The sequence below is a fragment of the Ursus americanus genome, chromosome 24 (genome assembly GCF_024610735.1).
Source record: "Ursus americanus isolate L20-20 chromosome 24, mUrsAme1.1.p, whole genome shotgun sequence".
Lineage (NCBI taxonomy): Eukaryota > Metazoa > Chordata > Mammalia > Carnivora > Ursidae > Ursus > Ursus americanus.
In genome coordinates, this window is record NC_142150.1 from 29,542,794 (window position 1) to 29,614,055 (window position 71,262).

The 71,262-nt window shown below is 49.4% G+C and overlaps 1 long non-coding RNA gene across 1 annotated transcript; it reads left to right on the top strand.

Annotated features, from left to right (window-relative positions):
* The first annotated feature begins 23,387 nt into the window (after nt 1-23,387).
* LOC123799589 (uncharacterized) lies at nt 23,388-24,752 on the top strand. Its single transcript, XR_006781656.2, has 2 exons — nt 23,388-23,511; nt 24,492-24,752. It is a non-coding gene; the product is annotated as an uncharacterized LOC123799589 (long non-coding RNA).
* Nucleotides 24,753-71,262: the final 46,510 nt, after the last annotated feature.

Here is a 71,262-nt window from a genome sequence, read left to right on the forward strand (position 1 = left end):
GTTTGGGGGGTTTGCCCTCTGTGGTCTCAAGGGCTCAGCAAAGCCATCGTGCTCCAGGTCCCAACCTTTTCCAGTGCAGCCTGGCCTCTGCCTTTGGAGGGGTGCTTCCTCCGCTCAGCCAGAAGGTTCTCCTCCATTCCTTCCCCAGGGCAAAAATTTCCAAGAAAAAGTGCCAATTCACTTAGAGAAAATCCGTTCGTCTCCTCCATCTCTGAAAAGGGTGGGCTCTTTCTCGTCTGTGGTTATTTCTCACAGGTGCCTGGTGTCTTCTGAATGTGCCCTGTGTGGATACAGGTTTATAGGGGCCCAGAAGCTTGGGCTGGGAGAAATTTAGAACCTAGCTTCAACTCTTGTTCAGTGGCTGCTTTGGCTTCTAAAAAAATGGTCCCAGGTCACAGAGGGAGCTCACACACCTCTGCTGTCCTGGGTTTCTTCATTTGTACCTGTCCTATTTTTACATTTTATTTACATGCCTATTTTTAAATGTCCTGTTTTTACAATACTTAATTTTTACACAATACAATCATTGAAAAAGAGACAAAAGAGAAAAAAGAGACAAAAGAAAAATATAAACACTCCTGTGGTCTTGTCAAAGTGAGAGAACCCAGGGGACCCAACCCCAAGACTGGCTTACCCAGTCGTCCCTTCCGACACTGGACAGCCGTGGGGGCGGGTAGGGTTGCATCAGAAAAATACGAAGAACGCTTTGTTGATGGTCGTAAATTTAGAGTATGCAATACTTCTTGGAATTCAGTGTTAATAATACCAGGTTGACACAAGAGTTAGCAATTTGACTTAACTTGGCCATAATTTTGAAAGATATGCTTTTCTTTCAAAGTGGTATCTTTCCTCTATAAGACGTGAACCAGTTGTGTCAACAAGGATGCATACGATAAAGGAACATTCTTTTAAGTTCTCAGTTCAGTTATTGGAAAACGTTTTTTTGGGTGGTAAAATAAATATAACCACACTTACCATCTCGGCCATTTTAAAAGTAGACAGTAAGTGGCATTAAGTGCATTCACAATGTTGTGCAGACTTCACAACTACCTAGTTCCAGAGCTTTCTCTTTTCCCTGAAAGGATATCCCATACCTACTAAGGAGTCACTCCTCCTCCCTCCATTCCTATTGACCCAGCCCCTGATACCCACCAATCTCCTCTTTGTCTCCATGGATTTTCCTATTCTGGAAATTTCATTTAAGTGGAATTAGGAAATATGTGGCCTTTTGGGTTTGTTTCTTTCCCTGAGCACCATGTTTTCGGGGTTCATGTTGTACTAGGGATTAGTACTCACTCCTTTTCATGGCTGAATAATTTTCCATTGTCTGAACAGCCTACGTTTTTATTCATTCATCAGTTGATGGGTATTTGGGTGGTTTCTACCTTTTGTGATGCTAAATAGCGCTGCTATGAAATTTGGGTACCGGTTTTGCTCACACACCTGTTATCAACTCTCCTGAGTACATCCCTGGGGGTGGGATGCCGGGTCCTATGGTCATTCTATGTTCAACTTTTTCTTTTATTTAAGATTTTATTTATTTATTTGACAGAGAGAGAGAGGCAGCGGGAAGTGGGAGAGGGAGAAGCAGGCTCCCCACTGAGCGGGGAGCCCGACGCAGGGCTCGATCCCAGAACGCTGGGATCATGACCAGCCGAAGGCAGACGCTTAACGACTGAGCCACCCAGGCGTCCCCTCTATGTTCAACTTTCTGAGGAGCTGCCACACCGTTTTCCACATCCTCTCTGATACCGTTTTCTGTCTTGTTGATTTTAGCCACCCTAGTGGGTGGAAAGTGGCATCCCAGTGTGGTTTTGATCTGCATTTCCTGAATGACAATCACTGTGCGTCCTTTCATGGGCTTGCTGGCCTTCGGCTTATCTTCTTTGCTGAAGTGTCTATTCAAGTCTTGCGTTCATTTTTAAAGTGGGTTCTTTTTTTTAATGAATTGTGAGTGGTCTTAACAATATTCTGGATGCTAGACTCTCTCGTCAGGATTTGTAAAGACTTTCCCATTTAGGGAATCATCTTTTCACTCTCTTGGTAGGCTCGTTTGATGCACAAAAGTTCATAATTTTGACGAGGTGGTCACCTCGAGACGGATTTTAGGGAAGCGAACTACAGACTTTGCAGTAGTTGGTGGTTTCTGCAAAGAACCTGATTAAGACAGAGAGCATTTGGAGAATCTCAAGGCCCAAACAAGTTTGGTCAGGTTAGAAAAATGCAGCGTGGCAAGTCGAGCTGCCAGCCCTAGGGGCCTGCGGGGAAAGGGTGACCCGTCTTTCTACACCTGGCTTCCTGTTCTCGTGTTGGACGGGTCTCCACGGTTATACCCCAGACACAAGCTCTAGAAGAGCCGCAGTCATAGCCCCGTCAACGGAGCGCTCTCAGTGCTCCTGGCTCTGTGCAGAGCACGTTACGGGCCTTCGTTATTGGGTCGTAGTGGGCTGAATGGTGGCCCCCAAAAGATGTGTCCATGTTCTAGTCCCTGGAACCTGTGAATATGACCGAATTTGGAAAAGAGGACTTTGCAGTTGTAATTAAGCGAAGGAGCTCAAGATCATGCTGGATTATTCGGGTGGGCCCTGTGTCCGATGCCAAGAGTCCTTCTAAAGACACACAGAGGAGAGATGTGAAGACTCCCACGTGGAGACACGGGCAGAGCATGGAGTGATGCAGCCACAAGCCAAGGAGCCCCTGCAGCCCTAGGGAAGCCTTCTCTTCTAGAGCCTTCAAATGGAGCACGGCCCTACCAACACCTTGATTTTGGATTTCTGGCCTCCAGATCAGCGAGAACATTTCTTGCTGTAAGCCACCCAGTTTATTTGCAATTTGTTACAGCTGCCCCGGGAAACTAATGAGCTCCTCAATGACCCTGGGACATAGGGACTGTTACCATCGTCCATTTTGTAGATGAGGAAACTGAGACACAGAGCTCAGGTCCCTTGTCCAGGGTCCCAAAGGCAGGAGAAAGGCAGCACCTAGATGAAAAACCAGGCAGGATGACCACAGGGACCAAGCTGCTGGCAGCTGTCGGCACAGCCTCCTGTTCGGCTAGAAGGTGCTAGAATGTGCCTGAAGTAAATCAGCATTCTACCCCCAATTTGCAGATGAGAAAAATGAGGCAACGGTAGAGAACTTAGCGGGGGAGCAGAGCTTATATGGCGCACTCAGACTCACAAGAGCGCCTGTACACATTATTTTGTTTCGTGGTCAAGGCCCGTGGGAGAAGGGGCTGTACGACACCCTCCCTCCAGACACAGACACTGAACTGTAGCTCTTGGAGGGGAGGGGCTGTTCGCTATTGCTACCCCGTGTTAGCCCCCAGCCTGGCTGAGAGTAGCTCTGGGAGGGGGCCTGGGACCCAAGCCTCGGTTTTCTAACTCCGAGGTCTGTGTTTCTGTCCTGCCAAACAGCAGCTAAGCTCTGTTGTGCAGATCATAAAAGAGCATGCACCTAGGGCAGGAGACACTGTGAGCGTTGGAGAAGGCGGCAGCTTCCGGACGATGGGGCTGTGCTTTGAGGGCCGGAAGCGTTTAGACAGGTGGAGATGGGGCAGAAGAGATGAACCGGCACTGGGGGTGGGGTAGCAAGGGCCTGGGGACAGGAAAGAGACCCAGCTCTGCTCCACCGCCTCCCTTCTCTCGAAGCTAGACCCCCATCGATGACCTCGCAGACCTGAGCCATCAACGACATGCCCTGCAGTTCCAGAGCCTTCTTCATCCACCAAAAAGACGGGAACCCTGCCAGGTAGAGCTGTTACTGGGGTGCTCATGCTAGTGTGCACAATTTTACACATTTGCCGGCTCTGTTTCAAGAGCCAGCCATCTGGCTTTCTAGGCTTCAAGGCCACCCGCGTTCACGGGCACGAGGCAGCCTTCCTCTGGTTCTCAGGAGCTTGTTTTAGTGGTCGGAGAGCTCTGCGTTCTCGTGAGCACTGTTTTTGAAAGGGGACAATTGCTGACATGTCTTGGGAATCCCCTTCCTGACCTTTAATAATCTCTTTCTAGAAAAGCTCTTCCTTTCTATTGTTCAACTTCTGCCTTCCTGCTTGCCTCCGTGCCCGAGCCGACAGCGAAGGGATGCTTTCCTGAGATGCAGGCGGAGGGGAAGACTGTGGGGACTGCTTCGGCCGGGAGACAAGATCTCAGGGCTCCAGCCTTCGTTCTGTCTCTGCTGGGGAGAGTGAGGATGAGGCTAGGTGCTGGAGTCCGACAGGCCCTGGTTCGAATCCCAGCGAGGCCCCTTCTTGGCCAAGTGGCTTAACACCTCTGAGGCTCTAAAATGGGAATAATGATAGTACACGGCTGGGCCAGCACGAGTCCAACCCTCTTCCTCTTGTGGGTCCTTATTTCTGGGATTCTTGTCCCTTGGCTCCTTCAAAGCCTAGCTGCTTTTCATCTTCAGAGCCGCGGGGTGGGGTGGGGGGCTGAATATCATTTCTACACAGTGCTTGCTCCTGACCCTCCCGTCTGTATGACCCGTCCCCACAGTGGCTAATAATGTCGTTGGTTCCATCACTTCTCCCTGTCCATGTGCCCCACTGGACTGCAAGCCCCGTGCAGGCAGGGACCACGCCTTTCTGTCCCCAACGCTTCTCCACTGCCCACTCTGCGACTGAGGACTAACAGCTGTGCCAATGAATATTCAATTATGTGTTGGCTTAACGATTACCGATGTCTGATCCTAGTGAAGGAACCAGACCCCTGTGAGATTGTTTTTTCCATCAGAAAACGATGATGTTGGATTAAGACTGAGACATTCTTCCCCAAGTTTCCCACAAACTTGTGAATGAACTCAGTGGAACCAGGGAGGAAAGGCAGTGAGCTGCTGCAGAAACATGGCCTCTTGCTGCCCTCTAGCGGTCACGATTGTGAATGTCACCTTCTAGTTCCACCCAGGACTGGTAAAAAGCAGACCACTCCAGCAGAATAAAACTTCAGAAAGGAAAAGAAGTATCTTTGAGCGCTCTGCTAGTGTTTTCTTGCATGTACCCAATGGCCAAAGGAAAGGGGCCACGTCTTCTTCATCAGGGAACACGCAGTGCTCAGCCCTGGAGCACGAGAGGAGGTGAGACATGGCAGGGAGGGCAGGGTGTGGCACCAGCGCTCCCAACTTCTCTTGGGTGAACCCTGGCATGGTTCGGCCTTCTCGGGCTTAAAAACCTCTCCCTCGCACTTGTAGGATTAAATAATGTGAAGTGCCTGGCATGGTCCTCAGTAAGAGTTAGTGCCCTCTTGGCCCTTGCTCTATTTTTGTGTGAATGAAGTGCACTCACAGCATAAAGGAAAATGTCACAGCCCAGAGGAGAAAGAGAGCCATAAGTGGTGTGAGATGCACAGGAAATAGTGTCGTATCCTGGGGACAATCCTGGACTTGTCCAGAGCTTTAGGATCTAGATTTATTAGCCTTGACACACACTAGCTGTGTCTCACCCACCACTCTGGACCTCAGCTTTGTCATCTGTGAATAGGAAAGTTGGATAATAGAATCATCTACAAGGCGCTCAGCTTCCAGTGGCTGAAAACCCACTGATAATGACTTAGCCCAGGGACTAAACCTGACTTGCCACCTGTGTTTGTGCAGCCCGTGACCTAAGAAAAGCTTTACAGTATAAACAGTTGGAAAAAATTTTAAAAAAAGAAGTATTTCATGACATTTGAAATTGATGTGAAATTCAAGTTTCAGTTTAATCAAGTTCTTTCGAAACCCAGCCGTATTCCCTCATTTACACTTGTTTATATCTGCTTTCATATTACAATGGCAAGGTAGAGTGGTTGGCTTGAAAAGCTGAGAATATTTACTATCTGACCATTTATATGGGGGAAAAAAATCCCACTCCTGGGACTCCTGGATGGCTCAGTCCATTAAGTTTCTGCTTTCAGCCAGGTCATAATCCCAGGGTCTTGGGATTGAGTCCCACAATGGGCTCCTTGCTCAGCGGGGAGCCTGCTTCTCCCTCTGCCTGCTGCTCCCCCTGCTTGTGCTCTCTCTCTCTCTGACAAGTAAATAAAGAAAAAAGTCTTAAAAAAAAAAAAAGTCCTACTCCTGTCCTAACCAATAAAGATATTTAATTATCTCACATAACAAGGAACTCAAAATGACAGGGCTCTGGGTCTACATCCCTGCAGTTGTCTTAGCCTTTTCTCCTGCTCACCAGATGGCAGCTTCGGTTCCATGAGTTACATTTTACATTCCATACAGTAAGGACCAGGGAGAAAAGGCTTTCTCCTGCTATGGCTCCTTCAGCCAGGAAAACAGACACATTCCCTAGAGGCCGGACCGGAGGCTTCCCCTATCCCATTGGCCAGAGCTCAGTCACATGGCAAACTCTGGACCAATCACTGGGAAGGATCAAACTGCCTTAGCCCAATGGGGCTGTGAAAGACTCCCCTGTCCTGAGAAGTGGGGACCAGGGCCATTTCCACGAACAAAGCCAGCTTTCTGGTCAAGGGGAAGAAAGGGGGCTAAGGGCATGTGCTTGCCCGAATTCACGAAGACCCCTTGCACAACTAGCATCTCTGGTAGATGCACGATCCTTTCTAGAACTTCCATGTGAATGCTCTTTGTTGAGTTGAATCCACTCTTGTTTGGTCTTTCCTTCTTTAAGTTATGCTTGGTTTGAGGCATTGCCACGAATGATGTTGCTCAGTGTAAGTCCTCACTTGAGGCCCCACCTCTGACTCCTGGTCTGAGAAAGCCTAGGAGTAAGCAGGAGGTGGAAGGATTTCCCAGGGCGCTGTCACTGCCAAGCCTGCCCATGGCTGAATCGAAACAGAGGAAAAGTTCACCAGGATGGTTGGACTGACGTCCGGCCTGGCCGTGGAGAGGAGGGGCAAACTCTTCAACTGTTTTTATAGAAATGCTCCCTCGATGCCCCTACTAGTTCTCACGGCTGGTAGAAGAGGAAGCAAAGCTTCGAGTATCTAATGGGAACCATTTGAAGATGAATCGAGAAGCAATTCCATAAAGATTTCAATCTGAAATCATGGCCTCCTTGTTAGAAAGATAAGGAGTCGCAGTTACAGACACAAAGGAAAACATCAAAGAAATGAAAGGGAAGCCAAAAGAACTCACACGGCAAATAAAAATTGGGTCAGAGGTCTCAAGAGAGGAGCAAAGTCCCAAGCCATATCCTCTATCCAGGAGGCAGATGATAGCTTAGAGAAAAAATTCAGGAAAGATGGTGACCTACTGAGAAGGAGAATGTCCTTGAACTCTGACCTCTTCTCGATTTGGGGGTGAGTTTCCTGCCAGAGGATGCTTTTTAAGCATTCTGTCCCTGGGAACTTTTATGTGCTGGGGGAAAACAACGAAACAATTCAAGTTTCCCCCAAACAGGAGGAGTGGGGCTCCCTCCTGACCATCAAGATTCAAAGAGAATCAAAAGACAGAATTGCCCCACATCTCAGTTCCTTCATTGGGAAAATGGAAATGTTAGTGCACGGGTGGCTGAGTCGGTGCCAATCCGATTCCCTTCCAGACTACCTGTGTCCTGCAGCAGCTGGAAGGCTGGAGACCCAGGTCCCCAGACGCCTTTGCAGCTGGGATGCAGGCCCGTGGGCTGGCCCCTGCCAATCCACTGTGTTCACTCGGGACTCGGATGTGGAAACGAGCAGGGGGAACAGGTGGCCGCAGGCTGTGAGCGGGAACTTTCTGAGAAGCACAGAGGCAGAAGTGTGGGGTCTTCCCGGAAAATGGAGGAATTTTGCACATTGGGGCTCAAACACCGTGGGTGGCAATTGGCAGGTGTCTGTAGCGGAGGGTTTTCTGTGAAAACGGTGGGTTGGAGCATTTGGGGGGCTCTGTTGACCCAAGAGGTGTCCCATATTGTTCCAGGACTGAGTAGCATTCGAGCTTGATTCTTCAGTCATCTCAGAAGGTCCATATGGTACCTTACTTAGTACTTACTCAAGTTACTTATTAGTAAATTTGAATAGATGCCTTTCCATGTCAATTTGCTAATGTTGATTCTGTTGTCTGCAACTAAGGACCTGGGCCTAAATCACAAGCAAAATGTCAGATCGGTGCCTGGCACCTGGCAACTTCTCACCCACCTGTTAGCGAACACCCGGTATTATCGGAGTATTCTATGAAGAGAATGATGTGTCTTTTCTTGCTCAGTAGCGCATGTTTTATTTTTATTTTTATTTTTGAAGATTTTTTAATTTATTTATTTGACAGAAAGAGAGAGAGAGAAAAAACAGAATATCCAGGAGGTTGTACCAGGGCCTAAATGCCAAGCGGAATCCTACCAGGAGGGAGAGTCAAGTCCAGACCCCTGAATGGAAGGACAGCAAGTGCAAAAGCCCTGAGTCAGGAATGAACTTGGTCATGGTCAAGGATTAAAAAAGAAGGCGTGGGTCTCCGGAGTAGTGGATTGAGAATGGAGAAGAAGACTGAACAAGCCACTGGGCCAGATCCTAGGGGACCCCAGTAGGCCTCATGGAATCTGTGGTTTGTTCTCTTAAACCTTGGAGGCTTTGGTCAGAGAAGCAATTTGCATTTCAAGAAGATCAGTCTAACAGTCCTAGGGAAATGGTCTTGTAAGAGGTTGAGAGAGCACTGGAGAGCAGGAAGAAAGTGGCTGCGAGGACCCAAGTCCTGGTCTGGACTCAGAGGAAGATGGCAAGATGTGGACAGATTCTGGATGAATTCTGGAGAAAAGGCTGAAGGAATTGCTGCAGGCTGATTGCGTGGGGCTGGGGTGCAGCGGAAGCCGGACCAAGGATGATGGCCGCACATGCGACTTAAGCCCTTGGATAGCCCCTGGGGATGATGGCAAGTTTGACAGAACACGCCACACTTAGGAGCTAAGCCAAATGCACTTCCTATGTAAGAGCTGCGTGTGTGCGTGTATGTGTGTGCGCTCCCCTACGTATGTGTGTGCGTGTGCACGTGTGCCTGCATTTCTGTGTGTGTGTTTGCTTTACCTGGCACACCTCCTCTCTCTCGCTCGCTTGCCCCGTCGCCCTGGGTGGAGTAGCACTCACCCCCAGCCGGACTGGCTCAGGCTTGCCCACCACAGCTACTTACTACTACTACCTGCCCCCCTAGCACGCTCGCGAGGTGTCACGCGCGGTTCAAAGCTCCGCTAGCATTAGCCAATGCAGCCCTCAGAACAACCCTATGAAATAGAAGCTATTATGAATCCTCATTTTATTTGTTTTTTCAAAATATTTTATTTATTTATTTGAGAGAGAGGGAGATGGAAGGGGGGAGCCTGAGTGGGGGGAGGGGCAGAGGGAGAGGGGGAAGCAGACTCTCCACTGAGCAGGGAGCCCGAAGTGGGGCTCGCTCCCAGGACCCTGAGATCATGCCCTTAACTGAAATCAGACATTTAACCGACTGAGCCACCCAGGCGCCCCATGAATTCCTCATTTTATAGGTGGGGAAACCAAGGTTCAAAAAGACGAGGTGACATGCCCAAGGTCACACAGCGGATGGGTGGCAGAGCCAGGATTTGTACTTGGGCCATCTGATATCAGAGTCTAGGCTTATCACCCCCCTTATTCCATCTATGGTGAGGGAAAGCAGGGGCAGAGACCCGCCTAGCTTGTCTTCTTTTCAGTGCCTTTAAACGTTAAGGCATAAAGGCACTTAGCAAAGTGCTGGCACATAGTAAGTGCTCAGTAAGTTACAATGAATTATTGTTACGGAAGCCCAGGAGCCAGGTGGGCTATGGCCTGCCTGAGCTCCCACGCTCTGCGGGAGGCAGAAGATGCATGTTCGGGGGAATATTGATTTATATCAGATGCCAAGCAGTCAGAAATAACTGGCAGGAGAGGAGAGACCAGACAGAATGTGTAAGCCTCTCTGTTTCTCTTCACTTGTCACACTATTATAGTTAAAGAGGGAAAACTTAGCAAGAAAAAGAGCATACGTCTGCCCACATTTTTCTAGATTTACATTTTTTTTCACGTATTGGAAAAGGAAAAAAAAAAGGACCAAATGTTAAAGACATGAAAAAAAAAATCAAAAGACAAGGAATATAGGGGGGGAGAAAATCGGACTGGAAGCTATGTGGAAACTAGAAAATGCAAACGACTTAAAGCCGGTTTCAATGATCTGACACCCCTGTGCTGGAATTGATTACTGCTGTTGGGAGGAGAAACTGGGATGAGAGAAATTTGGAGTGTCATCCTCAAAACTTTGCGGGGGGGGTTGGAATTTAATGCGCAACACAAAGTGAGTCCGTGGGGCGGGCTGGGAGGTGGACAGAATGGGAACGCCCTTGAGAGGAGATGCTGGGAAGCACTTGAGGCTCCAGGTGATGTCCCTGCAGTAACATAGACTCACCTCGAGGGGGCGATCGACTCACCACGCCCCTCACGGCCAAGACGCGGCTGTGGAGGACCAGCTTGGGAGATTGAGGGACGCTGGGCTGGACCCCCAGGGAGAAGACTGAACAGATAAGCAACCCCAAAGGTGGGACAGTTCAGGCTGCCCCAGCAGAGTTCTCTCCGCTCAGCAGGGCCTTGAGCGAGACCGGCTGGAGTCAAAACCAAGCCGTGAAAGAATATCAGCACCAAAAGAAAAGTGGCCAGTTGGGCCAGAATTTGACACACTTGGAGTCAGCAACCCCAGAAGGGAGTTTTTTTTTTGTTTTTTTTTTTTAAGATTTCATTTATTTATTTGTCAGAGAGAGAGAGAGAGAGCACAAACAGGGGTAGCAGCAGGCTTCCCTACTGAGCAAGGAGCCCTATGTGGGACTCGATTCCAGAACCCTGAGATCATGACCTGAGTGGAAGGCAGCCGCTTAACCAACTGAGCCACCCAGGCATGCCCAGAAGGGAGTTTTCGATTAGTAAACGTTGCTGGTGAAAATTGCTTTTTTGGGGATGATAGGCCGCCCATTAAGGAGGGAATGGAAATTATGCCCTAGATCAGGGGTGGGTAAACTTCTCTGGAAAAGGACAACTGGTAAATATTTTAGGCTTTGCAGTTGGTTGGGCTCTGTCGCAACTGTTGATGTAGCGTGAAATTAACCACAGACAAGGGGTAAGCGAATGAGCATGTCTGTGTTCCAGTAAAATTTTATTTATGGACATTAAAATGTAAAGTTCATTGTTAAGAGAATGAAAAGAAAAGCCGCTGACTGGGAGAAAATATTTGCAGATTAAGCCAATGAAGAAACTGTTACCCAAAATCTCAAAACTCAACAATAAGAAAACAAACAAGCCTATTTTTAAAAATAAGCATAAGATCTGGACAAAACACCCCACCAAAGAAGAGGTACAGAAGGCAGGTCAGCAGATGAAAAGTTGGTCAACATTCTAAGCCCTTAGGGGATTGCAAGTAAAATTTGCGAAATGAGAGGGGGTGGGGATGCAAAATGGCACAGCCGCTTTGGAAGACGTTTTGTCAGTTTCTAACAAAACTAAACATACTTTTACCTTTCAGTGCAGCAGTTGTACTGCTTGGTATTTACCCAAATGAGTTGAAAATGTATGTCCACATAAAATCTGTGCACGGATGTTTCTAGCAGCCTTGCTCATCAAGGTGGGTCTATGTCATTATACATTTGTCCAAACCCCTAGGATGTACATCACCGAGAGTGAACCCGAATGATAAACTCTGGTTGATAATAATGTATCAATGTTGACTCCGCCATTGTAACAAATGTACCCTATTAACCCAAGATAGTAACAATAGAAAAAAGGAGTGGTGGAGGTAAGGAGGCATGTGGAAATTCCGTACGTTCTGTGCAATTTTCCTTTAAACTTAAAATTGATCTAGGGGCGCCTGGGTGGCTCAGTTGGTTAAGCATCTTCCTTCGGCTCAGGTCGTGATTCCAGGACACTGGGACCGAGCCCCACATTGCACTGGGGCTCCTTGCTCAGCGAAGAGCCTGCTTCTCCCTCTCCCTCTGCCTACTACTCCCCCTGCTTGTGCGCTCTCTCTGTCAAACAAATAAATAAAATCTTTTTAAAAAAAACTGGTCCAAAGAAGATAGTCTATTTCAAAACCAAGAAAAATTGGATTTCAGGTAGTGCTCATGTGTTAAAAAATATTCTTCTGATTGTTTTCCAACCACTTGAAAATGTGAAGCTTTTTCATTTTAGCTTGTGGACCATACAGAGTAGGGGCAGGTGGATTTGGCCCACGGGAGGTATGTTGCCAACCTCTGCCCTAGATAATCATCTCGGTAAAGCTAGGTCTCCTCTGAGAACTTGGGGAGAGGTGGAGGGCCAGGGAGGGAGCTGGTCCTTGACAGCCCACTTTATGCATGTTCCCCTCGGCTGTCACAGCCAATGCTTAGGCTGGGCATCGGTCCCCCACAAGAGGGTGGCGCTGAGTCAGAGGGACCACAGAGGCCCCAAGTAGACTAGGTGTGAGCAGGGAGGGATTCCGAGGCCAGTGTGTGTGGGTTTCCTCTCCAGCTCTCCCACTTGCTGGCTCTGTGGCCTCTTGCTGGTGACTTCACCTCTCTGTGCAGTATTTCCCCATCCGTAGGACACAGATGAAGTGATAAATCTATTACACAGGGTTATTGTGAAGATCAGATGATCTATGCACCCTCAAGTACCCCCCAGCCCCTGGCACAGTTCCTGGCATATAATTGCTGCTCAAGTATTTTTGGAAGGGAAGGAGAAAGGAAGTGGAGAAGAAACAGTATATGTCAGTGATTTCTACCATGCGGCGTAACAATCAGGCCAAAACTCAGTGATTTATAATTATAATCCTTTATTCTCAAACTCAAGGTTAGCAGGTCAGTTCCCACCTACCTGGCTGGGTTGGGCTGAACCCTTGGCTCCTGGCTGCGGGTTGGGTTCAGATTTGCTCGGTATGTCCTTCATCTTCCTTGGGCCCGTGGCTATTTGGTGTGGACAGTCTACTCTGTGTGTCTTACCCTGGCGCCACGTTGAAGGAGTGGTGGCCACTTGGTGCGTGTCTTCTCGTAGCGATCACTGACCATAAGGAGACGGGGCCAATGCCCAAGCACAGTTTAAGGGGATAGTTGTTCCTGTCATGTCCTGTCCATTGACCACAGCAAGTCAGGTGGCCAGGCCCAAATTCATTTTGCCCTGTAGGTAATAGAGAGCCGTGATCTCATATTCTAGAGCTGATATTGTCTGTCCCCCGTGGCCTCGGAGTTCCTGTGGTTCAGGGATTGTCTTTTACCTTGAACCCTGCTGTGTGGAAGTTTCCTTAGACCAGGTCCAGGAAGCCAGAGTCAGACACTGAGGTGCTAGACTTCTTGTCGCAGAAGGAAAAACAGACTCAGATTTGGCTGTGCCGATGTCCAGCTGGCTGTTCAGCAATTTGCGCAGAGCAAGAAGAAGGATATGGCTTTCTGAAGCTGGGAAAGAAGGCCATGGGCAGGGCAGGAAGGGGTCAGATGAGGGAGGAGAGAGGGTCACAGCAAAGCGCAGAGAGGGCAGCTGCAGCGGCCCCTTGAGCACTGAACATCCACCCAAGTATTTCCTCCTGCACCACGTGCCGCCCTGGATGGGCCACAGGTAGACTTTCTAATTTATTTTTCCCTTAAAATAACTTTTATAGGATGTTCAGATTTCAAAAGCAACACCTAGTCCCTGGAGACAAGTTAGAAAACGCGGGTAAGCAAAGCAAAGCAAAGCAAAGAAAAATTCACCCATGATCTTGCCATCCAAAGGCAGCTCACTCTTTACTTGCTCAATATCCACCTGGCCTTCTCCCTGAGAGTACAGTATATTCCTGTATTCATTTACAAAAATTGAATCACACCCTATATCCCCACTATAACCTTTCCTTTCCTCATGTGGCAATATGTAATTAACGTCCTTCCATGTCAATATCTATAATCTCATCGTAATAGTTATATGGCATGGACATACCAGTGCCCTAATTCAGCAATCTTTACTATTGAACATTTAGGCTATTTCTCAATTTTCATTATTCTAAACAACTGCGATGAGCCTCCTTTTGGCTAAATATTTACCCACATCTTCATTTACTTACCTAAGTTATATTTTTAAAGGTGGAGTTATCTAAGGAAAGACTCCGCCCATTTTTAAGGCTTTGATGTACACTGCTTAACCCACCCCAAGAAAAACGGTAGTAAATTATACCTCAGGGATGGGTATTTAAGGGTACCCTGCTTATCTTTATACACAGTGTCTGGAACAAAGCTTTGCACGTAGCGGCAACTTAATTAATATGCATGGATTGTAATTTGAGCATAATAAATCCAGACTCTTCCAAGCACACAATCTGCACTTCCACTGCTCTCTTGTTAGCTCTCGGAGACAGAGCAAAGATTTACTCAGAAGAATGAGAGAAAGGCCAGAGATCACAAAAAGAAGAGAGACCATATCTCAGGGGAGTGGCCTTTTAATAACGCCTTAGGTCGTTACACAGCACTTCCGCTGAAATACAGCTGTTAACGGTGCAGTTATGAACATATCTATTCTGATATAAATTAGAGTCTAAATTATTTAAAACAGCCCAATGGAACAATGCTGGGCAAAAATCATGTACATAGAAGTACCCAGGGCTCAGAGGTTAAAGACCATGCAGTAAGGAATTATGGCCATATCCAGACTCAGAATAAACCTGGTCGAATTACCACTCAAAGATACATACTCTCTCTTCAATAGCCAACGTAACCAGCCAGTGGAAACCACTTCACAGAAATGTGGGTGCAAAGATAAAGGAGCTCTTAGATACAACCTGAGCTTACCCTCTCAGCTTTGATTTCTTTCTTTCTTCCTTCCTTCCTTCTTTTCTTTCTTTCTTTCTTTCTTTCTTTCTTTCTTTCTTTCTTTCTTTCTTTCTTTTTTTTACTTATTTTTTTACAAATCCTCAGGCCAGAGGGCCTGGTTCATTTTGACAGAAGAAGATAATCATTGAAAAACAGAAGGAGGTTTGGTTCAGCCTTATAATGGTTTCTGTGTTAAGCCTTACAAATGAAAGTCATATTAAACTGGATTTATACAGCCCTGACATCAAAGAAAAGAGAATGAAAGAGGAAAATGTATTAAAACATGCAAAAATAATCTTTCTGTAAAGCCTGGCATTTATGAACATAACTCAGAAAAAATACCTTAAAATTAATCTGTGGATTAACGCAATCTGAAATGTATGGGAAGAATACAAGGATGAAGGGGGGTGGGAAACAAACAAAATGAAATGTATTGACATTCTAAAGTCTCTTTTCATTTGATGATAAATATTTTCAAAAAACACAAGGCTCTCTCAGTTATTAACAATTCATTTTTCTTTACAAGCTACATTCCATTTTGATCATTTACAATAATATGAAAAATCCTCTTCAGGATTACCTGCGCAAAATTGCAGAGAAAAACACATGAGATCGTATGACAGTTTCAAAGCTGAATTACAAATGCGTGCTCCCAGCAGCAGATAAAAATGAGGGAGAAGAAAGGAATGATTAAGTTTTCAATTTCCCCGCAAGGACTTGATGCTAATTTCAATTCACTTATGTGCTGCCTTGTAGAGGATTATTAATGAGAACAAATCACCTGATGGTTTGAGGATAGGAAGGTTGTGGGACATTATTTCCCCCAACAGATTGTCATTTAGGAGCTGGGTGAGTTTCCCAGTCACTCGGAGCCTCAGTTTCTCATCTGGAAACTGGGAAATGACCATGACACCTTCCCGGTAGGATTAATGTGAGGATTTCAGGACATGACGAAATGTGAGTGTGGGGCACGTGGTAGGGATTCCCCAAAAAACAGTGATTTTTGTTGACATGAGCGTGGCAAAAATTTATCCTCAAAGTGCCTGTAAAAAAGATCATCAATAACTCTAACATAAGCTACTTTTCTAGACTTTGTCTTTCCTTGTAACACTTTCATGTCTACCGTGCAACCAGTGATAAGGTTTTTTTAAAGATATTTATTTATTTATTTATTTATTTATTTATTTATTTATTTGACAGAGAGAGAGAGAGAGAGACAGCCAGCGAGAGAGGGAACACAAGCAGGGGGAGTGGGAGAGGAAGAAGCAGGCTCCCAGTGGAGGAGCCTGATGTGGGGCTCGATCCCAGGACGCTGGGATCACGCCCTGAGCCGAAGGCAGACGTTTAACGACTGAGCCACCCAGGCACCCCCAGTGATAAGTTTTGCACAGCGTGTTCTGAGATGGAGGGCATCCACAAAGAGCGAGAATTTTTACGAAGTATTTCCTATGTGTCAGGCGCACTATAGGATCTTAAACAGTCTCCGCAACGATCCTATTGAATAGGTACTATTATTCATCTAAGTTTGACAATGAAAAAAAAAATGGAAACCTAAAGGAGTTAAGCAACCTTCCAAATTACTGGAAGTGGCAAGGGGGTGAAGACTATGGGTTCTGGAACCAGGCTGCCTCAGTTTCCCCACTGAGGGAAATTGGAATGGGTGGCGAGCCGTATCATATATATATATGTATCATATTATATATATATATATGTATATGTATATGGTATGTGTGTGCGTGAGAGAGAGAAAGAGAGAGAGAGAGATGTAGAGAGACAGACTGATTTTATTTTAAAGACCTGGCTCACGTGATTGTGGGAGCAAGGAAACGCAAAATTTGCAGGGTTGGCTGGCAGCCTGGAAATTCCAGAAGTAGTCAATTTCAGTGCTGAGTACAAAGGCAATCGGAGACAGAATTCCTTCCTCTTTTGGGACCTCAGTCGTTTTCTTAAGGCATCCATTTGATTAGATAAGACCAGCCAGCTTAGGGAAGATGATTGACTTACTCGATCTGTTGACTTAAATGGTTATCAGATCTAAAAAATACACCCTCACGGCAACATCTAGACTGGTGTTTGACCAAGCACCTGGGCACTATAACTAAGCCAAATTCGTATGGAAAATGAAAACCACAGGTGACGAGAACATTACCTCATAAGATTTTGGAAGGATTGAATGAGACAGTGTAGGCACAGTGCTTGGTACACCTCAAATAGTATCTTTAGTTCTTCTGGACGGAACCTGGTATGGAAGAAGCGGTCCATAGTCATTAGCTATTGGTAAGTGATGGAGCCATATCGGAACCTGGGTCATTTGCCTCCAGAGCTCATTGTCAACTTCTCAACCTGTTTTTCCAATATGTTAGCCACCAGACAGATAGGGTTACCAAGCACTTGTAACATAGCTAGTGTGACTAAAATTTAAACAAAAACTAATGTCACCTGTTCCTTTTTACTTTTCTTAAATGTGGCTTCTAGAAAAATTTAAATGACACATGTGGCTTGCATTATATTTTCAACGGACATGTGCTTTCCCAGCAACACACAGGCCTCTCCTGTGTACGTAAGGTCTGCACAGGACAGGCCAAGCAGAGCAAACACTGCATCAATGCATCTCAGCTTCAGTGAGGCTGCCCAAATTCTTAAAAAATTTTAACAGTAGTGCCAAACACAAAGGGGAAAAAAAAATTAGACATTATTTCAATAAGAGCTTTGGTTCATTAAAAGACACCGTTCAGAGACAAACCACAGAAGGCAAACCACAGAATTGGAAAAGATAGTTGCAATTCATACACTGGACAAAAGAATGTTATTATATTGTTGTAGTTCCAGGATTTATAACAAATTCCTGCAAATCAATAAGAAAAAGTCATAGAACCCAAGAGAAAAATGTGTGAAAGATCTAAACAGGCATTTTAAAAAGCGGATGTTCGAATGACCAATTAACACATGGAATGCAAATTTGAACATAATGGCTAAAATGAAAGTGACAGGAAACATCAAAAGTGGAAGAAGATGTGGCGCTGAAATTCTCACATACCGCTGCCGATGGGGGATAAATTAGTACAACCACGTTGGAGAATTTTTTTTTTTTTAAGATTTTCTTTATTTACTCGACAGAGATAGAGACAGCCAGTGAGAGAGGGAACACAAGCAGGGGGAGTGGGAGAGGAAGAAGCAGGCTCACGGCGGATCCCCACGCCGGGATCACGCCCTGAGCCGAAGGCAGACGCCTAACCGCCGTGCCACCCAGGAGCCCCATGGAGAATTTTTTTTTTTTCCTTATCTCTGTTTTCTAATTTTCCTACTAAGAGCAAGCATGCTTCTCTCTCTTCCATTAAAACAAAAAAAGCAGTAAAATTGATCTTTAACTTAAAAAGTCAGCATTTCAAAATATATAAAATAATGAGGCAGAGAGAAGAGGGCCCAGGGCCCTGCCACGCTGGAAGGAATTGTCAGCAGTTAATTGAGCCGCAGGGAGACTTTTGAGAGCAGGGTTGCCAACGTGGTGAGCTTCACAAATGACAAAACACAGCGCCTGATCTGTTTAAAGCGGGCCCCGTGGGCTCCCTGCAAACTGCAGGGCGTTCTTTGAGGCCAGGAACCAGAGGGGCCCCGTCGGGGGCTTTGGTGAAAGCAGCGGTTTCCTGGAGGTGTGTGGAGGGGAATTATTTTCACATTAAATCATAAAATAATTCTCTTTGGAAAAAATGTGTCTGTAACAAATGTCCCACAAAATTAGATAGATCACTGAAAATTGAAATTTGCAAAGCTTTGCTCGGGCCTTTGATATCATGCTCAACCTTAAATCTCAGCGTTAAGAGTTATTCTTGCCACGCATCTGTTTTTGAAGTTCCTCAGCATGTTAAGCAATGCATGAGGCCCCGCGGTAGCTCTTGATCAGGGAAATGGAGAAATGATTGTCGTGAACATAAAACTCAGGGCACTGGGGTCAGCTTTCTGTCTGCCTGCAAAGGCAGCTGCTTCCAAGCTCCTCCGTCCTGGGGTTCTGCTCTCTGGTGAGGTGCAAGACCTGGGAGTTTGATCCTGGGGTCCAAGGACCCCTCCTATGTTTGTGGAAGGAATCTAGGGCTTCTGTGAACTTGGATGGGGAAAAACCTATTTATGCTCACCAGCCTCTCACCAAAATGTTAGCACTTCATTTTGAAAAGTGGCAACAAACCACAGTAATTGTATCAGCCCCATTGTCATTGATAGAAATCAGATATATTTATATCATAGTTGTTGCAGATATGTTGAAATAAAGTCTATGCTCATGCTCATTCAAAAGTGGTTGTTAAATCCACTGCTAGAACTTGTTTTGTAAGGCATTAATAAAGAAGCATACATATTTAAAAAAAAAAGCATACATATTACTCTATCACAATTTAAAAATATTTTGATAATAGTATTTCAATATAACTACAATCGTAAGTATCGCAAGCATTTAGAAATATTATTCTAAGGTGTGCATAGGCTTCACGAGACTGCCAAAGGGGTCCCCAGCACGACAGCACTTAAGACAAGAAAAGTGGGATTGCTTAGGGCAGGGAGAACAAGTCAAAGGAGCAACACAGGGCAGAGGGGCTGGGCTTTGATTCTGGCACAGACATAGTTGGATATGGCAAGGAGAGGCCCAGCCCGAGTGCCAGGCAAACCAGAGAGGTCCAGAATAGCCTAGAAGGGCACCACTCTCGGCAGTGCTAGGAAGTACAATCAAAGGAGCCCCAGAGGGAAAGCTCCCCGCCCCTTAGAGAACCTGGGGTCCCTTTGTGAAGCTCTGACTTGGAATTTGGGCAGATCCAAAAACCATTTGTTTTAATCCTGCCTCCATCACTCACTTTGGACAACTTACCTGATCATGAACCTCAGTGTCTCCACCTGTAAAATAGTAATCGTGCTTGCCCAAACATTTTGTTAAATAATTGACTTGTAAATATAATGTGGAACAAAGAAAGCAAGTTACAGAATGATATTCCATTTATGAAAAATGTTAAGTGATGCGAAACAATGTTATGTGATGTTTATAGGTAAAGACTTATGTAGTCAAGTAGAAAAACACGCACAAGAATGATAAATGTCAAATTCAATTTCCTAGTGCTTACATCTGGGGAATGGAGGGAAATAGGTTTGGGAAGTGTACAGGTGAGGGGAAAAAATCAGAAACAAATACAATATTTGATGAAGCTCAGTAGTGGGTTCTTTTTAAAGCTTTATTTAAATGACCTATAATAAGCTGAACATATAAAAATGTACGACTTGGTAAGTTTTGATGTATGGGTACACGCATGAAACCATCACCACTATTAAGATAATGAACACATCCGCCACCCCCAGTTTCCCCATGCCCCTGTGTAATCTCTCCATCCTGCCTTTCCCCATCCCTCACTCCCAGATGATCAATGATCTGATTTGTCACTATCCTACCTTGAGTTTTCTAGAATTTTATATAATTGGAATCACGCAGTATGCACTTTTTCTTTCTCATTTGGATTCTTTCATTCAGCACAATTATTTTGAGATCCATTCATGTTGGCAGGTGTATCAATACTTCATTCCTTTTTACTACTGAGTAGTATCCCATCATCTGGTTACTCTACGATTGATGTATCCATTCCCTTATTTTTTATCCTTTGGATTGTTTCTGGTTTGGGGCTATTAAAATAAACCTGCTGTGAGCATTTGTGTGCAAGTCTTTGGGTTGACATACACTTTCGTTTTTCTTGGGTTAATATCTAGGAACGGAATGGCTAGGTTCCATAATAGCTGTATGTTTGGCTTTTCAAGAAACTGCCAAAATGTGTTCCATTTTGTACCGTTGGAAAATGTATCATGTAACATTTCCATCGGGCATGAGAGTTCTAATTATTTCACATGCTTTCCAGCACTTCATATGGACAGTCTTTTTAATTTTAGCCATTCTAGTGGGTGTGTGGTCCTAGCTCACTGTGGTTCTAATTTGCATTTCCCTAATGAATAAAGATATCGAGCATCTTTTCATACCCTCATTTGTCATCCATGTATCTTCTTTGGTGAAGTAACTGTTCAAATATTTTGCCCATATTTTATTCAGTTACTTGTCTTATTAGTGAGTTGTAAACTTTGAAAAATCTATTTTAGCTAGAAGTCTGTCAGATACATGCTCTGCAACCATTGCCTCCCAGTCAGTGGCGTGATTTCTCATTTTCTGAATGGGGCTTTCTGAAGAGCAAAAAAAATAAATGAATTCCAATGTACTGATTTTTTTCAATTTTTCATAGTTTTTGTGAAATACTTACCAAACTCAAGCATACTAAAATCCTCTCTTGTGCTTTCTTTCAGAAGTTTTACAAGTTAAGACCTTCTATTCTGGTTTATGATTCATTTTGAATTGTTTTGTATATGGTGGAGGTAAGGGTCAATATTTTCTTTCTTTTTCGCATATGGTTGTCTAATTGTTCCAGCATCTTTTGTTAAACATTATACCCTCTCCCTTTGAAATGCTTTGTAATATTTATCAATTTACTAAGTATATGTGGGTCTATTTCTAGATTCACTATTCTTTCCATTCATATGTTTGCATATATTTAGGAAAATACTGCGCTGTCTTGATTAGTATAGCTCTAAACGTGCCCAACAAGGCCACAGTCTTATGCTTGTTTTATATATAATGTCCAGGGTTTTTAGTTGTACTTTGTGGGAGAACGAGGGGAAAGTAGATCTACTCCATCTTCTTGGAAGCAGAAGTCCTGATGTATTTTTAAAAGCTGGGCTCTGGTTCTACTTTCACAAAAACAAACAAAAACACATTTCCCCGTGAAATAGGGGCAGCTTCCCAGTGTCCTTCAAAAGAAATGGAAAACAGGTCTGCAGTAGGAGACAAGAGAATCAGCAAAGTTTAGACCATCCCAGTCCACCTGCTGAGACATTATACCAGAGGCCAAGAGCTACCTGTTTGCTAGAAATGCAAGATAGCGAGATGAGAACAACGGTGATTTCATCCACAGCTGATACAGACCTATCTGTATCTATCTGTCTAAATGGCTAAAATCTGCTTGTTCTTCTCTGCCTCCCCCTCAACTCCAACAAGCATGCACATCTCCACTGTCCACAAACCTTTCAGAGATTCAATTCCCTTCCTTCAATGATTTCACCTCCTTTTCCCAGGCAGAATATACACAATGAACATAGGTACTTCAACTTCCAGCACCAAACTTCCACTACCAATGGCTGCTGTGGCCACTTTGTGTGAATAAGAAAGAAGCACCCTTTCCTCAAAGCTCTTTACTCTCATCTGCCCCCAAACAGTCATGGTTACTATTCAAAATTAGGATGACACTGCAGTCAATAGTGCCCCTTGGATTTGTGAAATGCACAACCTGCTCAACATCTCAGATCCTATGACTCTACCTGTGCCTCCCGCCCTTCCCATCTTCCTTTCTCAGGGTTACTACCTAAGGTCAGTCCTTCCACCTGTGCTCTGCATACCCCTCTCCTCCCATTCTGTCTTCTTCCTCTCCATAAGCTATCCTTGGGCATGGGTCTATTTTGGTCAATCCCTGGCTCCTTCTCATTAATATCTACACAAACTTATGTTTCTCCAATCTTTAAAAAAAAATAATAATAACATCTTCCTTCCAGTATCCTTCTCATTTCCTCACGGGCAATTTCTTGGAAGACTTGTCTATTGCCATTTGTCTCCACTTTCTCTCCACCACCCTGCCTTGCTCCTCAACTCACTCCAAGCTGGCCCCTTCCTACCGTCCAGTGAACCTGTTCTAGCTGATGGCAATGCCTGTTTAGCCTTGGCATTTCTCAGGCTTCGCCTCACTAGTTTCCCAAGAAAACGGATCCAGTTTACAATCCGAAGTGCTCTTCCCTTGCCTTCTGCAACGCCATATTCTCCTGGTTTTTGTCCTAAAGCTACCTGCTCCTCCTCCACCTCTCCAAGTAGAAGAGCTCTCGGGGTCCGCCCTGGGCCTCTTTCCCAAATGGTATTCCCTCCACCAGGCAATATCCTCCATGCTCCGGCTCTATCCTCATCGCCATCCACGAATCTAAGACACAGACTTTCAGCCCAGGCTTTCATTCGAGATCCAAACAAGCACATCCAACGTCCTGCTAAGCTTCTCCAGTAGAGGGTCCCGCAGGCTCAACATGTCTAAACCCTCACTATTTCGCCAAATCTGCTTCTCCTATGTTCCCTACCACTCACCCTGCTGTCAGTCCAGAAGCCTGGGGGTCACTCAACTCTGCATATTTCACACACCCAATCCACCACCGCCTGCCTCCCAACTGTCTCTCCATCCCTCCCTCCTCTGTGCACCATGCCGAAGCCCTAACCCAAGTAACAAAAGTCGAACAAGCCTCCGAAGATGCCCGAGACCAGCTGCGCCCACGTAGCGCTTCGTGCTCCGGAGGCCTCCCGCTTCAGTGTCCATCACTAGGTTTGAACACTCAGGAGGGAATACGCCAGATCGGTCCTGTTCACTGATTTCTAGCGCATCCTCAGTGCCTGGCACCAGTTAGGTCGGTAAATACTCGTCAGAGCGACAGAAGGACAGAAGGACAGTGAAAGACACGGTTCATTCTGTCTGCTGGGCGGCTGGAGCTCGGAGCCCCGGGAATCGCAATCCCCATCCGCCACACACAACATGGCGGCGAAATAGACCTACGTCCCACTTCCGTTTCCGGTACCGAGGCACATCACTTCCTCTCCGGTTGCCCTGGAGCCCTTTGGAAGCTAAGAGTACGGGGAGTTTCTGTACCTTTTCTCTTCCAAATTCTTGCTTCTGCTGCAGCACAGTCTGACCGAGCAGTTTCGAGGCTCTGCCGCCAGCGGCTTGTTGGTGAGAGGGAGACCGCAGGGAGGGCCCTCTGGGGTGTGTGTGTGTGAGGGGCGGTCTGGGGGAGCGAGGAGTGGGGGGAGGTGGCTGGGAGGTAGGTCAAGAAAGTTTATGTTGCAAACCCACCCCCAAACCGGTTATCATTGGAAGTGGCAGATGCAGTTACGTGGGTTACGTGGGCAGAGACGATGCTTAACAGCTATGACTTCATCGCCATAAAATGTGTGTGTGCGCGGAGGGCCTTATAGGCCAGAAAAGCATTTTCTTCTCCTTTAAGGTTTCTGTATTAAATGGGCCCAGCCACCACCTACACCTGCTGTCTGGTAACCTTTCCTCCTGTGTCTGGGGTCATGTCCAGCGTGAGAAGGAAACTCGTTGGTTTTCATTAGTGGCAGGCGCCGTCGTCACACTTCTCGCCCTTTGTTGAAAGGGCAGTGAAAACCCAAGTGCAGGAAGCACTGTTAAAGGTCTGAAAAGGTTACAGGAGACCAGAGCCATTGACTTTTATTTATTTTATTTATTTTATTTTATTTTTTTGAGAGAGAGAGAGAATCTCAAGCAGGCTCCACACCCAGTGTAGAGCCCAACGGGGGGTTCGATCTCAGGACCCCAAGATCATGACCTGAGCCAAAATTGAGTCAGATGCTTAACCGACTGAGCCACCCAGATGCCCCGACTTTTATTTTTTAAACGAAGATCTCTTTTACTTGAAGAAACTTAAGGATTTTGGCATCCCAGGACGTGCTGTGATATCGAAAGCAGTAGAGTTTTTGCCACAGATCAGAAGAGAGATGGTCACCAGTGAGTATCCCCCGACTTGCAGACCGAGTGAGCACAGTCAAGATCTTCTTCGGCAGCCATCTTGGCATTGGAACAGGCTGCAAGTTCACCCTTCTTCAACCCAGTCCTCACATCTCCACATTCAGTTTTGCTTAGTTGTTCATGTTTCTGGCCTGATCAGTTTTTGTTTTTGTTTCTGGCAGGTGCTGTGGAAGCCCCCAGGTAGCTGAGAAGTCGATGGAGTCTTCTTACTGGTACAACTTTCACTATTGCTTGTGTTACAGTGGAAGGTAAAGGTGAGCAGACATTTCTCAAGTGCACTGTTCCCCTAACAGCACATTGCAACTTGACTTCTGGAAGTCGAGAGAATCAGATTTGCCCATTTGTTGTGTGTGACATAGAAAGGACATGTCATCGGATACCAGGAACATAGCTTTTATGCTAATAAAATGCTCTTAAAATTAGTGTGTGGTTTTTGGTAATTAGCATATAATTTTAGTTATCAATTGGTTCATAACAAGCAGACTAATTAGGTACCCCCTGAGTCATTTATCTAAATGACTGTTCTGCTGAATTGTGTTTGTGGGCATTGATCAGAGCTAATGGGGAAAAGGAGATTAAAATGAAAATCATGGGATTAAATTTTTAATCAGTTTGCCCCCTGAACAGTTGTTTGGCATGACATAATGATTGATTGGCTACGTATGCCCACCCGGCAAGGATGTGGCTCTGCTACCCAACTTCTGAACGTAAGAGTGTTTTACGAAAGACTGAATATTTTATTCTGTTATCTTTCTCTTTATTCCTGCTTAACAAGGAGTTGAAAAGGAAGGCAATGTGTGGGGATCTCGTAGTCTTTTGTCTGGTGATACATATAAAATATGAGCTGAGGGCTTCAGTCAGCTCATTAATAAATATCTCAGACTTAAGTTGTCTAAAATAAAGCTCTCTCTTTCCCACCTACAACCCCTTGTTCTCCCATCACCACGTATCTGTATGTTCAAGGCGCAAACCCAGGTGCAGTCTTAATTCCCTCTTTCCCTCATTCCCCACAGCTTGTCCATCAACAGTTTCTATCAGCTTTTCTTCCAAAGCCTATCCCAAATCCGCCCACCATTCTCATCGCTACCACCCTAACCCAAACACCATCATCCTTTACCTGGTTAAGTGCAACACACTTTGAATCTGGTCTCCCTGTTTCTAATCTCATGATCCATTTCTACTCACCTCCCCCCAGCCCCATCCAGTCCATTCTCCACATGAAAGCCAAAATATTTGCTTAAAATATAGGTTAGAGTCTATCCCTTCTCTATCTGGAACCACCCAGCATCTTCCACGCTAGTTCCCATGCCCCCAAAGCCCCTGCATGATCTGGATTCATCTGGGATCACTCCCTAACCCCCACTCACTATGACCCAGCACAGTGTCTCTTTCTTCACCTGCCAAGTTTGGACCTACCTACGGGTCCTTGCACTAGTTCTCCCCTTGGCCTGGAACTCTCTTCCTCCAGGTATTTGCAGAGCTGGATCTCTCTCGTGTAGATCTAAGCTTAAAGGTGACCTCCTCAAATAGGCCCTTCTTTTACCACTTAAGCAACTGTAGGTTCCTGTTCCTCCCGTTGACCCCATCCTAATTTGCCTTCATCACAACACTCCTCATTGTTGCTGCTTTCTTGTGTCTTTGTTTATTGACTGTCTCCCCCTACTCCTGTGTGAACTCCGTGAAAGCAAAGCTCTTGTCTTGTGTGTAACTGTATCTCCAGAGCCCATGAGTCTCCAGTGCATGAATGAACGAATACACGAATGAAGGGGTTCTGTTGGCACCAAGATGATTACCGTCTCATCTCAGGTACACTGAAGGAAGGCTGAGAAGGGTCAGGGCACCAAATAGCACATAGAATGGACATTAAACCACAAGACATGGGCAAAGATGCAGAATGGAGACAGGCAGGAGAAATGTTTGGGGTGGGAGGCAAGGGGACAGTGAAGGTAAATGGAAATGGTATCGGGCAACTCTGTAGATACACCCGAGAAATCCTAACCCTTGGGGCGCCTGGGTGGCTCAGTTGGTTAAGTTTCCAACTCTTGGTTTCAGCTCAGGTCGTGAACTCAGGGTTGTGAGATCGAGCCCCACATCAGGCTCCGTGCTGAGCGCAAAGTCTGCTTGAAATTCTCTCTCCCTCTTCCTCTGCCCCTCCCGATGGTACTCTCTCTCTCTCGAATAAAAAAATTAATATTTAAAAACAAAAAAAGAGAAACAAATCCTAATGCTTGCACAAGTGTCCAGCTGTGCCCGCATACTCACACACAGTCCTGCTGAAGAACAGTGGCTCTCGATGTTTGCTCTGTACCTGAGTCTTACAGAGCACATTTTCTGGGTAGAGATGCTTACGCTTCAGTGTCAGAAGAGTGTGATTCAGAAGTCTAGGTGGGGCCTACGTGTCTGCTGCTGGGTAGTCCTTGTAAGCTGGCCTCATTCTTGCTCAGGACCATAAGGCTGGGTAAATACTAGCAGCTTGGAGAAGGCAGCATGGCATCCTGCAGTGGCTCTGTTAAATCACCCAGTGGGGCGAGCCTGAGCCCCAGTTTTCTTCAAATATAAAGTGAAAGCCTTACTTGGACTCCTACGTAACTTTAAAACTCAAACTTAACTGAAATTGGGTATGTGGGACCCCCTCCTCCCTGAGGAGCAAGGGGCCTACTTTTTACCTTTGAACCTTGAACCTAAGGCCTACATCCCAATTTGGTGATTCCACTTAAATGCCATAGTTTCTCTAACAAGCACTTGACCATATCATGCCACCTAATATTTATGTTGACAACCAGGGAAAATGTCCAGAGCAAATTCTGCTGTGAAACTGTGCCGAGTGGGCTCAGACCTATTCTCTTACTCTAGGCTGAATTTGAGGGGATGGGGTTGAAGGAGAGAGAGTGACTGGACCATTGGTGCCCAGGTTTAAAAACGTGGGGGGGAATGGAGCTTAGACTTTAATCCTTTCATAAATATTTCTCACCCCCAATCGGTCAGTAAAATTCCTGGGATTGGCCTTCTCTTTTCCATGTACCCCTCAGCTGGACCTTTTGTTCATTTTTTCCTCTTGGAGGCTGCCTTCGACTTTTTCAAAAACTGGAAATGCAAGCTTCGTTGAGATCCATGCAGGGACCCACGTTGCATAGAGATTTCGTGTCTCCTAGCCCCTCCAATCTGTGACAGCTCCCCATTATTTCCTTGTCCTTCATGACCTGGACATTTCCGAAGGGGTCTGGTCCGCTATTTTGCAGACCGTGCTTTGATTTGGATTGGTCTGATGTTCCGTCATAGTTAGACTAAGGTTCTGAAGTTTCTGCAGGAAGATCACACAAGCGATGCGGGCTCCTCTGGGTACCAAGTCAGGTACCGTAGGGAATGCCTGGTATGTTTGGTTCCTGGTGGTGGTAATCCTGACCACTTGGCTGCGGTGGTGTCTGGCGGGCTTTTCACTGTGAAGTAGAGAATTCCAGTCGTAATTTCTATATTTGGGGGGAGGTGTTGGGAGACTCTGTTGGCATTATTTGTAATGAGATTTTCCTCCTAGGTGTACATTGGGATGGAGGTGAGGGCGGGTGGGGTGTTTTGTTCAGTGTGTATCCCAAGGCTAGATCAGAACTTGCCAGGATTATGCGGCATGAAGTCAGAGCTGATGAAGCCCGTGTCACTGTGAGAAGGAGCTGTGGCTCCGTCTCGATCCGCATACAGGAAAATGCGATATGGCCTGTTTCTGTCATGTTTGGGGGTGGTGTACATTGTTAATTAAATGGAGTCCTTTTCATCCGTGGGTTCGTTCCGCAAATGTTTCGTTATAAAGGCTAACATTTTTCAAGTGTCTACAATTTGCCAGGCGCCGTACCAGGCTCTGCCTCTATTATCTCGGTTCGTACTCACAGCTCTTTAGAGTAGGTGTTATTGCCAACTTTACAGGTGAGGATCCAGAGGTTTAAGGAAGTAACTTGCTCGAAGGCAAGTGGGTCTGGAACCCAGGGCTGTCAAACTCAAAAGTGTGTGCTCTTTCCGTGGTGCCGAGCTCGCTGTCCTCGCGTGCCAAGCACTGTGATCAATGCTGAGGATACAGAGTGTAAGATCCACATTTGGGAAGAGTTCGTACTGTCCAGCACAGGAGGCCTCTGGGAGAGGCACGGAAGGCCTGGGGAAGAGCCTTCACTCGGGGGGGGGGGGGTGGAGGGGGTCACCCTTTTGTTCTGAGTGGCAGTTCCTCAGCCTTGAGAACCACCGAGCTGGTTCTTCTCAGGTCTTTGCTGAGTTGGGGTCGATTTGCCAGGTGACCTTCAGCCACAGAGAGTTACCCAGAGAGGGGAACTCACGCTGATGCCATGCTGGCTCTGCTTTTCGTTGGCCATTCTTCATCTCAGCCAGCCTACAAAGTGGGTATATTATGCCCTCCTAGCTCGTGAGGAAACCAGGGCTCAACAGGGCTAAGTAAGATGCCCAGTGTCACCAGCTAGTAAGTGGCTGAACTGGAGTCTGATCCCAGATCCGACTGATTCCAAAGTGTATACCTTTGGGTCTTCAGTACCCTTTGCTGTTCCAGGGAGTACAGATTCCAGCATCCTCACCACTCACGGGACTGTGTGCCTGTTGTCTTCTGATTTGTACAAGGGGACGATCATGTTTATGTCGTGCCTGATGGACGCTGACAGCAGTTCATTTGTAGCAAGTGGTGTGGTTTTGTTTTGTTTTTTTCTTCCCCTCAACCCAAAAGATCTTTGTGCAGCTCTTGCTTTTTTTAACCACCTTCTCCCACAGTCAATCCTTGTCAACAGAAGGAAATTGGAAAGTGATGATTCTGAGTCACTTGCGACATGTAAAATGCTACCGTATAAACAAGCATGCTTCCCTAAGAGACACGGCATATGGCAAGTCAAGTCTCTCTGTGCCCTGGCTCTTGATGAGAGAGTTCGGGTCCTCCTGGAGTCAGTGCTTCACAAATAGCACCCAGTGCTGCTGTTCCGATTTGTCTGTGCCCTCGTGTCGCAGGGCATTTGCTGAACTGTCCAGCGAAGGAGGGGATGGAGAAGGTCTGCCATTCCGCCTCTTCCATTTTGGCATCTCCCCAGCTCTCCCATCAGTGTTCTTTCTATCGCTTGCTGGTTTTGAAAATGTAAAAGCAAAGCAAGGCTGCACGCAGTGCTTAAAAAGGAAAAGGAGTGCTGATTATTAGCAGACCTGGGGAGTAGGAAGGGGAGACCAGCTGGCAGTCTGGTTGAGTACAGTTGCTCCATTTTGTCCCTGCCCTATATGACCGAGGTTCGTTGATGATCTTGACTCTGCTACTGTTGTTCAGAGGCAGTGAGAATGACCAAACAGTGGGATTAGCAGTGGCTTCGAAGAAGAGTGGGTATAAGGAATTGGAAGGTGTTCCTGTTTGTCCCGTCTTAGTTTGGACTGGGCCAGACCCTGAGGCAAGGATCCGAGTACAAGTAATTCATTTGGGAGTTACAGGAACCAATGGTACAGAATTAGGGAGAATGAGCTGGAAAGGAGAAAAAGCCCATAACGGATGTGTTATCAAGCTGGATGCTCCTGTAGGGACTGGAGCTTAATAATCCCACTGGGGAAGCCTGGGGAAACACTGCTGCAGAGCACCTGCCAGAATTACCCAGTGTTCCCCCATTCCACTCCGGGGAGAGAGCTGGGGTATTTACACACAGCTTCTCAGGGCCAGTGATTGAGGACTGCTCCCATGAGTGTGCTGGGCACACTGGTGGTTTCTGCAGCTTGGGGAGAAGTTCTCAGGCAAAGAGATGCAATTGCTGGTCATTAGAAGTGACCCAGTGTGCACCAATGTGGTAAGGCAGGGCTGGCACACATAGCATCTCTCGTGTGCCCTTAAAACAAACAAAACAAAACAAAACACCCACTCCTCCCCCATTGTCCCCCATATCATTAAATAACACCACCACTCACTCACTTCCTCATGCCCAAGACCTTCGAATTTTCCTTGACACTTCTTTTTTCTTTTTCTTTTTGCTCCTGCCTCACATTCAGGCTATCTCTAAATCTTGTGAACCCCATTTTCAAAATATGTCTTTAATATCACTACTTTTCATCGTCTTCGCCATCACCTTTCAGTGAATTTCTGCAGTGGCATCCTAGCCCCAATTCTCCTGCATAGTAGCCAGAATAATTGTTTTAAACCTCAATCAGGTCGTGTTACTCCCCCATCTCAAAACTATCCAGCGGCCTTTTGTTCTTAGAATAAACTCTGAAGTCCTTACCATGTGCTAACAGGCCCTGAGTGATCTGGCTCCTGTCTGCATCCCTGATGTCAGTTTCCATCCAATCTCCTTGTTCACAAGTGCTCCAGCCACACTGGTTTTCTTGCTGCCCTCCTGCCGCAGGGCCTTTGCATTTGTTCTTTCTACACAGAACACTACTGTAGATATTCGTGTCACTTAGTTTGTTCAGCTTTTTGCTCAAATATCACCTCTTTAGGGAGGACTTCTTGTAATACTCTGTCTAGAAAAGAGCCTTTTGTCACTTTCTTTCCTTAGTCCTTTCTATTTCTTTTTTCCACAGCAGTGATCATGACCTGGCAGATTGTAATTTGTGTTTCTATGTGTTGTCTATCCCTGCACTAGAATGTAACTACCCTCAGTGGGAGGACTTCGATTCACCGTATTACCCCTAGCTTCTAGAATAGCACTGACACATAGTAGGTACTCAATAACTATCTGTTGAATGAATGGATTAAAAGCTGTTCGCTGGTCCTGCCGAGAGCAGCCATCAGTCAAGAACTGTCAGGACAGACAGCAGAAATTGCAAACTTCAGTTTGGTAACTACCTGGCTGCGTCTTCTCCCAGAGCTGCCTCTCATGAGGAACGCACAGTCTTAGGAGAATCACTTGAAGGTCCTGGGCTCCTTCCAGTATGTCTCTCTTGACATCCGTTGCAAATTGCGACTTGTTCGTTTTTCTTTTTGTTTGCCTTTCTGAGAGCAGTAGTGGGGAAATCAAGGTAACCAGCGTGCTACAAGTCCTATATGATGATGGGGACAAAGTGTAGCCTCGTTTTTTAATAAACTAGAAAGTGAAGTTGGTCATTTCCCCTAGTGCCTGGCATACAATAGGTGCACACTGCATGTTGAGCAAATTGACAGCGTCATCTTTTTGATGTTATTAAGCTTTCTTTGTGGAGGAGTTGTCCTGCTTAAGGTGCATTCTGCGGCCCATACTCTTAAAGACACCAAAGAGTGAGGGGATTTTCTCCCATTACTCTCCCTTCCCCACCAACCCAGACAACCCGTAGGCTTATCCACACCTGTCCCTTCTCATACGTACCATCCCATGGTCCTAAAAATAGTTTGGGGTGTCAGCTCTCTCTTCTGTGTGTGGTTTAAGACGATTTAATTTATTCCATTATAAAAGTAATATATATATATATAAAGTAATGCAAGCTGATTTTAGCAAATGTATAAACTACAGAAAAGTAAGAGAGAAAAAGAAGGAAAAAACCACATGGCTCTACCACCTGGAGAGAGCACTGTTAATATGTTGGTGTATTTATTTCCAGTGTTTCCTTTGTGTGTTTTTACATAATTTTAGTAGACAATTTTAAGTCTCTTTTTACTTAACATCATCAGTAAATATCCTTAATATGAAGTTAGTATTCTTAATATCCAACACTTTGTAAATATCTTTTTTAGTAGTTGTGTGCTAGTCCATTTCCCTGTTGTAGACCACTTAGCTTGTTTTCTGTTTTCCAAAACTATAAGTAATGCCAGGATAAACATCCTTTCCCTGTATCTCTCCTGGCATTGCTAGATGTTTCTTTAGAACAGAGACCCAGAAATGGAGTAACCAGTTCTAAAAGATACAAACTCTTAATATACTTTGTGAGATTTCATTTTGATTTCTAAAACCGTTCAGATGTGACTTCCATAAAAGGGCTCTAGAAAAGCTGATTGCCTCGAAGAATTTACTTGCAGTTTTGAAATGTTTCAGACCCAGAGAGTTTTAGCATTCAGTTTAAATGAGCACAGAAATCTTCTGTAGCCCGTCTCCACCTTAGGCCTCTTTCCTCCCTAATAAAATGCAGCAATGGCATTATAAAAATCCTTCTTTGGTAAACAACGTCTTTTTGTGTTCTCGAGGATTAAGTCGTTCTGGCAGGTATCGGGTTTATGGCTGGAATCATGCGTAGTATTTTTGCATGCCTATTTATGATGCCTTAAGGGTTTAGTTATGCTTTCTGTTTTTTTGTTGCCAAAAGGAAGTCCAGATTTCAAGGCGATGAAACCTGCATTTACAAGTCTGAGTCCTGCCTGAAAGGCCAGAACTGGACCCTCACAGGCAATGCTCTTGGGAACATTATATGGATAAGGAGCTCTCTTTGCAAGACTGGGCCGGCCTGGAAAGGGCCTAGCCAAATGTAGACTGTTTATCAATGGAGGGAAACCATGGCACTCATAGATATGAGCGGTCAGGCATCATGTAATATCAGAATTTCCAGGAGATACAATATCCAGGAGAGTCAAGGTTGTAGGATGGTTCGGAAAGTTACGGTACACTCACACTACCTAATCGCACGTACGCAACGTTATTAAAAAGAATGAGTCTGACATCTCCGTATTGACATGAAAGGATGCCCATGCTATTTTGTTAATTCTTTTTTTTTTTTAAAAGATTTTATTTATTTATTTAACAGAGAGAGACAGCCAGCGAGAGAGGGAACACAGGCAGGGGGAGTGGGAGAGAAAGAAGCAGGCTCCCAGCAGAGGAGCCTGATGTGGGGCTCGATCCCAGAACTCTGGGATCACACCCTGAGCCGAAGGCAGACGCTTAATGACTGAGCCACCCAGGCGCCCCTATTTTGTTAATTCTAAGGAGGAAGTTGTATGGCTTGATCCCACATTTGTAAAAATAAGGCAAACACTGGGTTCACAGGAGTCTTTAATATCTACGTGAACCGAAAGAACTCACGTGTAAGAACACACATCAGGCCGTCGGTAACTGTGGCTCACTCAGGAGTGTGGAATCAAGTTAGAGAGGAGTGAGGAAAACTTCGCTTTATACAGTTCTATGAGTACCGTGCAACAAGGAACATGTGTTACTTTTATGACTTAAACAAGGAGCAACGGTAATAAATAAGAGTACAGGAGACAGGACTGGAATGCGGAACTCGTTTACGGTAGGCCCCGTGCAGGGCCGGGGTTTCTCTCTCAGCAGGGCTGGTGCATGCTTCACAGGAAGGCCCAACTTTCTAGAAGAGGAGGGCCGAGTTGGCATGCCCCCCTACCCCCCCGGCAGCAGTTAGAAAAATCTCATGTGTTCGTGTTCACCTGCAGTATCACACTAGGAAAGGCTTCTGGAAAATAATTGGAATGATCCAGACAGAGCCAGGAGCTGCTGTCCTCCCTCTGAGGGCTTGAGAGAGGGTGACCAAGAGGGGAGGGAAGAACATCCTTTAAAAGCCCCAGAAAGGAAAAGATTGATTGAGCCTCAGAACCAGAGTGCATTTGCCGGCCGCCTGTGAGGCCGGCGGGCCAGGCCTGGACCTGGAGACGGTGCCCGAAGCTATTGCTGCCCTTCGTCCCTGGGGAGCGAGCGCCGAGGTGTGTGTCTTTGAAGAGTGATGGCTCTGGAGCTCCGTGGCTCCCAGACATGATTTATTTTAGATCCTATTTGTGAATTAGGGTGTGTTTACAGGGAAAGGGTGATTTAGACGGTGACGGGTCTGCTGGATGTATAAAGGGATAATTGAATCTCTGAGTCTATTAAAGACTGTTGTCTTACGTCTTGTGGGATGACACTTTATTACAGGGGCCCACTTGGCTCTTGTATTCAGTTTCTTCTCTTCCCTTCCTCCCTTTCTTCATTATCTTTCAAAAATTAGATTTTTCCTTGCCCCATCAGAAGTTGCAGAAACAGGGGCGCCTGGGTGGCACAACGGTTAAGCGTCTGCCTTCAGCTCAGGGCATGATCCCGGCATTATGGGATCGAGCCCCACATCAGGCTCCTCTGCTATGAGCCTGCTTCTTCCTCTCCCACTCCCCCTGCTTGTGTTCCCTCTCTCGCTGGCTGTCTCTATCTCTGTCAAATAAATAAATAAAATCTTTAAAAAAAAAAAAAAAAAGGAAGTTGCAGAAACACCTCCGAGGAGAGTCAGGCTGTCTGGGAGGAGTCCCCAGGGGGACATGGCGGTTCGGGGGCGGGGGGGCGCTCTGGAGTCAGCCGCTGACCTTGAATCTGAGCCTCAGACATTTCCTTATCTGTCAAGTGCGACAGTGTTGACTTGGTAGTTGTCATGATGACACCAGGGGCGCTTCGCACAGTGCCCGACCCCCAAGGGGAGCGCCCGTCTGCTGTTCTAGTTAGAACTTTCCATCCCCAGTTCTGCCAAAGACTTGCTCCATTTCCTCAGTTCATTCCCTGGGGCCCCCCTGTTCCTCGTCTGGCAGTGGACCGCCTGACAGTTAATAGTTCCAGCCAAGCCCACAAAAAGCAGCAAAAGCAGCTGAATGGCCACGAAGATAATCAAAGTAAGCCAGCCCAGTGGCTCAGTCGGAGCCTGATGTGGTTTCACCAGGGACCGCTCTCCACAGGAAGTGGGCCTTTTCTCTCCAAAGAGCTTGGAATCTGCTCCTTGGGGCCGGTCGAACTGGCCTCATTCCGCGCTCTGATCCACCGGCGACCTGTGCCCACACACTCGTGAAGCTGGCCGGGGGCCCTGGCGCAGCCCCGCCGCACGGCTGGCCAAATCGAAAGGCCCTTTCTTTTGAGCAAATAGCATCGTACACGTTGCCATCAAAAAAAATGAAAGCATTCTCAGTGGCATGGCAGCCAGCTTCTGTCTGGGGCCTTTTGAAACAATTTCGTGACCAGAGAATGGCAGGAGACAAAAGGTCTTTCTATCTGATCTGCTCACCAGGCTGGCGTCGGATTGTGGGGGGCCTGTTTTCCTCTTTCCCTGGTACCACGCGGATTGTTATCACCGTGTTGTCTCTCTCCCTTTGAGCAGGACAAGGCAGGCAGGCAGAGGGATATATTTCAACTGCCCTTGACTCTGTTTATAATCACAAACATGAAAGGAAGGGAAGGAGATTGAGTTTATAGGGCCGGTTCTGCGTGTAGTCTAATTTATCTCTCTCAGCAGAGGGCTGAGCGGGTTTCCTTTTTGTTTCCGATGCGGGAAACTGAAATATGAATCTATGTTGATGACAGAATAAAGGGATTGAAAGAGGCATAAATCTTATCTTCTTTGCAACCCTGGAAGACCAGCCTCTTGTGAAGAAGGGGATTATACTTCTGTAATTAACTGCTTTGCGGCTCCTGGTGGTGGCCCCGAGCTGAATAATAGCACCCAGCAAAGTTGGGGGGAAGGCAGGCGGGCGGGAGCAGCGGCTGATTGTGAATCACAGTCCCAGAGCCCAGCCCTCAGAGAGTTGAGCCAGGAGACATTTGTCCCTGTCTATCAACAGTCGCAGCAGGGAGACTAGAATTCCGGAACAAACAGCACACGGAGACCTGTTCCTCTGTGGGCTGGTAGCTGCCAGGTGCCTTGAAGGCCTAAGCTAGGTTTTACACCCCTTTGCGGTCCAGCCCAGTGCTTGGTACCCGGTAGATGCTTGTTGGAGGTGACTGCCACTTACCAGCCGTGAGATCCTGGGAAAGTTGTCTCATTTCTCTGATCTTCAGTGTGACCAGTCCACGAAGTGCGCGGCCTGGGGACTCTCGTAGAATTCTTGCGAGGAAGAAATTCGATCATGAGTATAAACAAATTCCTTATCATAGTGCCCGACACATGGCGGGTGGTCAATAAATGATAGCTATTATTATTACATCGTGGAATACAAATCGATCACAAACTTGACCGTTGTAAAAGTCAGCATTTACGAGGCTCACCACGCACAGGTACGTATGTACACATGAGTGTGCAGAAGCCTCACAACGTCTGCGTCGAGTGTCCCGTAGGCAGTCATCTTCCCCTGTTTCATGGGTGACAAAACAGTCTCCGAGCGACCTGTTCCAAGTAAGGGGCAGACATGCAGACTGGAAGCAGGTCTTCTTTCCTCTGCCCCTCCCCTCCTCCCTCGCCTCTGAGCCAGGCTCACCCCTGCTCATCCTGCTTCTCTCCTGCGTCCCTCACACACCAGACCTCACCGCCCCGGGGTCAAACCTCCAGGCCGCCTTTGCTCCTCTTCTCCTCTCTGCCATTGCCGGCATCCCTGAGTCCCAGCGATTCTGCTCAGATGTTGCTAGAATTTCTCCCTGCTCAATCCCGCTGGCACTCACGCTGGCCCAGACAAGACAGGCTTCCTACAGCAAGGGGCTCTCGCGGGTCTCGGGGCTAGATTCTCTTTCCATCACTCCACGCCAGTGCCAGACGAGCCGTCCCAGTCCCCCCTTGCCTGTCCTTCCCCACTGGGGAGCAGGCCACACCCCGCTGTGTGTCAGATCGCAGCATGTGCCCTCCCCGGCATTTCTTCAGCTGGTCCACCCGAACTTGTCTCTTCTACTTCTGGTCAGAATCCCCTGTTCCAGCTGAGCCTGCCTCAGTGTCCCTCCAGCACCATCCCACAGCCACCCCGAGGGCTCAGTGTGTTCAATCCTTCATAAACACACGGATGTCTGACATAGGCTGCCCCATTCCGTGCACAAGAAACGCCTAACAGAGCCGTGGGGCGTGGAGACCATGTATTCCATCCGCCCACCCATTCGACAGATAGAACAGCCTGCAGCCCAAAGAAGTTTCAGAGCCAAGTCTCACCCCTAACTCTTCTAATTTAGGATTCAGTGCTCCTCTGTCAGACCCATAGACCCTACCGGCCTCAGTGATGACTAGCGGCCCCGGCCAGGGGAAGGGTGGTGGGGGCAAGGAGTATGGTTCGTACTCAGCCTACACATGGGCCCTGGGCTTGTGTAATTCACCAGAGGGACAGCCTGAAGGCCTGTTGAGGGCAAAAGACTGAGACACTGGGGGAGGAGATGGGGGGCAGAGGCTGGGTTTGGGGGAAAGTTGGAGATTGAGATTCAGGGGGATCGTCATGGAAATCAGCACCTGTACGGCAGGTGAAAATGGGGCTGGGTACCAGTCCGAGCAGTGTGCTCTGGAATTATGTGCTAGCAATTAACTGATAGGAGATGGGATCCGGGAGGGCTTCAGGGAAGAAGTGGCCAGTGACCTGGGTCTGAAGCACCCTCAAGATGGCATTCAGGGGCAAGGCATTCCAGATGGAGGGAGCAGCATGGACAGGAGCAGTGAGGCCAGACAGCCTGGGGTGTGCATGGTGAACAGCACAGCTGGCAGCAAAGGAACCTTCCGTAAGCAGAGAGACCTGGATTCAAGTTCTGACTCTGCCTCCAGTCTGCCCCACTCAGGATTTGGGCAACTCACTACTTCTCTGGATCTTAGTATTCTTTTAAGTGAAATGAGCATAATGACATTACTTGTTTCCTGGGTTTGTAAGGATAAACCAAAATAGTAAGGCCCCATATACAGGGCCTGGTGCATTGTAGGTGCTCAGTGCAAGGTCCAGTATGGCTGGAGCTTAGGTACTATTGGACCACAGCGACCAGCGGAGGTTTGGGTGAGGCTGTGTGTTTTCTTTTGCCTTCCAGTGGGCTCTTTCTCCTCCTTGCAGGACCTCACCAGCTGGCCTGGGAGCGCTGCTGGCCCACTCGCGGTTGCCAGGATGCCGGCTGTTCCCCGCTCCTCTGGTGTTGTCTTCATCCTTGAGCCCTTTCCAGCCTGAACACAACTGGCACTAGTGTTCCAGGTCTGGTAACGTTCACTGGCAGAGCCCATGTTTGGGAGCCAGAGCTGTATTTAGGTAGAAACAGACACTGGAAACAGCTGCCAGCTTCTCTGCCTTGGTAAACACGCAGTGAGCCCTGGTGCTTTGGGCTTTGCGAGGGAGCGGGGAACACAAGGCAGGCGCTGCTCACTGCGGCTTGGAGCGTCAGGACAGGCTGTTTGTTCGGCCCGTGCCAGCCCCCTCAGGCCAGGGGCGGGGCTGGGGGTTGAGGGATGGAGGGAGTTAGAGGACCTCCTCTTTCTCTGGGCTTCTCGGGCTTTGAGGACTCTGCAGGTACTTTGGCCATGTAGTATCTGTGGGACTTGGGTCAGTTGTTTGAACCTCGCTGGCGAGTCACCAAAGGCAATTCCTGGCATGTCCTTGGATGCCATTCCTCCTTAGTGAGTGTGTGCCAAAGTTACCCATGCATCAGAGTCACTTGGGTGGAGCTAATTGAAAATTCAAGATTCCCAGGCCCGATCTCAGACTCACTGAGTCAGAGTCTCTGAGGCAGGGCCCAGGAACCTGCACTTTAACTCCCCAGATGATTCTGGTACAGGTATTCCAGGAACGACATCTAGAAAAGCACTGTCTGACTTCCAGTGGGTTTCCTGGGAAACCAGAGAAAGAGGTAGTCAGAAGGAGGGGGCTGATGGATGAGGCCAGCGTGCTTCTCCTCTTCACATGCACGTCTGCATTTATGCTTTTTGACTTTGGCTTGGAAACACGCTCTTAGATGCACGTCTCCTTAGATGCCATCCCTGTTCAGTGATATAAGGAGTAATACCCCATTCCCTAGGGTTACCTCATTTGCCATCCATCTACCCATCATCCGTCCACCCATCATCCGTCTATCCATGATCCATCCACTTGCCCATCCATCCATCTGTCCATCCATCCAGTCATCCATTCATCTATTCTCCATCCATCCATCCATCCATCAGCCCTCATTTCCTGCATACCTGCTGCTCTGTGCCTGCACTGGCTGGTCTTTGGAGACACAGAGAAGAGTAAGGTCTGCTTTTCCTGGCCAGAATTCCCCATCTGGACAAGGAGACATACATGTTATCGTCATATAGGAGGCTTCAGTGATGGACGTCTCAAGTAGATGCCGTGATGGAATAAGGTATAAATGAGGGACTCCACTGGCGTGGAGAGAAGGCAAAAAGAGTCCTCATAAGACAGCAATTTGTGAATGGGTCGTGGAGGGGGAGTAGGAGTTTGCCCGATGGAGAGGGTGAGTGTGAGGGTATATAGGAAGGTGCGTGAGTCCTGTGATGAAATCCCTTCCCATCCATTGGGAGAAGCCTCTCCTCCGGCCCCACGGAGCGCACATTGTGATGCTGATCTGCAGCTGTAACCTCTAAACTGAGCCCCATATCCTGGCGTTTCTGGGTGAAAAGGAACCACTCCGTGGTGTGTGTGTTGCTGGCTCATGGTGGTTGTGTCTCTTACACAGTAAAGTGATGATGGAACTGACATGTGAACAGCCATCCAAATGGAGAGGCACAGGATGTTTCAAGAGCCTGGGGTCGGGTACTAGTTCTGCCTGCAGTTCACCCTGTACCTGTGGACAGGTCTCTGACCCTCCGTTTTCCTATCCCTAAGATGGAAGATGGGCTTCTAGCTCTGCCAGCTTCCTGTCTGGAGCACGGCCCTGCCACCCTGGCTGCCGTACACTTGTTATCAACGACTTTTCTCTCCACCCCAAGCCCATCTGTTGGAGCACATGTGCAACACAACATCTCGGAAGTGTTGTGGATTTGCTTTGAGCCCCCAGCCTATCACCTGCTTCCCGAAGCGGCGTTTTGTAGGGAAAATGCAAGGCGGACGCGAGCCTGAAGGTGGCGCTGTGGCTCCAGTTGTGGCGCCGCTCTCCGGAGCGCGACTGTATTTTCAGAGTCTCTTTGGAACCTGGGTAGAGCTGATGGCAGGTTTTGCTCCATCCTGGGCCCTCACAGTTCAGCAAGCCCTGCTTATTTGCAGGAAGCAGCCAGGCCAGCCCACTCGGGCCTCCCCACCTCCTGGGCCCCTTCACACATCTTCAGAGCTCTCTGTTTCCCTTGGGTCTTCCCTTGGGGAGAGGAGGAGGAAGCCAGCCTGTTGCTAGAGGCACGTAGGTGGAGCAGGGCTCTGTGCCTGGGTTTCCCGGGAGCCTGGTTTTCTGGTGCTCGTTGCAGGCAGGGGGCCCTTGGCCTGGAGCTGCCAGTTGAGTCTGTGCCAAGATATGCCGCCATGATGTGTTGGGTCACAGCCTGCTTGACCCCCCACCGTGGACGCCAAACCTGAGTGATTCACTTGATATTTTGAAAATACTCCAAACTCTTCCTGCTGCCTTCTCTCCATTTCTTTGGGTTTGGTTCTTAGCTGAGCCATCTAATAAAGAACCCAGGGAGAGAATGATAGGGGGCAAGAAGAAGTAAAGAGGAAAGTGCTGACATTTATTAAGTGCCTGCTGGGTACCAAGTACTTCCACAAGAACCAGAACAGCAATTTGTATGCTTTCTTTCAGCTGCACGCGCCTTTCCTTCCCCCAGAATCAGGGATGAACCCAGCCATGGAAACCAAACACCAGGGCAGCAGCTGTGAGGGGGTGGGAGTGGGGCGCCTGGGCTCCCCTTCCCTCCCCTCCCAGCAGCCCCTTTGGTTCGATCACAAAACCTGGATTGAAAGCACTGTTTCATTCACCTGGATACGCCTCTTAGAGGAAATACTATTTCCACTTTTCAGTTGTAAAAGCTGGAGGCCAGGGAGGTGAGGGCACTTGCCAACATCACGTGATTAAGACATGGCAGAGAGCCAGGCTGTGGACCCAGGTGCGGCTGGCCCCAAAGCCCCCAACTCCGTCTGTGATGTGCTTCCTAAGGAGGGCCAGGGAGGGGCCGTGGCTCTCCGGAGGGCCAGGCCAGTTACATGTGAACACAGTTGGTACTTGGATGTCTGGTAAACTGCCTGCAATGAAGCAACCCAGATAGGACAGAACCATGGAAGATGGGAAACACATGGGGCGTGGGTTCGGTGCCACCAGGGAAATGATCCTTCAGCCCCCCGGGCAGGCTGCAGCTTGGCTGACTTCAGAAGACACCGGCCAGCCATGTGCTCGAGAGTCAGTGAGCTTTCCAGGCCCTGATTAGACTTCTTCGTGTTCCAGGGTCTGGGTCTGGAATATCTGAACCAGGTCTCAGTTCCTGCTCTGCTGGTGGAGGAAAAACTGTGTAAGAGCAGCTCCTGAAAGGCGAGATGCTTTAAAAAGGAGGGAAAAAAAGGGAAGCCATTTATTTCCTTGGAATTTTTTTTGCTTGCTCAGGATCTTGTAGCAAAAATAGATTGGGAGGCAGAAATCCTTGCGTCCAAAGGTCACGCCTACTGGTTCAACCTGACTGCTTGGAGTCTCAGTTGCCTCTTTGTAAAATGGCATCACAAGCAGGCCCTATGTCACCAGGCTGCTGTAAGGATTAAATGAGCTCTTGTGTGTAGAAGCACCAAGCCCGGGGTGTGCAGAGCAAACAGTGATTCTCTCCCTGCTCTCTTTGAATTTATGGTTTGTGCTAAATGGATGTGCTTCCAAGGGGCACTTAACGGATGGGTTATCACTTCTTATTGCAGTCAACTGGCTGAAACACTCACTTTTTCATCTTAATATGTGAGATGTGACATTCTGATCTTCTGAATTGTAAACTTAGAGTCTCAGAGAGTTCAGGGTGGTTGACTCCAACTCCATATTTTAGAGATGGGGACAGTGACTTGCCCAAGGTCATCCATTGGGCTGGTGGCAGAGCTGGGGCGAGCACCCAGGTCTGCTGACTCCCAGCCCACTGTTTTGTCATCCCAGGTGAGAAGGAGCCACGAGAAGGAAAGACCGCAGGGATACTGCCTTGATCCAACCTGGCCATGATTCCTACATCTGAGAGGGGGATAGAGTGAAGGTTTCGCCCAAGGAGGCCCACTCTGCTCCGTGAACCCCATCCTGTGGGGGCCATATGTTGGGGGTGGGTGGGGCCTCCATGACAGGACTGAGATCTCAGGAGCCGGGACCAGTCCTGCCGTCGCCCAGAGTCAGGGGAGAGCCGGCTCCCACCGCAGGCATCAAGGCGTAAGGCGGTAGTCTAACGCGGTGTTGACCCCTGCTGCTTCCCAGCTGTGTGACCTGAGCAGGGAATTGCTCTCCCTGAGCCTGTTCCCTTATCTGAGACCCAAGAAGAGTCTAAGTGTGTACCTCATAGGTTATGGGAAAGGTTAAATAAGTTAATATAATCATAAGAATAATGGCCAACATTAGCCCCCATGTACAATGTGCCACGTTGGGTTGTAAACTCTTTATATGTATTTGCTCATTAATCTTCACATCCCTTGTATTTCGCTGCTGAGGAAACCCAAGCTCCAAATAGTGACGGAAAGCCCAGGGACACAAAAGCAGAGAGGACAGTGCCAGGTTTGAACCGCCTACACTGGCTTTGGCATCCTGCACCTAACCATTCTGCCCTCTGGTCTCTCAATTTAGGCAAACCCAGTGCTCAAAAAATGCCCATCCTCCCCCCCCCACCCCTACCTTCCTCACCTACTCCCTTTTGTCCCAAAGCATGTGTTCCAGAAACTGTGTGCGGTAATTTCTCAGATACCGGAAGTCCACGCAACTTGACTGATTCACCTTGAATTATTTTTCTTCTGTTTTGTTGTTGGCTTTGTTGTTTTTTTTTTTTTTTAATTTTTTTTTGTTCTTTAATCAAAAGTACAACTGAATTGCCAGCAAGGCAGATCTCTTGATTCCCGTGCTCATGGGCACCAGGCGAGCCTCCACACACTAGCGAAGCTCCCAATGCCGTCAGCTCAGGGCCCCGATTGCCGGCTTCTCATGGCCCGTGTGTGCACATTAAACCCCCAGCCCACGGGCCAGCTTCCTGAATACGACCGACCAATTTGGGAGAAAATACGCCTTCTTGTTTCTGGGTTTCTGGCAACACTCATTCAAGTTCCTGGTTACTATAGAGACCTTGTCAACACGTCCAAATACGCTTCTGAGTACAGAAACTTGTCTTCTCACCGGTTTTCACATAGTCCCAAAGAACAGAGGGTCTCAGGAAGCAGCAGGAAAGCTCACCCGCTGCGTCTTCCTGAGCCCCGACTGCCCCCCGCCCCCGAGGCTCTGGTTCCCTTCCAGCTCCTCGTAGGCCTTGGGCCCACAGAGGGAACAAGAGGGAATAGAGAAGGTGGCTGTTCGAGCGGGACCGCGCCATGCACCAAATCACGGTGTATCAGCGCAATGGAAAATCTGGCCACAGTGTTCAGATGTCCAAACTAATTTCTTTTTCCAGGGGCCTAAAGGAAAGGCAGTCTGCCCTTGGGATCTGGATCCCCTGCTGTCATGGTTGGAAGGGCAAGGTCACGGTCAGCAGACTGGCTGCTGAGCTTGGGTCTCAGGCCCTGCTTCGGAGCCTCCAGTGCAGTGTCTATAGTGTGTTTCCACGGATGCTTGGCACAGCCCCCAAGCTGCCTCTTGTCCTCCCCATCTCTGCCCGTGGACACCCTACCCGTGCCTTAGGAGCCCTCTCCAATGCCACCACTTCCAGAGAGACTTTGAACCAACTCCCTCCCCCTCCCTCGTACCTCTCATTATAATCTCATTTCTTACCACCTTCCACCCGGCATTATGGCTGCTTACACACCGGCCTTCGTTCCAGAGATACTCATCGAGCTCTAATTATGTAGCGGGCCCAGAGCGAGTCACCAGCAATGAGAAGGATACAGCCCTGGTTCTTGTGTAAAGAGCTCACACGCTCACAGTCCAGCAGAGACAGACGAGTCAACACATAATTAAAACCCAGTGCGGAGGAATGTACAGGCTGCCTTGGCTGTTGAAGGGCTGGGGATGGGGGGACCCGGGAAGACTTGCCAGAGGTATTAATGCCTGGCTTGTATCTTTCAGGGTGAGTTCCCCAGAAGTGCATGGGGATGGGGAAGAGGGAGCAGTTGAGGGCACATCCAGCCAGGTGTGCAAGAGCAACTCTCAGGGAAAGAGCCTCACGGAGCCGAGATGGCTGGAGGCGAGTATGTCCTGGGGGACAGTGGTAGGAGGTGAGATCTAGCAAGCAGGGAACTGTCAAATCACGGAGGGCCTGATCAGCACTGCTTAGCAGCCTGGGCTTTCTCCTGAAGGCCATGGATAGCCATGGAAAGGTTTTTAGGAGGCAAGGGACATGACCAGTTCTGTATTTGAAAAAGCCGACGTGGGCTACTGAGTGCAGAATGGATGGTTGGGAGGCAAGAGGTGAACCAGGGAGACCGTTAGTCCAGGTGAGAGATGATGGTGTGGACTAGATGGTGGCAGAGGAGGAATGCAAAGTAGAAGGACTTGGGGTCCTTCTAGGAGCTGGAATTGGCAGGACAGACTTGTTGAAGGGATGGTTGTGGGAGGGCGTTTGGGGGTGACTTCCAGACCTGCAGGGCCCGGCATTGGCCAAGGTGGAGGGTCAGGTCTGGGGAGGCAAGGTTTAGGAACTGCTGATCTGAGGAGCCTGGATACTTCCAGGCACACCTGGTAGCTCTAACCCCCCACTTTCCCTGCACCCCAGGCTGTGGACTTTGCTCAGACCCACGGCCTAAATTGATGTTAAGATGATAGTCTGAAGTTAGGCTATTTTTTTTCACCCCCGGTGCCAGAGACATTTGAATAACGTCACCAGATAGATTCACCCCTACGAAAGGTGTTTGAACTGGATCCCAGTGTGCCATGTCTCCCTGGGGTGTTTGTGCTTCAAGGAGAAATCCAGGAGAAGGACACAAAAGGGGGGATTCCAGGTTGTCAGAGAGATTTGGCAAGAGTCTGTCTCCGGGCCCTGAGAACACTCTTGCTGGGGGTGGTGGGCCAGCAGGCCTGGGGCTTCTCCTCCAGTGTCCTTTCCTGTCTCTGCAGCCTTCAGCGGTGGACCCTGCACCCAGTCCCACCCACCCCACCCCCACCAACACTTCCATGTTGGGTCCATACCACCTTCCACCAGACCCCGGAAAGTTCTTTGTCCTTCCAGGGCTACTTCCTTGTGCTTCCTGCTTCCTTATTCATAAAATGGGGAGGGTGATACTCTTTCCTTTCCCCTCCACCCACTTTTCTTCTTCCTTCCTTGGTGGTCAAGAACAAGGGCTTTGGAATCAGGCTGATCTGGGTTGGAATTTCAGTTTTGCCACGTTCCACCTGTACAAGTGACTCCACCAGGTACCTTAGTTTCTTCATCGGTAAAGTAGGCATCGTAGTAGTACCCACTGCACATTGTTATTGTCCGTATTCAATGGTATGATGTGTGGAGGGCTCCTAGCTCAATGCCCGGCACCCAGCAGGTGCTCTGGAGCTGCTCAGGGCGTTATGTCATCACGATTCCCCCTCCCTCTCTCCCGCCTCCCTCCCCACTGCCCTCCCTGACATTCTTTGCAAATACTCCCCAATATGAGGATCCCTCTTGCCTGGGCTGCCAGCTCTTCAGTCTGGAGGCAGAGGACTGGACTGGATGACGCCTCGGGTCTCCGGTTCGGAAATCTGGGATCTCAAAGGCTGGGAACATTCCCCATGGATCTTGTGGTAATTTTGAAGCTGACCACTGTAGGTCTCTGCCTCTATTTAGTCTTTTCAACTTCTCCAGAGGCTTCCTTCCTGCACCGCCCCCCCCTTTTTTGCATCCCCTCTGTGTCCAGACAGGCTGTGGCATGCGCTCTCACTCTCAATCCCATCCCAGCCCACCCGCCGGTTCCCCAGTTCCTGCGTTTCTGGCCAGGCTTCGCTCTGCATTTCCCGACTGTGCTCTGAGGAACTTTGTGTACATCTCCCCACCTGCCAGCGCTCTGCGTTTCTGAAGCTGACTTCAGAGCAGAGGGAAATGGCTTTGGCAGAATGAGCTTTCATAGTCTCTGTGCCTCCTTTATGCCTGGCAGTTCCCGGTGCCCTGGTCCTCGGCTTCACGCAATTCCTCTGTGCCTCGCCTTGGTCCATCTCCCTGTGTCTTAGTCATGCTTCTCCTGAGAAACAGAGCCGATGGTGTGTGTGTGTGTGTGTGTGTGTGTGTGTGTGTGTGTGTGTGTATAAAGAGATTTATTTTAAGGAATTGACTCACACAATTATAGAGGCTGGTAAGTCCAAAATCTGTAGGGTGGGCCAGCTTTCGCTGAAATCCAAAGCTTCTGCTGCAGAGTTTCCTCTTGCTCGGGGAAGGTTCGTCTTTTGTTCTATTCAGGCCATCACCCAGCTGGATTAGACCCGCCCACATTACGGAGGGCATTCGGCTTTCTTCGAAGTCCACAGATTTCAGCGTTGATATCCTCCAAAATACATTCACAGCCCATAGCCGGGCCCCCTGTGGCCCAGCCGAGTTGACACAAACTAGCATTCCCTGTTAATGGCACACACGCCAGAGAATTCTCCCAGGCCTCAGGGATGCCTCTCCCCAGCCCTGTCTTCCAGGCCAGATAATACCGAGACTTGGTTCCCGCCTCCCCAGAGGAGCATGTTGGGAAGGGACCAGCCACAAAGCATATGCGTGTCCTGGGTATATTGCCACGGAAAATCTCAGCCAGTCCAGACCTCTGGGTCTGTAACGGTTCAGGACCGGGTTTGGGCCTGAGCGGGAGGGGCTGAGTGGGAGGCAGCGAGCATCTCTGCAGTGGGGGTTGGGAGGATGGGTTCAGGGCTGTTGTCACCCCCATGATTTCCCAGCCTGCGTGTATAGCAGTCATCTTAAATGCAGAGCCCCAGACCCCACTCTGGGGGAGAAATGCGCCATCTGAGCTCTCAGCGCATCGCTGATCCAGCGCCATGGCGGATTTCGGAATCCCAGTGAAGCTGGGGGTGTCTGCGGAGCTGCACATTCTCCTCACGTCTTTGAGGCAAGGCATCTGGCCCGACCCATCACTCCGGGCTGAATCTCCTTTTTACCATCTCACTCAAATGACTCCTTGATGGAGGCCTTCCTCCCTTTGAGGGAACCCCTTGTGTTCTAAGAGGAGAGACGTGAAGTCTGTCTTCCTGCACCTTCCAGCTGCTGGTCCTTGCTCTGGCTCTTAGAACCAGAAGGAATCTAATTGCTCATCCACTGGAGAGCCCTTGAGGTATTGATGACAGTTTTCATTTGCTGCCGTGTCTTCTCTGGGCTCAGAGTCCCCAGCCCCCTCCCCAGGCGATGTCTCTGTCAGTGGGAGAGGAGTGGACCCCGCCCAGACTGTGGCTGGGCCCATGCAAGGCCTAGCAGCGTCATCCCCTCCCTCCTCCTGGATGTGCCAGCCCCATTAATGTGGCCCTTGGCCTCGTGTGTTAGCCCCGTCGCACCGTGGATGGGATCCTCCCAGTCTGAGCCCCCAGCCTGTATGCTTCTTCTCCAGCCTCTTGCCATCAGTGCTCCACGGGGGAGGAAGAGCTTATTCCAGGGCTGGGAGACCCCAGAGCTTTCTCTTCCATTTTGAAAAACACGGCCTACAGGATGTTTCCCCAGGCACCTGAGAAAACAAAGGGTTTGCTGCCCTTTGGGACTGGCCGCCTGTGAGGCCACGACTTGCCCCAGTCTCTGGTGTCTGTTCTGGGGAAGGAGGGGACCACAGTGTAGTGAAAAGCCCATCGCCTTTGGGCCTGGCGGGGGCTTGGGTTCAAATGCCGGCTCTACCAGCTGTGGGGCCTGGGGCAACGGAGCCTCAGTTCCCCCATCTGTCAACAGTGCCTACCTCCTAGGGCTGTGCTGGGAAGTGTCAAAGCAGCCAGCCCAGGGCCTGGCACGTAGTAGGGACACCGTAAGTCTAAATTCTTGTCTCCTCTTGAGGAACTTCGTTGTCTTCTCCTTCTTCTTTCCTCACCAAATCCCCCAACTCCAGCCCCTAATGCTGAAGAGCCTTGTTAAGTAAACAGCTTGGAGGCTCTAGTCACTTCGGTGCCTGTGTGCCCCGAGATAAGCCTCTTGCTCTCCTCTGGTCTTGGGTCCCTCATGTCAGGCCTGAGAAGAGCAGAGCAGGAAGCCACTGGAAAGCCCCTTGACAGCCCTGCCCAGTAGGCCTCCCCACAAGCCTCTGGGACCCTGGGCCCTAGAAGGGAGGCAGGCAGATGTGAAAAGCCTCTGACAAGCTCCCTAAGACAAGGGTGGTCCCCTCAGCCTGGGTTCCTCCCCCATGAGTCCCTCAGACGCCCACGGGCCCCCCCTCTGCTAGAAGGCACGGGGGACACGGAGGTGCGAAATAACCTGTCTCCAGATGCCGACAGGCCGGCAGGGAGGACAGACGGGTCAACACGTGTAAGCCAGGTTGATAGGAGCTGTCCCCGAGATGGGAAACAGAAAGTACGGGGGCGCACAGAGTGGGAAGCACACCGTGCCTCCAGGAAGAGGCTGGGTGGCTGTTCCAGAAAGCTGGCAAGAAACAGGCTTTGGAGACCAGGCTCCGAGGACAGGGGCGAGCTCACCTGGTGGGCAAGGAAGGGGGGGCGCTCCAGGCCAAGAATAAAGGTTGGAAAGTCCAATCCATTTGAAATGACCTAAGCCTTCAGCAAAGTGTGAGGCAGCGGCTGGGAGACCAGAGTGGAGGCCAAGAGGCCAGCTGGGCGTCTGCTGTGGGGATCTGGACTGGAGGCCACGGGGACGCAAACTAGGACCTCGGTCCACACTGGGCAATGTGGGGCCATAAAGACCAGCGAGGGGCAGGTCCTCCTCTTCAGGGACTGACCAGCCGTCTTCTCATCAATAAATATTTATCGAGAACCTAGACTGTGCCCAGATACTGTCGTAAGCAGGGACTTTCTCCAGGGGAGAGAAACAGCCTGGACCCCAGTGGATTCTTTTCCTAGGACTGCAGTGAACTGAATGGACTAAAACAACAGAAACTTATTCTCTCACAATTCTGGAGGCTGGAGTCTACAGGGCCACGGTCCCCCTGAGACTCTGGGTGGGATCCTCTCTGGCCTCTTCCTTGCCTCTGCTGGTGGCTGGTAACCCTTAGCATTCCTCGGCTTGCTGCTGCATCCCATCTCGTCACATGGTGTTCTCCACCTGTGCCCATCTCTATGCCTGTTCTGTTCTTATAAAGTCTTACTACAGTAGGGCCCGCCCTGGGAATGACTGCCTCTTAACGAATTACATCTGCAAAGACCCACTTTCCAAGTGAGGTCACATTCACAGGAAGCGGGGGTTGGATTTCACTATATCTTTATGAGAAGGGACACAATTAAACCCACAACACCAAGTAACCACAATGCGCTGTGGCAACTGCCTTTGAGCAACCGAGGACAGGATGTGGAAATTCAGACTAAGGAGAGCTCTTGCCAAGCAGGGGAATCCAGGGAGGCTTGCTGGAGAAGGTGGCCTTTCAGCCCTACATTGATAGGATTTGGATATGCAGCTGTGGAGAAGGAAAGGCATTCTGGGTGGAGGGTGGTAGTGAGCGAAAGCAGGGAGAGGGAACAGCAGGGCGGTAATTATGTCCCAGTTATAACCAGTATTTGGGAAGTTCTGTCTCTCACCCTTCTGCCTGCCCCCCACATCTTGTGCTACGCAGACTCTCTCTGGCTCCGTCCCTTCCTGCACTTGGGTCTGGTGGGGTTTGAAGGAAGACTGCTGCCCGGGATCATCAGGACATCCCTACTCATGTCCAAACCTGGATTTGTTTTTCCTGAGCTGCAGTTAAGAAAAACAATAATAAAGTCTGTATTTATCAAGCAGCCAACCAGCAGGAAATTATAACCTTTTAAAATAAATATGTATCTAATTATAGGAAAGCAAGTTTACTTTTGCAAGCACTGTCAGGATTTCCCTCCCAAGCCGAGTCTGCAGATCATGCCCCCACCTCCCCCCAGCCCACCCCCAAATCTCCCTAGGCCTTAACCTCAAAACTACTACGTCTGCTGGTCTCTCAGCAAACAGTGAGCCGGGCTGTGCTGAATGCCCCAGTAGGCTTGCGAGGAACCTGGGTCCCTGGGTTTTCCTTTTAGAACCAAAGGCTCGGCCCCTTGATTAGCTCCCAACCACAAAGCCACAACCCCCACCTCCTCCCAGACTGTCTGGCCTGCCGGCAGGTCTTTGCCCAGCATGCATTTCTGTAGTTGGCAGTTTTCTCCCTTCCAGAAAAGTCAGAAGTCCCAGAGGGAGCAGAACTGAGCACCGGTGCTCCCAGCAGGCCAGGCGCGGCTCCAGGTGGTCCCCCCATACCGGCCTTCCAGTTAGGGGTGCAGAATGTCTCGTCCACACAACACCGTGAAGAAGGAGTGAGCAACTATGGCCGTGTTCGTGCTAACACACGGTCATCGTTATTACTTATGAATGGCGAGCAATTCCTGCCTGCCTGGGGAGTCCTTGAATGAGTTCATTCTTTCAGCAAATATTTAGTAAGCATCTATTATGTGCCAGGTACTGCTAGTCGATTGGCTCACTTCCTCAGCTCTTCAAGTCTTTGCTAGAATATCCCCTTCTCACAGAGGCCTGCCCTGCCTGCCCTATTTAGTACCTGTCTTACTCCTACCCCACTCCTGGCTTGCTCACCCTCCCTTACTCCGCTCAGCGTTTTCCCTGCCACTTGTAGGGATACTTCTAGTATTCTCAGTCACTCATCTTTTGTCCATTGTTTTTGTCTGTTCCCCCACAGAGAAGGAAAGCTCTGATAGTGGGGTGGATTTCGGTTTTGTTTACTACTGTAGATCCGCTCGGTCAAGGTGGGGCTTATAGTAGGTGCTCAATTAATATTTGCTAAATTGCTTTGAACTGAAGTCATTGTTTTTGGAGACGGACAAATCAGATTAAATTCTCACACCTCTCTAACTGTGTGAGGTTGGGCTGTGACGTAACCCCCGGAGAGCCTCACTTTCCACTTCTGGAAAATGGAGCAGCCAAGGTGCAAGGAGCCCAGAGCAGTGCCTAGCACAAAGACGCATCCCAAAATCTGGTAGGGAGGCTTCTCAGCATCAAGTCTGGGGTGGGAATTCCAAGGTTCACGGAGACCTCAAGTGTCAGGCTGGCTGGGTTTGGAATTCTGGCGCTTCTCTTTCCTAGCTCTGTGACCTGAAGCGAATCGCTCAACCTCTCTGAGCCTCAGCTTCCTGTTTATAAAATGGGGCTCAAACAGCACGCCCCCTGTCTCGGAGATGGTATGAGGTCGTGCTCACTTAGGAAGGCACAGTGCCTGTCATGTCATGGGCATCCGGGGCTGATTGGTTCCTCTTTTCCCTCCTTCCAGAGGAGCTGTGGGGGGCTGAGGAGCAGGTGCTCACGAAGGTGCAGAGGCCAGGGTGGGGGAGCAGGGACGGGGCACTCTGTCAGGCAGAAGAAGCCACTGGCCCCTCTTCCTCCTGGCCACCCATCCCCTCCCCTCCAATTACCCAGCCTGGGCCTGCAGGACGGGCCCCAAGGATGTTCCCGCCGCCTCAAGTCCAACGCGGCCCCTTAGCTCCCCCGAGGCACTATCTGCTCACTTTGGCACTAATGGGGCCCTGCAGCCTCCAAAATGAGATGATGGCTCCCCCCACCTGGGGCCTATAGCAAATGCCGAGGAAGAGGGGTCCCCTGGGACATGGAGGGCTTCCCCTAGCGTTGGGAGGGGGGTGCTGCCCTCCAGGGTCCTGCGGGTGCTTTGTACGTACAGGCAGAGGAGGATCAGGAGGGGCTGATGATGTTCTGCAGCTGCCAGTCAGGAACAGGGTGGGTTCGGAGCCGGTGGGAAGCAGAAGGGGAGGTAGCCATGGCAACCGTGCCTGACGCTCCAAATTAGGAGATGCCCCTCTGCATTCTGTGTCCGGAGGAGGCCCAGAGAGGGCCAGCCAGCGCCCTAGCCTGGCCTGATGGGGCTGAGTCTTTGGGGGACAGTCCTGGCCCCCCCATCACTAGCATAGAGTTGGGGTGAGGCCTGACGCCTGCACACGAGGCCCCTCAGCAGAGATGGGGGGGAGGCCGTGGCACACGCTGTGTGAGAGCCGGAAACTTATTTATCGTCCCAAAGGGGGCACTTCCCCCCAAGGCAAGGACGCGCCAGTTGCCAAACGGACCTCTTCCAGCTTCCCCAGCACAGCTGCTTGGCAGGCGCTGACTTGAAAGGGTCCTGGAGCAGCCCCACTCTGGACACGATGTGTTCCAGAGTTCCAGGGCCCACTTAGTTTGGGCAATGGCGGGGAGCACGGGAGACAGTGAACATGGGACAGATAGAAAATGGGCACAGGACAGAAGATGGAGTGGCCTGGGCTTTGAGGAGTCTGGTGGGGGAGATGTGGCCTTCACATTGGCCGGCCTGTCTCCCTGGGTGGCCTGGGCCGATGCCGAAGCATCAGGTTCATTCTGGGGGTTTGTGTAGGTTACTGCTTACTGAGCTCCTCTGCTGGGCGCTTTGTTGGGCGCTTTTTTAGGCACTTGGCCTGCGTTGATCCCCTCCAGGCCCCAGAACAGCCTTGGAGGAATGTACTCCATCCTTCGGCCAGGCCAGTCGACTGAGGCTTCGCGAGGTCAGGGCACTTTCCAAGGGCACCCGCAAGCAGCAGAGCAGGCTTTGAAGCCGGCTCCGCCAGCCTCCAAAGCCCGTTTTGCAGATGAAGAAACCAAGGCCAGGAGAGGCTAAAGCCCCCCCCAGCGAGCAAGTATCAGAGCTCTGTGGCCAGGATCCTCAACCTAGGGTCTGTGAACTTGGGTGGGAAAGCAATACCCCCGACTGTTCCCTCACCTCTCATTGAAATGTAGCATGTCCTTCCAGGGTGAACGTCAGCCACACCCCACAGTAATATGGGCAGCACCTGTGACTTTGTCCCCAATCTAGATCACAGATATGTCCCTGCCATGCTGCCCTTGTGGCGGAGATCTGGAAATTCTGTTTGCGCGCATCCCTACTGTGACATTACAGTAGTTATCAGACCAGATGTGAGGGGCTGTCATTTAATGCGTTAGGAGCCCATACCAACATTGCAATGACCCAATTTAAACATTTTTGATAACTTTTTTCACATATAATTGGCTCGTTTTGTAATCAGGTGTATTTTAGGCAATGAAAAAACACTGTTCTGAAAAGACGCCATGGTCTTTACCAAACAGTCACGAGGTCATGGCACAGAAAAGGTAAAGAACCCCCCCCCGCCCCCCCGGCCCTGCTCCCAAGGCTGTGCCCCTAACCCCTACTCACCTGCCTCCCAGGTACTCAGCCCTGCATGCCAGCTGTCCCTCACCTGAGCTAGGCTGAATAGCAAGCTGGGGGTTTGGCACATGTGGGTGGGGTGTGCCCCCATTCCCTGTCTGACTCGCCTCCCTCCCTCCTCACCCCTCGGCCACATAGGAGTTAAAATGCCAAATTCTCTGGAGAACACTTCTTTTACAACCAAGTCAGGTTTGTGCTGATTTCCAGGCACCAATTATGGGCCAGCTCTCTTGGACCAATTAGAATGTGCAGGTGCAATAATGTTGACATCGACAGTCTGGGGTTATCTCAGCAGATATTTTTCATGAAATATTTATAAGAGACTCTGGGAATTTTAACCCCTTCTGTGGCCACACTTCCCCTTTGTGGCAGGCCCCTCGCCAGCGGGGCAGTGTGAGACCTAGCAAAGGGTTGAGGGCCAAGAGGCATGCAGAATCTTGCAGGGGTGGGGGGCAGAGGGCAGGGCAAGCTCAGGAGTGGGTGGAGGGAACAGGACTTCTTTGAAGGTCTTTTAAAAAAAAGAATGTGTAGAATCAGACTAATGAGGTGGCTGGTGTTCTGGAAAGAGCCCATGTGGGTTTCAGAAGTCCCAGGTTTTGGGGCACCTGGGTGGCTCAGTTGGTTAAGCAAATGCTTTCGGCTCAGGTCATCATCCCAGGGTCCTGGGATCGAGCCCCGCTTTGGGCTTCCAGCTCAGCGGGAAGTCTGCTTCTCCCTCTCACTCTCCCTCTGTGCTCTCTCTCTGCCTCAAATAAATAAATAAAATCTTAAAAAAAAAAAAAAAAAGAAGAAGAAGAAGAAGAGGAGGAGGTCCCAGGCTTTAATCCGGACTGTGCTGTGCCCTTGCTGTGTGACCCTGGGCAAGCAAGTTGGTCGGCCTCTCTGGGCCTCGGTGTCAATTTATAAATGGGAGGAAACCTCCCTGTCCACCTGCTATGGCCACAGTGGGAATTAAATGGCAGAGTGACTGGGAGAGGCTTTGGAAAGGGGTCCTGCCTGTAGGGAGGTTCTGAGATTTTGAAAGGGAATCTGGCTGCAGGAACAGAGGACTTAGGCCCTCAAGCTACCAGAAGGAGGGTGGGGATCAGCCCGACAGCCCCAGCGTCTGGCACCGAGTGAGCACCAATGAAACATTTGTGGAATGAATGAGTGAACAGACCTGAGCACTGTCTAGCGCTGTGACTAGCTGTTAATGTCTGTCAGTTTCAGGGCTCCAGGTCTCAGCCTTGCAGATGTTGGACGGAGCTCAGGATTCCCTGGGTGAGGGGTGACACCCTCCCCTTCCAGAGTCCTGAAGGTACGTCTGCGTGAATATGACTGTATCCCCTCTTTCTGGCTCTCCCCTTGGAGAATCTTGCCCTCACTCCTGGCTCACCGGCTGCATGCTGGGGGTAGAGGACTTCTCGCCGATTTATGTGTTTATTCACTCGTTTGCCTGGTGCTTCTCTACTGACACCCAACTCTGTCCCCCCACCCCCCAATCACCTCTTCTTTCCGAAAAGGCACTTTCAGAGTTTGCAAAAGAGGCTGGAAGTGTGTTACAGCTTCAGGAAGGTCCAAAGCACAATCTAAAAACAGAAGTAAAAACACAGTGCACCAATAATATTAACACCAGGGGAAAGTACTGCCCATACAGCAGCTTTTATGTGGACGAGACCCTTCCGCGGGTGGGTAGACCATTAAATGGGCAGAGCTAGAATGAATGCACCATTTGGCTGTCTGCGCTGTTCCCTCACTGTCTGACCCTCAGCGTTTCTCCTTGTTGCGGCGCATTCAATTATGGTGTATCCACCAGTAGAATTGGAGACAGTCACGAAAAAGTGATTGTTGCAGAGACCAGGTTGTTTCTTGGAATGCAGTGACGAGGCGGCACCCTTTCTCATTCTGTGGCTTGTAAAAATTGCCAACCGGCTCCCGGGCCCCAGATGGTCCCTGGAGCTCCCTGTCTGAGGACAGAGGAAGGTACCGATGATCTCGAACTGCGCCGGGCCAGGTGATTCGGTTGCTAGTGTGTGCCCTTTCTCACGCTCACGTCCAGGGGGCTGCTGCCTCTGGCGTTTATCTCAGAGCCTGTACACTCCTAGACCCTCAGGGCCCGGGACTCTGCCTTCTGTCTCCTGTAGTGTGGTTTGCACGAAAGATGGGGCCGGCAGTGCAGTCATGGTAGCAGGAGGAGACCTGTCAGGTGAAGCGCTGGGAGACCCTGGCCCTGGAGTGAGGATCCCAGCTCCCTCATGGACCAGCTTGCTTTCATGCTCTTGACCTTGACTTGCACATACATCCTTACATGGATCTCCACAACTGCCTTGAGACGGGGGAATCCTCCTTCTCATTCCCTGGGTTTGAAATCAGAGAAACTGAGGCATGTGTTTAAGGAGCTGCCGCAAATATGACACAGAGCCTGAAAACTAGAGAAGCCGGATTCGGACCCTGGCCTCTACCACCTATGATCTGGCCTCGGTACGTCCCTGAGCGTCCCTGTGCTCGCAGAACAAGGGCCCCGCAAATGCTTCATAAACTCCAACCGTGCGTCCCTTCCCACGTGCCATGAGCAAACAGGTGCTTAGCGAGGGAGCCGCGCAGCTCTGGGCGCAAGTAGCTTGGCCCAAGTCACTCGGGAGAGACTTGTCTGAGGTGGACCCACCACGGGGGTCTGTCAGGGTGGGCCTCTGAGGGTTCGTCCTCATCCTCCATTTCCTTCTGTCTTTCCCCAAACCGGTCCCACCGTGGCTGGGAAGAGCAAGCCCAGCTTCCTGCCTCTTGCTCTGCTCTGGCTACCGGCCTCCCAGCCTCAGCACTCCCCACCCACATCCTTATCCCCCTCAGAACAGTCCGCCCTCAGCCCCTCATTGCTGACAGCCAGACTGGAGGCAGGGAGGCCACTGAGGAGGCCTTGATAGGAAGTTCTCCTGGGGGGGATGGGGACAGGAGAGGGGGTGGGGACAGGAGAGGTGGGAGGGGGGATGTCCGTGTGATGGAGATGAGGGGCAGACTGAAGGTGGTAAAGAGATAGAATCCAGGGCCCCACAGCAGATTGAAGGCAGAAATGAGATGGGGGAGGAGCCTATGAGGACCCCCAAAGATCAGTGTCGGCCTGGAGGACCAGGTTTGGGTGGAGAGGTTGTTTGATTTCTGGCACACCGCAGGGTGGAGCAGAAGAGGCCGGTGGGGATCTAGTTTCCAGAGCTTCCTCTGCCAAGTGAGGCCAGGAGCCTGGGGGTGGGGACGTTGGCAGGTGGGAAGGAGACGGGCCAGGTCTGGAGAGCCCCGTTGGGTCCTCTGTTCTGTCCTTTGGCCCCCAGGTCACTGCAGCTCCCTCAGGCTCGCACAGATAGGGTAGCAGGATGCTTAACGACCACCTGGTCAAGGCCCCTGGCCTCACAGCCTCCTTTGGCCAGAGATCTCCTTAGCCTGTTTACCCATCCTGATCTTCGACTCACCGAAGGCAGATATGGTTTTCAGAAACCGGCCATTTGCTTTTCTGCTCGCTGAGGCAGCCAGAGCTTTAAGATGCCTATCCAGATGTGGGCTCAAACAACCAACCCCCCAGATGTGGGCTCAAACAACCAACCCCCAAGTGTCCGGAAGGAGGCAGCAGCTCCCTGGGTCTAAGCCCCAGACCCAAGCCCCAGGCCCATGGGCCAGGCCTGTTTCTTTTGATAGGAGGTGCAAAGCAGGAATCTTAGGGGCTCTCAACCCCCCTGGCTGACCTGGGGTTGGCATCCTCAGCCCCAGGAATGTGACTTCCCTTCACGCAAGAAGAAAGAGCTTACTTTGGGGGCGGGGGGTTGAGAGGAGCAGAAGAATCCTGGAAAAGTCCTCACCTGATCTAGAAGCTCTGAGTTGCTCTGTGTTTCTTCTCGACCCTTCTCTCCCTGAACCTTCAGGGCGTCTGTTTGCTGCTCTGCAAAATTCATACCATGAATATGTTTCAAGTGACAGGTGTACCTTCAGTGTTGGGCACATGGCAGGTAAGAGAATCCTGCTCTCCTGGAACTTAAATTCCAGTGAATTAAAAGCAGACATCATACTGCTTGCCCTGCTTACCCAGAAGCCACTGAGATCTCATCCAATTGCCTCATTTTACTGAGAAGCAAATCCAGAGCGGGAAGGGACTTGCCTAGGGTCACCCAGCAAGTCCCCTCAACCCAGGTATCTGGGGTGCTACCCCGCAGGGCTCCCGCTACCCCAGGCTGCTCATAGGAGTTAAAGTAGGGCGCCTCTGTGTCACGGTTGCTAACCTTGTAATTGGAGGAAAGAGGTAGGTTTGGAAGCCCGGCCATGGCTGCTGGCTGCCTCCTTTAGCCAAGAGCCTGGCAAGGGGCTCTTGGCTCCGGAGTCTAGGCTCCCTGCCCCCCTCCCCTCACTGACAGTGGGGGCCAGGTGGGGCCTGGAGCGATAGAACACACGAGAATGGGAGACACCGCCTTTGAGCTTTACAGACTCTGTCAGGAGGCCGAGACCGGGCCTTAAAGGGAGGCCCAGACTTCCGGAGCCGCCTCTCTGGGTCTGAGGCTGAGCCTGGGGTTCCTTCAGGCCCTGGTGGGAACATCACAGGCCCATTCCTGGGAAGCGTCCGTGACAAGCCGGAGAGCTGATCTTGGAGGCTCGGTTACTAGCAGAGGCCATTAGCAGCATTTTTTTCCTGCTGTTGCATTTTTACAGCCCCCAGCTCCTCTGGATAGCATTTTCCCTGTTAAATCAGATGTTTTGAGGGAAAAAAAAAAAAGAATCCTAATCATAACCATAAATCATAAGTCACGTTCCTGTGAGCGGATGGCTTCCTGGGATCTATGAATCGGAGGCAGTGTGTGGGAAAGCTCGCTATAATGAGGCAGCAGGGGAGGCCAGGTCTTCCCAGGGGGTGTCCTCCCCCAGCCTGATATTTCACACAGATGCTTCCAGATGACTTCAGCCTCCGGGAGGGGTGGCCCATTTATCAGGAGGCTGGGGGTGGGCGAGGGAGGGAGCCAGGAGGGAAAAGTGAATCTCCAGCAGAGAATGACGGTGGCCCCAAACCCTGGTTGATGATTCTAGAAGAGGTGAAGCGCCGTCCAGGACCTCCCCGCCACCACCTTTTCCACCCTGCCCGGGTTTCCAGAAGGTTCAGAGCCCCTGTCCAGGAGGCTGCCGAGCGCCTGGAGGTACCCAGAAGGCGTGTGTTCCCGTGGCCCATCACTCTGACTCCGGAGCCAGAATCCTTTATGGATGAGACGACTCACATGGGCAGGCGGGGGGGGGCTCCCAGTCCCCGCCAGCAGCACCTCTGTGATCCAGCCAGCTCTCCTCTGAGCATAAATAAATCAACTGCAGGAGGACTTGGGAGAAACTCAAAGAGGAGAATTTAAAAGAAGGCTCTGGATAAACATAAAATATAAGGCGCGCAAGCACTTGGGAGAGGCTTGGGCTCTGAGGGAGGGGGGAGCAGGTAGTTACATATTTATGAGCAAGTGGCAGATCTTTCTACTCAGACTTCGGGAAGAGGAAATGAGCACAGGGAGGCTCAGGGACTCACCCCAGGCCACACAGCAACCGCTCCTCATTCAGGCTCGGGATCATTCATCCTCACGGTTCAGTCAATGAGAAGTACTGAGCACTGCTAGGACCAGGCCCTGACCTGGAGGGGGGGGGAGTTGTCAGAGAGAGTGAAGCTACACCCGGGCTCTCCGAAGTTCCTGACTCAAGGAAGAAGGGCACAAGAGCGATGAGGATGCCAGGTAAAGAGTTCCATGGTTCATTCCCTGAGGGATTTGAGGCAATAGCCAAAAATGCTGTATCGGAGGCAGGAACAAAGATCTGGGGGGCAACTGTGGGAGAGATGGTCTCTGTGTGTGCTGAGGGCAGGGAAGTTGTGACAGAGGGAGCGTGGAGACCCTCTCCTTAATCATGTTCCAGCCGGATTGTGAAAAATGGGAGTTTACCTGGAACTGAGGCCTCGGCAGCGTGCTCCAGATAGAGGAAAAAGTCTGTGCAAAGGCCTGGAGGTAGGGAAGAGCAGGGTGCGGGCCTCACTGTGAACACTCCAGGGCCTGCCACGCAGAGGTAGGGAGGAGGCCGGCTGGGAGAGGTCAGCAGAGGCCAGTTGGGAAGGGTTTTGGTGCCATGGAATCTGGACTTTGTCCCATAGGCAATGACGAGGCACCGACAGATCCTAGGAGGGACAAGTGTCAAAGTGAGGTGGGCAATCTAGAAAGATCCTTCCCACTGTGGTGAGGCTGATGAAGGCAGGAGGCCAGCCAGGGTGCTGGAAATGAGGAAGTCTCTGGCAAAGGGAACTGGCAGTGGGGACAGAGGATAGAGAGGTTTGGTAGAGACATTTCTATGGAAGGGATTGACAAGGGCTTTTTGGAGGTGAGGAAGGCAGATTTCCTTTTTTTTTTTTTAATTTTTTTTTATTATATTATGTTAGTCACCATACAGTACATCCCTGGTTTCCGATGTAAAGTTTGATGATTCATTAGTTGCTTATAACTCCCAGTGCACCATGCAATACGTGCCCTCCTTACTACCCATCACCAGTCTGTCCCATTCCCCCACCCCCCTCCCCTCTGAAGCCCTCAGTTTGTTTCTCAGAGTCCATAGTCTCTCATGTTTCATTCCCCCTTCTGATTACCCCCCTTTCTTTATCCCTTTCTTCCCTACTGATCTTCCTACTTCTTATATTCCATAGATGAGAGAAATCACATGATAATTGTCTTTCTCTGCTTGACTTATTTCACTTAGCATTATCTCCTCCAGTGGCGTCCATGTTGCAGCAAATGTTGAGAATTCATTCTTTCTGATAGCTGAGTAATATTCCATTGTATATATGGACCACAACTTCTTAATCCAGTCATCTGTTGAAGGGCATCTCAGTTCCTTCCACGATTTAGCTATTGTGGACAATGCTGCTATGAACATTGGGGTGCATATGGCCCTTCTCTTCACTGCGTCTGTATCTTTGGGGTAAATACCCAGTAGTGCAATGGCTGGGTCATAGGGTAGCTCAATTTTTAACTTTTTAAGGGACCTCCACACTGTTTTCCAGAGTGGCTGTACCAACTTGCATTCCCACCAACAATGTACGAGGGATGCCCTTCCTCCACATCCTCTCCAGCAATTGTTGTTTCTTGCCTTGTCAATTTTTGCCATTCTAACTGGCGTAAGGTGGTATCTTAGTGTGGTTTTGATTTGAATTTCCCTGATGGCTAATGATTTTGAACATTTTTTCATGTGTCTGTTAGTGATTTGTATGTCATCATTGGAAAAGTGTCTGTTCATATCTTCTGCCCATTTTATGATTTGTTTATTTGTTTCTTGTGTATTGAGTTTGAGAAGTTCTTTGTAGATCTTGGATACCAGTCCTTTATCTGTAGTGTCATTTGCAAATATATTCTCCCATTCCGTGGGCTGCCTCTTAGTTTTTTTGACTGTTTCCTTGGCTGTGCAGAAGCTTTTTATCTTGATGAAGTCCCACAAGTTCATTTTATCTTTTGTTTCTCTTGCCTTTGGAGATGTGTCATGAAAAAGGTTGCTTTGGCCGATGTCGTAGAGGTTGCTGCCTATGTTCTCCTCTAGGATTTTGATGGATTCCTATCTCACATCAAGGTCTTTCATCCATTTGGAGTTTATGTTTGTGTATGGTGTGAGAGAGTGGTCAAGTTTCATTCTTTTGCATGTAGCTGTCCAATTTTCCCAGCACCATTTATTTGAAGAGACTGTCTTTTTTCCACCGGATGTTTTTTCCTGCTTTATCAAAGATTAGTTGCCCAAAGAGCTGAGGGTCCATTTCTGGGTTCTCTATTCTGTTCCATTGGTCTATGTGTCTGTTTTTGTGCCAGTACCATGCTGTCTTTGTGATCACAGCTTTGTAGTACAGCTCAAAATCCAGCATTGTGATGCCCCCAGCTTTGTGTTTCCTTTTCAACAATTCCTTGGCGATTTGGGGCCTTTTCTGGTTCCATACAAATTTAAGGACTATTTGTTCCAGCTCTTTGAAAAATGTCCTCGGTATTTTGATCGGGATAGCATTGAAAGTGTAGATTGCTCTGGGTAGCATGGACATTTTAACTGTGTTAATTCTTCCCATCCATGAGCATGGAATATTTTTCCATCTTTTTGTGTCTTCCTCAATGTCTTTCAAGAGTGATTTATAGTTTCTAGAATATAGATCCTTTATGTCTCTGGTTAAGTTAATTCCAAGGTAACGTATGGTTTTTGGTGCTATTGTAAATGGGATGGATTCCCTAATTTCTCTTTCTTCAGTCTCATTATTCGTGTATAGAAATGCAACTGATTTCTGAGCATTGATTTTGTATCCTGCCACATTACTGAATTGCTCTATAACTTCTAATAGTTTGGGAGTGGATTCTTTTGGGTTTTCCATATAGAGTATCATGTCATCTGCGAAGAGAGACATTTTGACTTCTTCTTTGCCAATTTGGATACCTTTTATCCCTTTTTGTTGTCTGATTGCTGTTGCAAGGACTTCTAGTACTATGTTGAATAATAGTGGCGAGAGTGGGCATCCTTGTCGTGTTCCTGATCTTAAGGGAAAGGCTTCCAGGTTTTCCCCGTTGAGAATAATATTTGCTGTAGGTTTTTCATAGATGGCTTTTATGATCTTGAGAAATGTACCGTCTATTCCTACACTCTGAAGGGTTTTAATCAGGAAAGGATGCTGTATTTTGTCAAATGCTTTTTCTGCATCTATTGAGAGAATCATATGATTTTTGAATTTTTCTTTCTGGATAAAATATAAGACACTGATCGATTTGCGAATGTTGAACCACCCTTGCATCCCAGGGATGAATCCACTTGGTCATGATGGATAATCCTTTTAATGTACTGTTGGATTCTATTAGCCAGGATCTTGTTGAGGATTTTGGCGTCCATGTTCATTAGGGAAATCGGTCTGTAATTCTCCTTTTTGATGGGGTCTTTGCCTGGTTTGGGGATCAAGGTAATATTGGCCTCATAGAATGATTTTGGTAGCTTTCCTTCTGTTTCTATTTGTTGAAATAACTTTAAGAGAATAGGTATTATTTCTTCTTTGAATGTTTGGTAGAATTCCGGAGGAAAACCATCCGGGCCTGGAGTTTTGTTTTTTGGAAGGTTGTTTATCACTGACTCAATCTCTTCACAATTAATTGGCCTGTTTAAAAAATCAATTTCTTCCTGTTTCAGTCTTGGTAGTTTATAGGTTTCCAGGAAGGCAGATTTCCTGACTGTCTCTGAGGTTCCAGCTTAGGGAGAACTCAGACTGGGAGGGAGGGGGTGACAGCATTAATTTTTGAGCATCCTGACCCCCGGTTTGGTCTCCTCTCTCTCATTAAGAAACCTGAGTGAGGTAAAGAAGCCAGGTTTGGAAGTCTGGAAGATGCAGGTTCTAATCCCAACTCCTTGGTCATCTGCTGTGCAACCATGGAAAAGTCACCTCCCCTCTCTGAGCTTCTAGGCTCCAGTTTCCTTATCTGGAAATGGGATAACCTGGAGGCAGGGCTGGCATGGAGATTACGAACTATGTGTTTCAGGTGGGTCCCAGCAGGAAACAGACTGCTCACTCACATGGGATCACTCGAGGAGAGTTGAATAAAGGGACTGTTTACGGAGATCTGGGTGGGATGCAGGGAAATCTCAAGGGACAGTGCTGTGCCCCAGGTGACAGTGGTCCCAGGTACCACCCCCAGGTCTGCGTGGGGAGGGCTGCCTGGCAGGAGCTGTGACCTTCATGCAGCCGCCTCCCCTGTCATTCCTGGGCCCTGGTCTCAGGCAGTCTGTGCCCCGGGTTCTGAGTGTGTGTCTCCTCTCAGTGTGAGAGCAGCAGGGGGCAGCCCCACCAACCACCAGCCTATGCAAAAGTTGGCGTGGACCCACACCCTTGACCCCAGCCACCTTGATCCTGACCAAGTTGGATGGAGAGGCCAAGGCAAGCTGCTGATATAAAATTGAATTTATCCAAAGCTCTCACCAACAGGATCTCAAATTCTTTTTCCCTTTCTGTACCCCATCCCTCTGTGCCCCCTTCTTTTCTCCCTTCCCCTTTCTCCTCTCCTTCCTCCTTCCTCCAGTCTTCTCTCTGTCCTCTCCTAGTCCCCCACTTTCAACCTTCCTCAACAGCCAACACTTTCAAAGAGCCACTCTTCAGCCGGAGTTGCCTTCCCTTTTGACTTGACATTTCTCAAGAGAGAGGGAGGTGTGGAGTTGGTTGCTTAGATGTTGGGGCCCCAGCCACCCTGGGGACTGAGTCTAACACACAGGGGCTCTCAGGGGCTCCAGGGGGTGGAGAGGCTGAGCATTCATTAGTGCCCAAAGTTCCCGGCCAACCGGAGTGATTGGCCCGCATCAGGGTCTGCCTGCCCAGTGGCTTGGACCATCCATCCAGTGGGGTGGTGGACAGTCCTGGGGATGCAACAGCTGCTCTGGGGGAGGGGGGACTCAGCCAGCACATTGGCGCTATTTCAGGTGACCAGTGAAGGACAAGGAAAGACAGGAACCAACTAGATGGAACCTGGTGTGTGTCAGGTGCTGGGCAAGGGCTTTCATATGCTCTAATTCTGACATTGGCCATCCACGGTACTCACCGTATTGTAGATGAGAAAAGCAGTATCGAGGGCCAGCTAAGGGCTCATGTGTGTACAGGACCAGGAAGCAAGAAGAGTGCAGGGCAACAACCTTATTAGTTGGGTGTCTACCCTGTGCCAGGCACAGGGCTGTTATGAGGACGACTGCTTTCATCTCCTACAGTTCCAGAAGGGAGTGGATGCAGCCAGTCTCAAAACCCTGGGATGTCAGGGCTGGATGTCATGCATCTTCTGGAAGCCCAACTCCTCCTTTGAACCAATGGGCCACTGAGTCCCAGAGGGAAGAAGTGGCTTCCTGAAGCCACATGGCAAGTCTTCTCGTTCTGCCCTCACTTCTCAAAGATGCTTGTTCTGCATCTAGGCTTCCCTGTTTTGAAGTTGATGCCTATTTCCCTACTTAAACAATGAAGCTTTAATACACTAAAAACAGATCATTATCCTCCTAAGGTTTAAAAAGCAAGATCGCTGTTTGTGACACAAACAATTATGTACCTTCTGGTGTTTCCTCACTTCCTTCTTCTCCAAAGGGCTGAGATCAGGAAGTTGCAGAGGACCCAACAGTGAGGGGGCTGGCACAGCCGCCACCGCCCTGGAGCAGGCGATGGGGGTGCTGGGGTCTAGGGAGCCGGATATGCTCCAGGAATGGAGGGAGAGGTGCCAGGGCTGTCTTTGGCGGGTCGGGCAGACGTGGAGAGTTCTCTTTGGCTCAACTTTCCTTGTTGTGTGTTTCCTATGACAATTATATTACCGCTTCATATCTGATCACCGGGGTGCTGGCTTGGTTCTGACAGCACTGGAACCTTCCTTTCTCCACTGCTCCCCAAGGCACATCACTGCGCTGGTGGAGTAAAGATGCCACCCACCCCTGGGGATGGTGAGCAAGCGAATTGACTGTAGCAGCGGGTCTAAGTTCTTCCCGGAGGGGGTCTCTAAGGGGCCTTTGAACCTCGGCAATGACATGGAATGTTCGGATGTTTTTTAATTGTTCTGGAAGCAGGATCCATAGATTTCATTAGATTTGTTTGTAATGGCAAAAAGAAGATTGATTTATTTTCCTATCTCTTTTCCTATGTAATATACACAAAGAGGAGTATGTAAGGTATGGTATATCATGTAAAGAATAATGAAATAACATCATGCACCCATCATCCAGACTGAGAAATAGGACACTGTCACTGTCTCGGCCACCCCCCCACCGTGGGCCCCTCCCAGACTGTATCTCCCTCCTTCCCTCGGAGCTGACTGCTTTCCTGAGTTTTCAAAGAATTTTCATCCCCTCGCTCTCTTTATAGTTTTCCCGCCTATGAACTTATTCCTAAATCGCATATTATTTCGTTTTGAACAGTTAATGGGTTGATACTAAAAACAGTCAGACTTGGTTTTTGAGTGCCACATCACATCGCTTTTGAGCTCCTTCCCTGTCGACATGTGGGCCTGAGGTTTGCTCCTTTGTTCTGCTCTACTCTCCTGCTTTCTCTCACTCAGCCGTGGCCCACCAGGTCCCGGACGTTTGGGGTATTTCCAGGATCTGACATTTGTGGACAGTGTTCTGCGGGCGTTCTCTTATACGCATGCAAGCGGTTCTCTAGGGAAAACAGCCGGGAAGAGGATCGTTGGGTCATGGCTATGTGTATCTTCAGACAGTGCCAAACCGTCTCCAGAGTGTTTCTACCAATTTACACGCCCATCAGCCGTGGAGGAGGGTTCCAGTTCCCCCCACGCCTCACCAGTGCTGATACTGTTGTTTTCCGTGTAGTCGATCGTCTGGGGCGAGGGGGTTGGTCATATTACTTAATTTGCATGTTTAGGAAGACTGAGCACTTTTCATGCATTTGTTGGCCGAGGGTTTCCTCTCTGTAAAGTCCAGTTCAAGTCTGTTACCCGCTTTTCTGCTGAGTTGCGTGTTTTGTTATTGATTGATTCATATAGGGTTTTTGGTTTGTTTTGGTTTTTATATTCTAGACATCAATCCTTTGCAGTTATAAGAGTTGCAAATATCTTCTCACACCCTGGCTTGCCTTTTGACTTGCATTGCCATGTTTCCAAAGGGTCTGTAACCCCAGGTAAGATTGAGAACCACTTACATTAAGGGTCTATAAGCGGGAGGCCCGGGAGCTAGAAAACCCCAAACTTTTGTTAAGCTCAACGGTATTACAGCAAATTGAACTGGAAATGAAGAACGGCACCTTCAAAGTCAAGATCTGTAGCTTCTTTTGAAATGCCAGACGATCCAGGCCTACAGCTCCTGCATAGTGGGGGCTCGGAGCGGACACAGGGAAGGTGCTGACAGTCACCCCAGTTCCTATTGCTTCCCAGATGCCAAGGGTCCGTTGCCGCTTCTCGTCCTTGGGCGGCCCTGGAGACTCCCTTCCATCGGCCTTTTTCAGCCGTGTACGTCGTTCGTGGGCCTTCGTGTGTGGTTAGCACACTGCCCCTCACACCCATCACACCCCACAGAGCCCCACCTAGTCTGCGGCTGTCATCGTGTCTGCCGTCACGGGGATGCATCCAGTAAGACCATGACTTAGAGCCTGTCTCCACCCTGTGTCCTGAGCAAGAGGAAATTTCACCTTCTCTTCCGAGCAGGTTTGATCAAATCCTTCCCATGGCGGGGGGGGGGGGGGGGGGGAGGCCCCAGAATCAGGGGCCGTGGTCTGTTTGGGAGAACTGGGGGTGACGGACGGGAGCGCAAGATCGTCTGCAGACAGAGCCCATCCCCTTGATGCCCAGAAGAAGAAGAGAGGGCGAGAGCAGAGACAGTTTCCTGCGTATCTGAGGACAGCTCGATTTCCCATCTCATTTACATCCACTAGTGTGCTCAGCCTTGAAAGTCCGAACTCCGGCGTCTGAGATAAAATACACTCATACAACCTGCTACCGCTGGCTCTATACCCGGTACGGGAGGTTTGACAGGCCCGAAGCCACGGGGCTCTTTAGGGCCACTCATTTCTTGCACACTGACCCTGGACCAGCTGCTGTGCTGGGAGCGCTCTACCTACGGAGTCTTATTTTGCGGTAACACAGTTCCGCGCACCGTAGCAACTCAGTCCTCATTTTCAGACGCAGACGTGGAAACTTGTCAGGGGACCCAGCGTGGCAGAATATGGTTCCCCACTGTCTGGATTCCCTGCTCTGGCCCTGTTGTCTGGGTGTTCCTGGACAAACGACTGTTTCGGCGCCTCGGCTTCCCCGGCAATAAAATGGGAATAACAACGTACTCAGGGCTTAAGGTTTGCGTGAGGATGCCGTGAGCCAGGTGGTGAAGCATTTGGCACAGGGACCCCACAGAACCAGGCTGCGGAGGAGCTGGGGTACAAAGTCGAATTCTTGCATCTCTGGGGTTCACCGTACCTCCCACTTAAGCACTCGCTCTCTCTCTTAGCCACAGACGCAAAATGCCCATTTCCTGCCCTGACCTGCGGGGAGCTGGTCCCTCCCCCTCACCCCTCTGCAGAGTCCTGCTGTCCTGGCAAGGACACACAGACGAGCTGTGGGCTGGCCAGGCTCTGTGTCCATTCTGTGGGGGTGCCAGCTGCGGGAGGTTCTGGGTGGGGGGATGGGTTTCACCCCCCCCCCAGGGTTAGTCACTGCCCATCCTCACTGGGGAAAACCTGGGGCAGGGCATAAACATTCAAATTTCTCTTGGCATTTCCCATCATTGTTTTCCTTCTTACTCTGAGCTGCTATCCCATCAGCCCGAGGCCATCAATGAAGATGTGGATGCCCACGTTCCCATAAACAGAGTATAGAGGCCTGCAGAATGATGTGGAACTTTCTGCGTTGTCCTGGGCAGATCTAGAAACCGGTCAGGGGAGAGCCCTTTCTGGCTTCTCCCCTTCTGCTCCAGAGTCTGACCAGCCCCCTGCAGTTAGCTGGGTTCATTTCAGCCCCCTGAGCCTACCTCTTGAGGTGAACCTTCCCCAGAAACCCTCCCCACCTCTCCAAGAGAGTGTGGAGATGAGAGTGGGCTTTGGGGGTCAGGCTACCTGGGCTTGAATCCTAGTTCTGCCACTCACTAGCTGTGTGTCCTTGGGAAAGTTACTGAACTTCTCTGTGCTTATGTCCTTATCTGTAAAAAGGGGATGATGCTAGGATATAGCAGGTGGTTGTACACATTCAGTGAATGGGGGTGAGGGGGTGGGGTTGGATGATGCTTAGAACAGGGCCCAACACTCCGTGTTGGCTCTCACTCTCACTCTCGTCGAAGTTGGGCTTGTGCAGGAAGCATGGGCTTTAGCTGGGTCCCTCCGCTAAGTCGCTCTGTGACCTCAGGTGTCTCTTCTAGTCTCACTGAGGCTGATCTGGGTTGCCCGCCCCGAAGGGTGGTTGCAGGACCTGGGTGTCTCACAGGCCCTGCGCTCAGAAGGGCCCTACGCTTGGTTGTTCTCCGCTATTGCCTATTAACTTTGAAGCATTTAATAGCCAGCCCTGCAAATTATAGCTTACGTTTCTCTCTCCCGTCTTATGCCTCGTCCTGGCTGGGCTGGGCAGCGGGGCCTGTGACTGGTCCCTTAGGGACCACCTAGGTACAGAATTTAGGGGGCTCCTGCTGGCTGTCCCTCCCCAGCAGTGGCTGGGTCCTCCCAGGGTTCACCAGGCTCTGGGCCTCTAAGGGCACGAGGGGGACTGTTCCCCACCAGGTGACGCATGAGCCGTTTTCAGCGGAAACTTTGTAGCATGGGATTCTGACCTGGGGAGTGGGTTGATTTAGGCTGTTTGCTGCTGTGGAACTAACCATATATTTTCTGTATATTAGGTGATTTCAAGAAAAAAAATCAATTTTAATAGCAGCAATCAAAACTATAGAAACCTGCTACCGGTAGTGCTGCTTTATGTCTGGGTTGATAGGGACAGGACGGCAAAGAGCCGGAGGTACCCCAGCTCCCTGCTGCCTCCCCAGCCCCAGGGGTCGGGGTGGAGGGAGGGAAAAGGGGAGGGGATTCCATCAGCGTGGACGGAAACCTCCCGGAGAGCAGCTCTTCGGATCCAACATGTCTTCGGATCCAACATGTCGTGTTACGGCTGGTTAATCTTTGAGCCAGAATATATTCTCTATTCAATGATAATTATTAATTGTTTAATAGTCAATTCATCCTCATGACTGAAAATCCAAAAGACACAAAAGGATAAAGAGAGAAAAGTCTCCCTCCCGTCCTCCTTCCAGGAGGCAACCAGTGTTCTCTGTCTCTTGTGTGCTTCCAAGAGATAGTTTATTTATATTCAAGAAAAAAAATGATACTATATATTTATACTCCTCTATTTCGTCCATTGTGATACGAATGGTAGCCTACCATGTCCACTGTCTGCACCTTGCTTTCTCATGATGTATCTCGGAGACAGTTTGTTATTCATCCCTATTGAGTTTCTTTGTTCTTTTATATGGCTGCATAGTGGTCTGTTCAAAGAGAGGGCTCGGATTTATTTAACCAGTCCCCCACTGATGGATGGTAGGTTGTTTCCATTCTTTAGAAATGTGAGTCTTTAACAAATTCTATTCTCCCTCATCCCACTGCCGACAGGACTTGTTTAAAGGGGCACATGGTGGGGTGCCTGGGTGGCTCAGTCGTTAAGCGTCTGCCTTCGGCTCAGGGCGTGATCCTGGCCTTCTGGGATCGAGCCCCACATCAGGCTCCTACGCTGGAAGCCTGCTTCTTCCTCTCCCACTCCCCCTGCTTATGTTCCTGCTCTCACTGGCTGTCTCTCTCTGTCAAATAAATAAACAAAATTTTAATAAATAAATAAATAGATAGATAGATAGATAGATAGATAGATAGATAAAGGTCACATGGTGCTGTTCCCTCCGAGTCCTTCGGCCTTCCTTACACAACATCTGTTGCCTGTCCAGCGGATTTCCAGATGCACAACTTGAAGACACGGGCCCTCTTCCCTTCCTTGTTCTTCCCTCCTACGCTTCCTTCCCCTCCTCCATCTCCCCCACTTCCCACCTCTCAGATATCCCTGCCTGCCTCTCTCCCTCCCCACAGCCACCTCCAGAGACCAAGGCTCCACCACACTGGGCTTGGACCAATGCAGTACCCTCCCTTCCTGTAGATGGAGGCCACCGCAGGTCACTCGTCCACCTAAAGCCCTTCTGTGGGCCGATGGCCGGGAGCTGAAAGCCCCAAATCCTCACCACCACCCTGCCCCCTCTCTGGCCATCATCCACCACTCCTTATCCCAAGGCCGCACACTGAGCTCTTTCCTGTCTCTGAGCAAACGCGCATACTGTGCCTTCTGCCCGCAGCACCATCCCCACCTCGGTACCTTCCTAGTATCTTCCTATGCCCCCTTGCCCTTGCTTGAAGTCTCAGCTTAGAGGGCACTCTGCCCCCAGCGGCCTGCCCTGACGTCCCACCTAAAAGCAGCCGTCCACCCAAAGTGTCCAGTGCTGACTTCTTCATTGCCTTCTTCCGCCACTGTGCGTAGTTATATATTCGCTGTGTGTGTCTTCGGTGAATGTCTGTTTTCCCCACTATAGTATAAGCCATCTGTGGGCAAAGACGTGTGTCTTACTCACTACTCTGTCTCTTGTCCTGAGTGTGGGGCCGCACCAGTGTTTGTCAAACGAATGAGCACTTTTGAGCACTGCTTTCCTTGCCAGCCTCGCACTCAGCACGGGACAGCCCCAGTGTCCTGGGGCCCGCTGATGCAGCCAAGTAGAAACCGGAGGGGAGTGCACCTTCCTGGTCACACGGCCCGATGAGGAAGGGCTAATGCTACCACAGAGGAAGTCTGGAAGGATAAGGACCATTCACGGGTGAGGAAGAAGGGAAAGGGTCTTCCAGCAGAGGGAACGGCCCGAGCAAAGGTACAGAGACATTAATGCTCGCAGCCTGTTGGGGGAGAGTGAGCAATCCCGGGACAGCCGGGACGCAGGTGTGTGGCGAGAGGGGACAAGGTCAGCTGGGACATGTCACTGCGGTCCTGCCGTGGTGGGGCAAGGAGTTTGAATATTTTTGTTGTTTTCTATTTGTTTGTATCTCTAGCCCTTCTCTTGCCCTGGACATACGGTGCAAGTTCAGTGAAAAATACCAGATGCAAACTGGTAACACCAGGCGATACCTCTGTTTGACGGAAAGGGAAACCAGTGGTCCCAGATTCCAGAGTGACTCGCCTGGCACTTTCCTGCTGTCCTGCATCATGTTTGTTGGAAGTTCCTTGCGTTTGTTAGGGAAGCTAAGCTGCTGTAACAAAGACACTTTCATCCCACCCCGCCCCCCACCTCCCCTCCCGCCCAAATGCAGTACCATAAAGAACAGAGACCTGACCTTCTCTTTTCCGTACTAGCTTTGGGTCCGCAGATCCCGTTCTGCGGTCCTCTGGTGGCTCAGGTTCTTTCCATCTCACTTCTCCGCCATTCCCTAGGGTGCTGTAAACACCTGCAGGGTGAAGCTGGGTCTCAGACGAAGGGAGGTGAAGGAGATCAAGGAGGAAGTGTGCCCATCGTCTCAGAGGCTCTCGGCTGGAGCACATGCCGCTTTTGCTGACAAAAGAAGGTACACGGCAAGA